The sequence below is a fragment of the Triticum aestivum genome, chromosome 4A (genome assembly GCF_018294505.1).
Source record: "Triticum aestivum cultivar Chinese Spring chromosome 4A, IWGSC CS RefSeq v2.1, whole genome shotgun sequence".
NCBI classification, from domain to species: Eukaryota; Viridiplantae; Streptophyta; class Magnoliopsida; order Poales; family Poaceae; genus Triticum; species Triticum aestivum.
Window position 1 is genome coordinate 571,476,311 of NC_057803.1, and position 71,001 is coordinate 571,547,311.

At 47.8% G+C, this 71,001-nt stretch overlaps 3 protein-coding genes, 1 long non-coding RNA gene and 1 pseudogene across 5 annotated transcripts; 1 reads left to right on the forward strand and 4 right to left on the reverse strand.

Annotated features, from left to right (window-relative positions):
• Positions 1-9,288: 9,288 nt before the first annotated feature.
• Positions 9,289-15,695, reverse strand: LOC123087043 (phosphatidylinositol transfer protein PDR17). Its single transcript, XM_044508944.1, has 6 exons — positions 15,416-15,695; positions 13,931-14,022; positions 10,409-10,585; positions 10,225-10,323; positions 9,888-10,133; positions 9,289-9,758 (listed from the first exon to the last, which is right to left on the reverse strand). Exons 2-6 carry the CDS (start codon positions 13,991-13,993, stop codon positions 9,465-9,467), a joined length of 879 nt encoding a protein of 292 aa, XP_044364879.1. The 5' UTR covers positions 13,994-14,022; positions 15,416-15,695; the 3' UTR covers positions 9,289-9,464.
• A 151-nt stretch (positions 15,696-15,846) lies between these two features.
• On the reverse strand, positions 15,847-22,395 carry LOC123087044 (phosphatidylinositol transfer protein PDR17). Its single transcript, XM_044508945.1, has 6 exons — positions 22,026-22,395; positions 18,140-18,229; positions 17,005-17,181; positions 16,825-16,923; positions 16,482-16,727; positions 15,847-16,323 (listed from the first exon to the last, which is right to left on the reverse strand). Exons 2-6 carry the CDS (start codon positions 18,200-18,202, stop codon positions 16,030-16,032), a joined length of 879 nt encoding a protein of 292 aa, XP_044364880.1. The 5' UTR covers positions 18,203-18,229; positions 22,026-22,395; the 3' UTR covers positions 15,847-16,029.
• A 1,578-nt stretch (positions 22,396-23,973) lies between these two features.
• On the reverse strand, positions 23,974-28,022 carry LOC123087045 (phosphatidylinositol transfer protein PDR17). Of its 2 annotated transcripts, XM_044508947.1 has the most exons (7): positions 27,627-28,022; positions 26,127-26,216; positions 25,189-25,365; positions 24,988-25,086; positions 24,661-24,906; positions 24,327-24,545; positions 23,974-24,239 (listed from the first exon to the last, which is right to left on the reverse strand). In XM_044508947.1, the coding sequence occupies exons 2-7, from the start codon at positions 26,187-26,189 to the stop codon at positions 24,183-24,185; spliced, it is 861 nt and encodes a 286-aa protein (XP_044364882.1). In that variant the 5' UTR covers positions 26,190-26,216; positions 27,627-28,022; the 3' UTR covers positions 23,974-24,182. The 2 variants fall into 2 exon arrangements, with proteins under 2 accessions (XP_044364882.1, XP_044364881.1); XM_044508946.1 differs by having other exon boundaries at positions 23,974-24,545; positions 27,627-28,020.
• Positions 28,023-32,083: 4,061 nt separating this feature from the next.
• LOC123082331 (uncharacterized) lies at positions 32,084-33,870 on the forward strand. The gene is made up of 4 exons (XR_006439009.1): positions 32,084-32,284; positions 32,537-33,428; positions 33,513-33,575; positions 33,653-33,870. It is a non-coding gene; the product is annotated as an uncharacterized lncRNA (long non-coding RNA).
• A 2,901-nt stretch (positions 33,871-36,771) lies between these two features.
• LOC123082332 (alanine--tRNA ligase-like) lies at positions 36,772-45,795 on the reverse strand (annotated as a pseudogene).
• Between the last annotated feature and the right edge of the window lie 25,206 nt (positions 45,796-71,001).

Consider the following 71,001-nt stretch of genomic DNA (forward strand, 5'->3'; position numbering starts at 1 on the left):
CCTGTAGAGCTCCTTTATAATCACCCAGTTACGTTGTGACGTTTGGTAGCACACAAAGTGTTCCTCCGGCAAATGGGAGTTGCATAATCTCATAGTCATAGGAACATGTATAAGTCATGAAGAAAGCAATAGCACCATACTAAACGATCGGGTGCTAAGCTAATGGAATGGGTCATGTCAATCAGATCATTCAACTAATGATGTGACCTCGTTAATCAAATAACAACACTTTGTTCATGGTTAGGAAACATAACCATGTTTGATTAACGAGCTAGTCAAGTAGAAGCATACTAGTGACACTAAGTTTGTCTATGTATTCACACATGTATTATGTTTCCGGTTAATACAATTCTAGCATGAATAATAAACATTTATCATGATATAAGGAAATAAATAATAACTTTATTATTGCCTCTAGGGCATATTTCCTTCAGTAACATAGTGATCCGAAAAATAGTGTGCAACCTTCTTCGTGGTCATGTAAATCCCATAGACAAGCTTCTGATAATGAGGATATCTCTGCTTTGACGGGGTCAGGACTTCGGAAATATAATAAACTGGACGTTGAACCTTATAAGCTTTTCCTTCTTCTTCCCGCTCGACCGTAAGTACTGTACTGACGACTTGTCCAGTGGCTGCTATATAAAGCAGTAGAGGCTCTTTGCTGATTGGAGCAGTAAGCACCGGCTGGGTGGAAAGCAGGGCTTTTAGCTCTGCAAACGTTGCATCAGCTTCTGGGGTCCACTCGAACTTGTCTGATTTCTTCATCAGTCGGTAAAGAGGCAGCGCCTTTTCACCAAGGCGAGAAATGAATCGACTTAGGGCGGCCAAGCAACCAGTAAGCTTTTGGACATCATGCACACGCACAGGGCGTTTCATTCGGAGTATAGCGCCTACTTTCTCTGGGTTAGCATCGATTCCTCGTTCGGAAACAAGAAAACCGAGTAACTTTCCGCCTGGAACTCCAAACATGCACTTTGATGGATTGAGCTTGATATCATACCTTCTGAGGTTGGCAAAGGTTTCAGCAAGGTCAGTCAGTAGGTCGGAACCTTTACGTGACTTAACCAAAATGTCATCCATGTATGCTTCCACATTCCGACTGATCTGAGTGAGCAAGCAGTTCTGAATCATCCGCATGAATGTGGCTCCGGCATTCTTCAAACAGGTTTTGGCATTGTGACATAACAGAAGCACCCAAACGGGGTGATAAAAGCTGTCTTTATTTCCTCGGGTCCGTATAGACAGATCTGGTGGTACCCGGAGTAGGCGTCCAAAAAGGACAAACGCTCGCACCCTGCAGTCGAGTCGACTATCTGATCTATGCGAGGGAGAGGGAAGTGATCTTTCGGGCAGGCCCCATTGATATGCTTGAAATCAATACACATACGAAGTGAGTCGTCTTTCTTTGGGACCATGACAACATTGGCTAACCACTCGGAGTGATAAATCTCTCGGATAAACTCAGCTGCCAAAAGCCGAGCCACCTCTTCACTGATTGCCTTTCTTTTCTGGATGGCGGGCCGTCGAAGATGCTCTTTAACTGGTTTCACCTTCGGGTCGACTCGCAAACGATGCTCAGCCAGTCCCCTGGGAACACCCGGCATGTCAGAAGGCTTTCATGCAAAGATGTCCCAGTTCTCACGGAGGAACTGGATGAGCGCTTCTTCCTATTTGGAGTTGAGTGAGGTTGAAATGTGAGTCGGAGCAGCATTGGGATCTGTCGGGTGAATGTGAATCAACTTCGTTTCACCAGACGACTGGAATGCTGAATCTGTGGCTGGCTTCTTGGCTCGCAGCAAGTCACTCGGATCTGCATTTTTCTGGTATTCTTGCAATTCTACCATGGCCATCTGGGCATCGACGATCTTTGAGCCCTTCTGGAAGCACCCTTCCGCCTTCTTCCGATTACCAGAGATAGTGATCACTCCTCTGGGACCAGGCATCTTCAATTTGAGGTACACGTAACATGGTCGAGCCATAAATCGTGCATAAGCTGGCCTGCCCAGAATTGCATGATAAGCACTCTGGAAATCCACAACTTCAAACGTCAACTTTTCTTTGCGGTAATTTTTGGAATCATCGAAAACCACGTCGAGTGCAATCTGACCGAGGGATGCAGCCTTGTTGCCTGGAATGACCCCATGGAAACTCATATGGCTTTCACTAAGTCTGGACATCAGAATGCCCATTCCCTTCAACGTTTCTGCATACAGTATGTTCAGGCCACTGCCACCGTCCATCAGGACCTTTGTCAATCGAGTGCCTTTGACCACCGGGTCGACCACCAGTGCTTGCCTCCCAGGGGTGGCGATGTGCGCTGGATGATCAGACTGGTCGAATGTAATGGCAGTCTGCGACCACTTCAAGTAACTGGGTGTCGCCGGAGCGACCATGTTCACTTCTCTGTTGATGACTTTCAATCGACTTTTGCTCTCAACGTCAGCAAAATTCATCAGAGTGGAATTCACGTGGGGATAACCATCATCATCCTCTTCCTCATCCTCAGCCTTGCCTGCTTCTTTCTCCTTTTCCTTGGGTTGTTTCTCTCGGAATTGCTGGATTAGGAGCCAACACTACCGAGTGGTGTGCTTCGGGTAAATGAAATTACCTTCTTCATCTTTTTTGGTGTGGATATGGCACGGCAGATCCAACACGTCATTCCCATCTTGATCTTTTACTTTCTTGGGGTTCCACGGCCCTTTGGGCTTCCCCTTGAACTTTCCTTGAACCACAGCCAAGGCTTCACCCGGAGCAGCTGGCTCGGCCTTGCGCTTCTGTTTCCGACCGGAGTTTCCTCCTCCGGCTTCGTGGGCGACTGCTTTGTGCTTGCCGCTCCGGAGTCGCTCTTCTTCTTCACCATTGGCATACTTGGTGGCAATTTCCATCATCCGAGCCAGAGTCATATTTCCTGTCCGGCCGAACTTCATATTCAACTCTCGATACCTGACGCCTTCCTTAAAGGCACAAATTGCCTGATGATCCGACACATCTTCTACCGTGTGGTGTAGGGTGATCCATCTCTGGATATAATCCCTCAAAGTTTCATTCGGCTTCTGAACACAACACTGTAACTCTGTCAAACCTGCCGGCCGTTTGCAAGTGCCCTCGAATGTTCTGACAAACACTCGGGCGAGATCTTCCCAAGTATAGATGCTGCCAGGCGCTAACTGATTCAGCCATGCTCTAGCTGAGCCCTCCAACATCAGAGGAAGGTGTTTCATGGCCACTTCATCATTGCCGCCACCAATCTGGACAGCCACTCGGTAGTCTTCAAGCCAAGTATCAGGCTTGGACTCTCCGGTGAACTTACTAACTCCAGACGCCAACCTGAAGTTGGGGGGAATCACCGCAGCTCTGATAGCTCTGCTGAAGCACTCTGGACCAGAGACATGCACCCTATTGCTGGTTTGTGGATCTCTATCATGGCCCTCTCGGTGAGCTCTGTTTCTGTCGACCAAGCCCTGCACGAGAATAGATCTCGCATCAAAGCCTGGCTCTCTGGGGTCGATTGGAATACCTCGCCCAACACTGTGAGGGCGTCTGTCTTCATGCTGCCGAGGCACGTACGACCCGCTCCTTGGGGGAGGCGTGGGCACTCGACGGCGATCATCATGATCGACTCGGCGATCATACTACTCTTAGTTTCTGTACTGATCTCGTCGATCCCCACGTCCCTCACGCCTCGGGGGCGATCTTGGGCTATGGGCCGACTGAACTGTGTCTGCCATCACGGATCTGCTGTGGATCCTATCCCGCGACTGAGATACAACCGTATTCTGTTCTCCCGCCGCCCGGAGCAAGGCTCGGATCTGCACCAGACCTCGACCAGCTTCTGACTGGGAGGGTTGGATCGACTCCGCTATCCGGGCAGCAGCAGCCAGATTCTGGATCGGGGTTCGGTATACCTGAGTCGGAGGAGGAAAAAGCTGGCGTCGACTGGATTCGGGAGCGCGCTGCCGAGCGCGATCGTCGAGTGCGCGCTGGAGGTTCTCCAGTCGAGTGCGCTCAGCCAGGTTGGCCAAGCGCGCCTGCTCCAAGGCCTGGGCCTCAGGGGTTTCTCCAACTATAGGAGTATGCAATGCATCCATGTTCCGGCGGCGAAGTTCCTCCCTCTGCTGCGAGGAGAGGGGTTCGGGGCGGTACTCCTCGTGAACGCGCGACGGATCACTGTTCCCGTCGCCTCCGTCTTCACGGTTGAAGCCAGGAGGGCTGCGTGGTCCATTGACCATCAGAACTTCAGCCGCTGGGTCGCTGCTGTCGCACTCGGATGCGGTCTCTACGGAGCCAGTCGACAGATCGAACAGGCCGTAGAGAGTTTCGTCGGGCTCGATCGCCGCGACTTGAGGGGTGGCCGACTGGCGGGCCACCGCATGCCTCACCCACCGCTGAAGCCTTAACCGACCGGAGCGTTTGCTCCGGCGAGCCGCAGGGAGGGGGAAGGCTGTTGGAGTCGACTGGTACTGGGTCGACGGTTGCCGCAGGAGGACGCCGCGGACGCACGCGTGAAAGTGCGTCGCCCCGCGGGCGGGGAGCGCGTTGGCGTCGAGTGGAGCCTCCTGAAGCCAAGCGGAGTCGTCGGCGACAAACACGAGCGCGCCGAGACGGATCTCGCGGCCCTCAACCAAACCTCCGCCTGGAACCATGATGAAGGGGATCGGAAAAATTGCAACTTCTCCAACAAGTCGCTAAGACACCTGCCCCACGGTGGGCGCCAACTGTCGTGGTTCTAAGACTGACAGTAGAATAGGGGGTAGGAATGTAGAGGCAAGATCCTAGCTATGGAGGAGTTGTACACACAAGTTTTGCGAGTTCAGGCCCTTCTCGAAGGAAGTAACAGCCCTACGTCTCGGAGCCCTGAGGCGGTCGACTGAATATATGTGTGTGAATTACAGAAAGTGTGAACCCTTGTCCCAGAGGAGGGGGGTGGCTTATATAGAGTGCGCCAGGACCCCAGCTCCCCTCCGTTATACAGGGTTCAATGCTCATAAAGGTAGGGGCGTTACTGGTAACGTCTACAATAAAGTGTTATAAATGCCCATAAAGCTATGGTTTAAGTCATGACCGTTGCAGAGTGGAGGGTTTCTCATCTTCTGGTGGTCGAGTGTCTTCAAGGTGGTCGAGTGAGCACATCTTCATGGTCGAGTGGATGATGTTTTCTCTTCGACTGCTTCTGATTCTTTGTAGAGATGTCCTTGGGGAGGGTATGTTGGACAGATCCATGACCCTACCCTAGGTACATAGCTTCATCAGGCGGGTCTTCCGACATCCGATCGGTATAACCATTTAGGTTTTCGAAGGATCTATCTGGATTCAGCCGCCTTTCATGATCTTCGGAGTTTCTACATGCCCTCATCGGTGATTTGCTTCGCAGACCGTGGCCGTCGGTGTCTCCTGGTCATCATCGATGACTTCTCGACGGTTGCTTCTACATGGGTTTTGAAAAGTTTGCTCAATCGAGGTGCAGACCCAGAGGCGGCAACGATGTATGCTCACGTGGTGGCGCCGATGGATGTAGGAGGAAGAAGACTTCGCCGCTCCCATGATTTTGAATGTAATTTTATTTTTATGGAAATGTGTTTGTAAGGAGCTATGATACTTAATATATGGCCTTGGGACTTTTTGCATAAAAACTTAAAAACATCAACACCATATGAAATATCCATGCAAAAAGAACGCCATATGAAATACACAAGGCAAGAGTAAAACAATACAGTTTACAAAAAGCCATTGTTTACACCGTTAACATATTTATTTATGTTCTTCCGCAAAAAAACATATTTATTTATGTTAACGGAATATTTTTGTATCCCATCAACTCTCACATCCTAGTTTTTCCCAAATTTGGAGTGTAAATAAATAAATCGGAGGGAGTTATTATTGTGATTGCTTGATATTAGCTAGTTTTGATTAGGAGTTGTTTGATTTGATTGAAAATGTGGCTCAAATAAAACTTTTGGCATTATTCAGAACCCTAAATTTTCATTTGGGAATTAAAACCAAAAGTTCGAGCTCACAAAAAGGTTGTGACCTTGTTTAATTTTTGGTTGGAAAATAATTTCCATAAATCCCTATTTTTTAAACCCTAAAGTCATTTGGCAATTAAATTGAACCATAAATATTTAGGGAATAAATTGATATTCCAAAAATAGGGTGACAATAAATATTTTATGTAGGCATGAAAGTATTTTTATTAAGCCCAAATTAATATTTTGAGCTTTTTTATATTTCCCAAAAAGAATTAAAGTCAATTTTATTTTTGAGTTCATTCAAAAATCAAAAAGGAATTATTCAAAGGAGGGCACCCGCATCTCTCTCTCTCTCTCTCTCTCGTGTCTCTCTCTCACACCGCCAGGCGGAACCCGCACGTTAGCTCCAGCCGTCGTCAAGCTCTCGCCACTTTTCTCGCACGCACGACGCTTTTCATTTTAAGGTTCTTTTTTTTGCGTAGACACGGTGTTTTTCTTTTGTTATCTTAGTTGTTCATTGTCCATCTTAGTTGAGGTCCCCCAGATGACATATAATCTATGTTTATTATTTTAGTTTCTCAGTACATGTGCTTCATCTTCTTAGTTTTCAGAATGCTCACTTTTCACATTTGTTTGTCATTATTCAGTTTTTCGTTTTGTTCATTGCTCATAGAGTTTCTAGTGCTTCAGAGTTTTTAGTTATTCAGTACATTTTTTTTCATTTTCTTGGATTGTTCTTGCTTAGTTTTTCAGTATCTACCAAACCATCTTCCATGCCTAGTTGTTTTGGTAGTTTCCATGGGAGGTGTTCAGACAAATATGAAAAGGGGCAGCTGTCCGGAATGTTGATGTTGTCATCGGTACGTTCACAGGGGCAGACTATGGTGCTTTATGGGGCTGAGTATCTCAGTTCAATCAGTTTTTCTCTCTTCGGTTGTAGTCTCTCATAATCATTTTTATTTTCTCGGCCAGTTTCATTATGTCGGTTTCAGTTTCAGTCCTATCTGTTTGTCCTTATCTCAGTTTCAGTCTTCTCTATTCCTCATTATGTCAGTTTCAGCTTCAGTCATCTTCAATGCAGGTTTCTTTCAGTTGTTCAGAGTTTTCTTCAGTTATAGTAGTAGATTTTTGTATTTAGTGTTCACTCTTTTTTTTCAGTATTCCGTTTTTCATTTTTCATTCTTCATTCATTGTCTATTTATCAGGGCCGTCGACAAGGGGGGCCAAAGTGGGCGACCGCCCAGGGCCCCCAAATTCCTAGGGCCCCCAAATCGCAGTTTTGTGTCAGGTTGAAAAAGGCCCAGCTTACCTGCCTGCTGGATCATCCCTGATGTACGACAGCGCCGTAGCGCAACCCCAATCGAGCAGTTCGCCTCCCGCCGCCAGACGATGACAGCGCCGAAGCGTAGCATAACCCTAGTTCAGAAATTCGACTCGCGCTGCCGGATGACAACATCGCCGTGCAACAATTTTCTGTAATCTGCGCCTTCTTTGGCCGCCTCAAGTTTAGGCCTCTCGATAATGCATGTACCACCGTATCCATAGGTAACTTCCTGCTGTTCCTACTCTGCTCCTATCGATAATTAGTTAATTATCCATGATTGAATTACTTGTCTTGCTCGCATAACACTAAACTTAAACTGCGACGTGCTCTTAAATTTTGGTTTTCAGAATTGATTCCCGCTGAACATGTACTAGCAATACTGTAGTTATGCTATCAGGTTGTCTGCAGGACAGTCCTGACTTTGTGCATGAAACCTCCAATGAATCATCGATCTATTCATTATTCATCAATTGATCATGTATTGTAGCTCGTCTAGCTGTTGTTGGCAGAGCGTACTTTTGTTCTCCTTTTGTTATTACCCTGATGACATTTGTCCATCTATCATGTATTTGTTCTCAAATCATCGATCAACCATGCATTTCTTTGATTGTTTCAGATAGAACTATTTTGAGGATAGTTGCTCATACAAGATTTCGAAGATAGTTGTTCATCCGAGTTTCAAGGTTCGCATTCTTTTGTTCTCTTACCTTGGTAAGCCTAGAATACATGTAATGATGCTTTTCAGTAGAAGACGATGTTAGTTTTATTGCTTTAGCAGTACCTTCAGTACTTTAAATTCATAATTGATGTATTTTGAAATTATATGAAATAACACACAATTAAGAAATTGAATTAAATGAAAGTATACTTTAGTTGTATTAGCTATATATGTTTAATGTTTGAGCCTTATTTTGCGTTTCGTCCCGGGGCCCCAAATGTGTGGGGACGGCCCTGCTATTTATTTTCAGTCCCTCGGTCTGTCTTGGGGGTAGGACATTTTGGTTTGAATCTCCTTGTTCATGTTCTGTTTTCCCTCTTGCCCTGCATCGAAACCCCCAAACGGATTTGCATGCACATTGAACATCTATGGTACTAGCAGTGCACTACTTGAAATAGATGAAGGCGACAACAACGAGTAGGCATCATTTTCGTCAGTTATCGTCAGTAGTTTCAGTGTTAGGTGTCATTTTCTTCAGTCATGTTTTGTGTGTTACCATGAAGGAAGGTTAGTTAACTAGTTTAGCAAGTTTTCAGTTGGTTTCCAGTCTATTTACATGTCTCATTTCACTACTTTACCCATCATATTTATCTCTTCCTTTTTAGTCCTTCTTTTCTCGGTTATTATTTTCCATTTTTTCCAGATTAGATACACGCTGGAAACGAATTGAATAGGGTGTCAGTGGTGTTGAATCCCACCACGATCAGGTACATGCTTTTGAAATTCAGAGATACAACTTTCAGAGCAAGATCATTTTTGCGGTCTACGCAACAAGCCTGCCGACATTCGTGTCGCTTCCGGTGGCTTTAGCAGCCAAGAAGGAGCTGCCTGTTTTCGGGGCTGGGCTCAAGATGGAGCTTTTTGGGCTTGAAGGTTAGGAAAAAAATCTAGGAAAATAGTGGTCATTAAGTTCTGTTCAAGTTCAGTTTTTGCGTAGCCAGGTGTAAGCCGATTCTAGGCGGCGAACTCGTGATGATGGACGAGCGCAGGGTGGTGGTGCCGTCTGGCGTCATGGTAGGGACGACCGATCCACTTTTATCAAGGGGGTGTAAAAACGTACTGGGGTAGGGGAAACACCCAATATGTATTCATAGTATATTTACCTTTTATAGTGAATGTTGACCTATAATTTTGATCATTTAAAAAAATCAAGACAAAACGTGGGAGATCTATTTTGTGGGAAGGAGTACTACCAAATACGGAGTACTCTACCACTAGATCTTTCCCAAAAATAAATACCACTTGATGTTAATTAGTGTGTGGATATCTTGGCCATGGGATAGTAATGAAATCACTTATTTGATGATGGTAAAGTATAGCAAGATATTCTACAGTTGCATTTCTTTATACCTCTTTCAGAACTGCACTGAAGGCCATCGTAAGCTCATAATGGCTGCCTGGTGCATCTCAATTTGCTTTAGCAACACCTTGTGAGATGGCTGGCCAATGTTTCTCAACTTGCTTTAGCAACAATTAGTGACGGCTTCGGCTTAACCTCAGGAACCGAGTCCACGTTGATGACATGGTTAACATCTGCTGCCCAAAAGCTTGCCGTTTTGATGTCATCCTTTGTCATCAACTTGGAGTAATCTTCATGGTTGTACACTACATTGTTCTTCCCTCCAAACTCTACAGGAAGGACTTCTGGATCAATGTGGTTGTACATTGTCTTCATGCTCTCCTCGTTCTCCTTGTACACAAAGTTAAGTTTCTGGGCCGATTTCGGGTCAATCAGGACTTTGAGAACCTGAGAGCATTTGAAACAGTTAAGCTGGTAAACAAGTATGGTACCTTTTTGTATCGATCTATAGCTGTTTTTTTTAAAAGAGCTTCATGGATAAAGCAACACTACATTTACGAAGAAAAAAGGCCACACCTTAAAAGAAGCCTCAAATATTTTGGGCGGATTGAACATAAATGCAGCTGAGAGTCTCTCCGGGTAATGGTTTTGCACGGTACTTATACTCTCTCTGGAAGTCTTGAAGGGACTTCTATGGGCCAGTGTCCATCCTGTGAAGTCTATCAGCCACACCATTTTGTCTTGACCTTGAGGCAGGTTGAGGGCTGCATTCTCCAAGGTATATGTAAGATACTGCAACTGCCCTTCGTGAGATGATGTATTCTGAAATTGTTTTACAAAATAAAAATACAGGTGAGTTCTAGCTAGGAGACCGGCGGTTCCCAAGCTAGCTAGGAACATGTTGAGTTCTTACCTGCTTTGCAGGTCTCATTACGATCACGGTTCTCCCCTCTCTATCTGTGAAAGGTGCCCTGTACATTTTACCCGTTTCTGCTTCTACCGAAACGTCCGGCTGAATTGAAGAATAAAACAATTAATGAGGACATTAGCTACTTGATGAATGCAAGCAAGGAAAATGAAAATTAAAAAAAAAATACCCAGTGAATATCCTCAGGCCTCCTGGCTGCCCTCCACTTGAGACTTTCTTCAAGCATTTTTCTAGACTTGTCAACATTCCAGTTGCGAGCCTCGAGATATCTTACCAAGCATGCTTCATTGCAATATTTTTCTCCACAGGCGGACAAAGGCCCAAGTGCAGCTCTCAGTTCCTTGATCTGTCCCCAGGAGATTGTTACATTATAGAATTGATGAGAAAATAGCAGACATGTTTGAATTAACAGAATAGAATAATAAATACTCCCTTCGTTTTTGTACACAAGACCACTATCCCATTTTTCATATACCAAGAAAATTATGATAACTAATCAATAGCACAATTAATTATGTGAAAAACCTCTCATGATTCAGGCTAGTATTTAAACATGTTGCACGTGGTGCCTCTTTCTCTATGGCTGCATGCAACATTTGCATTAATAAGCATCATCATACAAGGCAAAAATCTAATTGATTTTTCTCGGGAAGGGATAGAGGCATTGTAGAGATGCAAATTGTATTTTTGAAAGTGGCCTTGTATATAAAACCAAAGGGAGTACGTGTGAACCTTGTATGCTTTATACAGATAACGATGAACAATAGTTGAACCTTGTATCTGTATGCGGTTGGAGCGGGAAGCCAGGGAGGTTTTTACCTAATATGGGTGATAGCATAATCTCTGGATCGGTTCACCACCTCCTTCGACATAGGCATAGTGTCGGTCTTTTATTACTTCTTTGTTGCTGATATGCTGGTTTTTATCTTTTCTTTTGTTAGACTGTGTGTTTGGCTCTGTGCATCTTAGCTATATAGAGACTGGATGTTGTTGATAATGTATCCGCTTAATGCTACATTTTAAGTTAAAAAACGCCCTTTATTAAAAAGAAGGAACAACAGTTCTCTGTGACAAGAACTTATATTTTTATCACTGTAGTCCCCTTACGAGCTTCCAGTCAACTGGAAACACAAGGGCTCCTAAGAAAGCTCCTGGAGGCTCTGGTTCAAAAGGGGACTATGGTGATTCGGTTGCAACATACAGGTATATGTATAACTGGATGAAAAAAATGCTTGGTCAGACATTTCATACTCCTAAAATTCTACACCCTGTGATTTTGTGCAAAACAAAATTTCAACTAGTAGACTACGTGAACCCTGAATTGTTAACAAAACACTATGCCAAGTAAACCACATTTTGCAAATGGTCATTATCATCAGAGGGCTTGACCATCCTTGCAAGGAAGTATAAGAAGTACTTTCTCCGTTCACAAATATAAGATGTTTCGGATATTTCAATATGTTCTACACAGACTCAATGAGTGAACAAACACACTAAAATGTGTCTATATTCATCCAATTCGGAAAAGTTAAAATATCTTATAATAGTGAACGTAGGAAGTAGATTATGCAGCTGGATTGTTGCATTTTATATCCCTTTGAGCAAAACAACATATACAACTGCAAAAAAAAAACCTATGTAAGGGCATCTCCAATGCCGTGCCATAAAACACCAACAAATGTCTGGGCCATTTTTTCCATCCAATGTGGTGATGCATATGTCCGCGAAAAAGTCTACACGTCTGAATTCCCGCAAATTGGATGCAAAGTTGGGGGAGGTTTGTGGGGAGTCTGGACATCCCCCACATAGGACTCAAGATACCCCGGCCCACCCAAAACCCCACCAGAGCCCACATCTTTCCCACGCCATCCCTCCCCCATTGCTTTGTGTCCGCTCCCTTCCAGGCCAACAACAATGCCGCTGTACCACCTAGCCACCCGCCCAGGCCTACCTCCGCCGCTCCACCCGGGCACCAAGCCCGCTTTACATATGCTACCCCCCCCTCCCCCTCGTTCATCTGCCGCCCAGGTACCCTCCGCTCCTGCACCTGTCGTTCACACTGGACACCATGCCAGACAAGTGTTTGTCCAAATGACATAGCCAAATTATTGACAATTGTTTTACTTTGATACTTTGAAGCAACCACGATGGATTCGGAAAACAAGTACTTCTACAACAACTTCATGGAGCCGTCCTCGTCAGATGAGGGTGAATATGATGCTGAAAATGCGATGATGTAGGTGGCCCAAGTGGATGTGGAGAGTGCGGAGCATGTTTTGAATTTCAACGGATCAATCAAGGGACATCGAGTGTTGAATCTGAAGAGGTCATGAGGGCATTTGACGCTGATGGACGACTACTTTGCCCCTGATGCTCTATTTGTGGACAATTTTTGTCTGCACTTTGGGATGCGAAAAAATGTTTTTGATTGCCTCTACAATGGTGTCTGGGCCTATGATGACTACTTCAACTTGAAGAAGGATGTCACCGGAAAAATTGGATTCTCTGGTTACCTATAGTGTATGGCTGCATTGAGGATGCTGGACTATGGCACAACCACAGATTCGTGGGACAAGTACCTCCGGATATCTGAAAGCACATGTGTAGTTGCTATGGTTAGGTTTTCTACTGCACTGGTCAAGGTGTTGGACTGCAGTACTTGAAAGAACGAACTGTCGCAAACACTGAAAGGTCATGGCACTCTCAGTAGCAAGAGAGTGGCCAGGTATACTCGGATCTCTTGATTGAATGCACTGGAGATGGAATAACTGCCCATATGTTGTACAAGGGCAATATCACAGTTATGTCAAGAAGCCCACCATCATTCTTGAAGTTGTTGCATCACAAGACCTCTGGACTTGGCACACTTTCTTTGGCATGCCTGGGTCACAATGACATCAACATGCTGCAGCGGTCTTCATTGTTTGCTAGGTTGACTGAAGGAGAAGCTCCTCCGTCCAAATGCATCAACATATTTGGCATCGAGGAACTCATGTGCATCTTAAGAATGGTCTGATTGAGTATCTATGAGCGTTTAACGGGGACAACTAGAACATAAGTTGAATTCAAGTTTGACTTTTTTTTGAAAACTTAACTTTTGGATTTTAATATTTAAATTTGAACTTGTGTTGCAATTGAATATATTCAATACTCAAAGAATTGTGCTCATCTATAGTTAGTTTGAATGTTGCAGACTTTAGATAAAAACATGGGTGGATGTTTGATGGACAAGGTTGGATGGTCGGCTCCCGTATCCGTGTCTACAAATGAGTCTGGATGCGTCTGCGGATGGATAGTGAGTCTGATTTGGGGGACGGCGTTGGAGATGCCCTAACTGTGGAGTTGTGCATGCATAAAACCGAGAGTTGTTATCATGGAGAAAGAAAATATTCCATGACAGGTGAACATCAATTATAGCAAAGAGATGAGAATAACCTGTTTGCGTCCCAATAAATGTATGTGTGAGAGAAAGTGAAATAGTGACCCTTATTTCACATCTTTCAATCTACTATTTGGTTAAATTAAGTTTATAGTTTGACCATTTTCATTTGATAACAAATGCATATAAGGACGAAGCGCGAGACAGGCAGATGCGACCACCATGAAACTTTTTGTTAAACTAGCAGCCATGAAATTTGCATGATAATAGCTCCACAAGGAAACAGAGTATGATATCGTTTCTCAAAAATACCTTTGCTTGTCTCTGCTCAGCATCATCTAAATCAAAATGAGAAGCTTGCTTTCTCCAAAACATGTTTTCTTCAACTCTCAATGATGCTCAACCTTTAAACAAAAAAGGCATTGGAGCAAAATTAGGTAACAGTTGCCAACCCTTGTGTAAACCCACTTCAAATGTTTGAGTAGAGTGCAATTACATTTTAGATAGTACTTCCAAGAAAACACCAATTTATATGAATGCATATGTATTCAAGAACTATCAAATATCTATTGAAGAACAAAAGAATTTGAAATGATGGTCAATTAATATACATGCTAGATTCTGCACAACTGGTATGAATGCATATGTATGGAAAATATAATTTCTTGTTTGACCAGACTTCCAAATGAGTTTATAGTGGCTTTTGAGAGAAACATAAACCTAGACATGATGAAAATGTCAATATTGTGAAAGTTGGTTGGAAATACAACGAGAGATGCGTGTTACCTCACTTTGTTTTGGTATTGTAAAAAAGTTCAACCATGGTACTATAAAATGCCAATTACAGTTGGTTACAAGGTGATAATAATATCCCCCTCCGTGCCGAATTTTTTCGAAGTTCTAGCTTTATCCTAAATCAAACTTATTTAAATTTGACCACATCTAGAAGAAATATATTGATGTCAATACCAAACAAATGCTAGATTCATCATGCAATATTTTTCCACACTATAAGTATTTGATGTTATAGATATCAGCAATTTTTTCTATGGGCTTGGTCAAATATAGAGAACTTTGACTTCAGACAAAGCTAATTCAAAAGATTTGAAACGGAGGTATTAGTTTGAATTCTAGTGTGCTACTCCATTAATTTTATCTGTCAACATGTGGGGCCCACATGTCGGTTCTATCTTCTTCCTCTAAAATTCCCCCCATGGAAGATCTAGATCAGGGGTTGGGGGGAAGGTGGACGGCGGCACAGAGCCCCCACTCCTGTCCGTCCTCGCTCTCCCCGCAACGGCGCTCCCCGCCGCCGTCTCCCGCCTGGAGGCCGCTGTCCCGTGGAAGGCGCGCAGCTACCTTCCCCGCGCCGTCCCGTCGGCCTGGTGGTCACGCACGATCCTCTTCACCCAGCCGCTGCCGCCGGCCGTGGACTCGGCAAAGGAAGAGGAGCGGAGAAGGTTGCCCCGCCCCCAGCGCGTGCGCGTGGCTCCGTCTGTCGATCCAGGCACGGCCGATGGGGCGTGGCGCCCTCTGCAACGCCATGGTGTGATGTTCGTACTAGCTAGCAGAGTTACTGCGACATGAAACAGAGAATGAGGTGTTCTTGATGGATGGTCTCAGAGACAAGCGCAAGCTTTATCAATCACCAAGGGCAGGGAATATAAGCCGAGCACGAGTAGTTCAATGCATCATCAGAATATGAATGGGAAAGAACAGCACATCAGTTGTCAATCCAGCAGCAAGACAGCAAGAACAGGGAATGAAAAGTGGATCAAGAAAAATCTCCGTACGTACCAGGATCGACCGGGAGAGGAGAGGAGCCCCAGGGAGACGGACCAGGCCTGCGACTATGACCAAGAACGTGGGATTGCGAGATTTACCGACGCAATGCCGGCAAGACCTGACCTGCACAGGCGTCGCTGGCTGGCGTTATTAAAAAGGGAGATGCCGAGAGAGTTGGAGCGGGAGCGGGAGCGAGGGAATAGTCAAAGCGAGGGAGGAGTTGAGGACGCAACACCGAAACGAAGCCTTGGATTGGATCTGTGGAATCACGCAATTGGTGTTGATGTTGCGGTTGAGTGTCAGCTTGTGGACGGTGAAGCGCTCTGGGGAGTAACATGCCGGCATCGCTGGCATGCGCCAAAGGGCTTTGGATTCTTCAGTGCGTCAAATTCTTGGCCAAGGGAATATGATTTTGTTGTGAGATCACTTATTTGGGGATAGACTAGTAGTAACTATTTTTGTAACATCACAAGCGAGATATTCTGCAGTTACATTTATTTATCCAAGCATCCTCAACATATCTATACATTCCTCTTTCAGAGCCGTACCGAGAACCGTGGCAACGGCTTACTGAAGCTCCTCAACCAACTTTTGCAATAACAGATAAGATGGCTGGCCGATGCTCCTCAACTCGCTTTAGCAACAATTAGTGACGGCTGCGGCTTAACCTCAGGAACCGAGTCCACGTTGATGACATGGTTAACATCTGCTGCCCAAAAGCTTGCCGTTTTGATGTCATCCTTTGTCATCAACTTGGAGTAATCTTCATGGTTGTACACGGCATTGTTCTTCCCTCCAAACTCCGCAGGAAGGACTTCTGGATCAATGTGGTTGTACATTGTCTTCATGCTCTCTTCGTTCTCCTTGTACACAAAGTTCAGCTTCTGGGCTGATTTCGGGTCAACCAGTACTTTGAGAACCTGAAAGCATTTGAAACATTCAAGTTGGAAAATAAGTATGGTACCTTTTTGTATCGGTCAATAGCTGTTCTTAAGAAATAAATGAAAGTGCTTCCTGATAAAAATGAGGCATGCAAGACTACGTTTATGAAGCGGTAACTTCCGAAAAAAGCCTACACCTTGAAAGAAGCCTCAAATACTTTGGGCGGATTGAACAGAAACGCAATTGAAAGCCTCTCCGGGTAATGGTTTTGCAGGACATTCATACAGTCTCTGGCAGTCTTGAAGGGGGTCGCATGGGCCAGTGTCCATCCTGTGAAGTCTATCAGCCACACCATTTTGTCATGACCTTCAGGCAGGCTGAGGACTGCATTCTCCAAGGTATATACAAGATATTGCAACTGCCCTTCGTGAGACGATGTATTCTGAAATTGTGTAAAAATGTTATACATGTGAGTTCTAGCTAGGACAAGCAAGCTAGAGGGTGACAGTTCTGAAGCTAGGAACATGTTGACTTCTTACCTGCTTTGCGGGTCTCATTACAACCACAGTTCTGCCCTCTCTATCTGTGAAAGTTGCCCTGTACATTTTACCTGTTTCTGCTTCAACGGAAACATCGGGCTGAAATGAGGAATAAGACAATTAACGGAGAGTTTAGCAACTTGATGAATAGAAACAAGGAAAGTGAAAAAGAAAAACTACCCAGCGAATATCCTCAGGTCTCTTAGTTGCCCTCCACTTGAGACTTTCTTTCAGCATTTTTCTAGACTTGTCAACATTCCAGTTGCGGGCGTCGAGATATCTTATCAAGCATGCTTCATCGCAATATTTTTCTCCACGGCTAGATAAAGACCCAAGAGCAGCTCTTAGTTCCTTGATCTGTTCCCAGGAGATTGTTACATGAGAGAATTGACGAGAAAATAGTAGACATCTTTGAATTAACAGATTAGAATAATAAATACGTGTAAACCCTGTATGCTCTATACAGATAACAATGAACACAAGTTCCTTGAACTAGTATTTTTTTTTATCACCGTAGGCCCCTTACGAGCTTCCAGTAAGTGGAAAGATGAAAATGACTCTGCAGGCTCTGGTTCAAAAGGGGATTATGGTGATTCTGCTGCAACATACAGGTGTATGTACAGCTAGATGAAAGAATGCATGGTCAGACATTTCGAACTCCTAAAATTCTACATTGTGGGATTTTGTGCAAAAAAAAATTGAACTAGTAGACTACGTGAACTCTGAATTGCTGACAAAAGACTATGCTTAGTAAGACACATTTTTTCAAATGGTCATTATCATCAGAGGGTGAGATGTGATCATCCTTGCGAGGAAGTATCTGAAGTACATTATACAGCTGGATTGATGCGTTTATATTTCTTTAAGCAGAACAAGATACACAAACTCCACATAACTTTGTAATCGTGGAGTTGTCTGTGCATAAAACCGAGAATCGTTATCATGGAGAAACAAATATTCCATGAAAGGTGAAGATGTAATGACAGCAAAATTAACTCATAACACAAGGACCGAGAATAAGCTGTTTGGGTCACAATAAATATAGTATGTATGTAGGAGATAAATTGACATGGTGTCCCTTTCTTCTTGATTTACCATGACATGATCTTTCAGGATTCTACTTGGCTATATTACAGTTTGACCATTTTCATTTTATTACAAATGCAACTAAGGTTGAAGCCACCACGATTTTTTTTACCTTTTCTTTTTCTTGTTAGGATGGGGGTCAACATTGTAATTTATTTACTAGGAGCCATAAAATCTGCATGCTAATAGTTCCACAAGGTAACCAGAATATGATAATTTTCAAAAATACCTTTGCTTGTCTCTGCTCAGCATCATCTGAATCGAAATGAGAAGCTTGCTTTTTCCGAAACATGTTCCCTTTAAATCAATGATGCTCAACCTTTAAACAGAAAATATATTTGGAAAAAAATTAGGTGACAGTGGCCAACCCTTCTGCAAACCCACTTCAAATGTTTGAGTGCAGTTACATTTTAAATAGTACGTGCAAGAACTATCAAACATCTATTAAAGAATAACAGAATTTGAAATGATGGTCAATTAATATACATGCCTGATTCTGCACAATTGATACGAATGCATATGTATGAAAAATATAATTTCTTGTTTGACCAGACTTCCAAATAAGTTTATAGTGGCTTTTGAGAGAAACATAAAACTAGACTGGATGAAAAATATCAAGACTCTGAAAGTTGGTCGCAAATCCAACGAGAGATGCTTGATGTTATCTTACTTTTGTTTTGGTATTGTAAAAACTTCAACCACAGCACTATAAAATGGCAATTACAGTTGCTCACAAGGTGATAATAATTCAAACTTCTCTCGTTGCTGGCGGCGCTGATTCAAACTTCTTTAAGTTTGACCAAGCCTAGAAGAAATATATTGACATCTACAACACCAAACTAATTTTGATACAATCATCAAAAAATATATTTTCACACTATAAATATTTGATGTTATAGTTTCTGGGTAATTTTTTCTACAAGCTTGGTCAAATATGGAGAAGTTTGACTTACGACATAGCTAGAACTTCAAATAGTTTGAAACGAAGTGCGTAAATATTCATACTCCAAAGTGTATATGTCTGAAGATTACCAAACAATGAATCCTACCTACCATTACTGCAAACTCTGACTAAATTATAGACCACAAATATTTGAATCCATTTCCACATAAATCAATAAGAGCATTAACTTCAAATTGTCTCTATCAGTGCAAGGCGATGGTTGCCTACTTCCCCTAGTTGACACTATCATGTACCAGTTCAGTACGTACACCAGCCAAATGTCAAGCCTATTGACGTTGTCCTAGTCACTGTACCAGACTATGAATCGCGAAACACCAGCAGTTCACTCAATGAAAAAGTACAGCCCCTAGAAAGATCTGCTGTCGATCTCCTGTAACGCACAATACGGCAATTGAAGTTGGACGAAAGGTGATAACAATATACCCTATCCATTTCAAATCATTTGAGTTTGATCAACATCTGTAACACCAAATTATTTTCTTTAGATTCATCATAAAATATATTTCCTGACGATATATATTTAACATTGTGGATACTAGCCCATTTTTGTATGAACTTAGTGAAATATATTAACACATTTTTCTACAAACTTGACTCCGAACAAAGCTATAACTTCATATAATCTGAAACGGGCCATATAAAGAGATTGTCTTGAGTTCTCCAATCCACGCACCCCCCGCTCTCGCGAAACCCTACCCTCCCGCGCCGCCACCCGCGAGGCGTCCGGGGAGGGCTCCCAGATCCTCCCGCCGCGAGCTTCCCCTCCTCCCTCCTCCCTCGCCGCCGCCAGGAGGGCTGACCAGCGCGGGCGCCGGCGGGCTTGTTCTTCCTCCGGCGCGACGGGGTGGCGCGGGCTGCTTTTTCGGGTGTGGGCACGTGGCGGCGCGGCATGGCGGCGCGCGGCCTCCTGGCGGGCGTGGCGCTGCGTGGCCGGCTGCGCGGTGGAGCGCGCCTCGCCGTGGCGCCTGGATCCGTCCGGCAGGCGGCGTGGGCGGCGGCTGGGGTCCGGCCTCAGCCTCCCGGCGGCTGCGTTGGTTCCTCTCCGTCGCGGGCGTGCGGTGGTGGTGCGGCTCGGTTGGTAGCGGTCCGGCGACCTGGTGGTGGTGGCCGGCGGTGCGCGTGGAGGTGGTGCTTCCACTTGGCGGCTCTCTGTGCGGGGAGGCAGGGGAGCGGCTTGGACAGGGGCGGCGCCGCCGACAGCGTGCCGGCTGCAGCGTGAAGGCGGGAACTTTACGGGCCTCAGAGATCCTTGCCGGGCATGTGCGGCCACAGGCCTGGTATGTTCCCGTTATTGCGTCCGGTCAGCTACCGTCATTGACGGTGGAGGTGGGGCCCTCCTGCGTGCCGACGGTGTTGCTGCCCTAGTCCCGGCTCCTTTTCTTCATTGTGCAGGCCATGCTTCACGGTGCCGTGGTGAGACAGCGTGGGTAGCTTCATGACCGGGTTGGCGCAGGGTGGTGGTCAGTTTGGTGGTGAGCTCCGGAGTGCCTGAGGTGAAGGTTGGGATCGGGAGAAATCCCTGTTGGCTTGGCCGACACCAACACGGTGGCGCATGAGGGTGCCGCCGGACCTTCCTGGAGGGCGTCGGGGCTATCCTTCCTCTCTCCTCACCGCATACCGGGGAAACCCTTGGCAGCAGCGTCGTCATCGTCGCGTCCCTTCTTGTTGGAGGTGCTTCGGAGGCTCGAAGCTTGGTGGGCGATCTCCGGTGGATGCAGCGGCCACGAGGCTTCTTCGTTTTTTGTCGATCCGCCGTTGTCGGCATTTGTTTCTCTTGTATTTTCTCTTTCATTCCTTTTGGGTGTGTCTGTGCTGCTTCCGCCCCAGCACCTATCGTTGGTTGTCCCGATTGGTTGCTTTGTATACAAAACGGGGGAAAACCCTTTTTCGGTAATTTGAAACGGAGCGAGTGTTTAGATTTCTAGCCTATTAATGCATAGTATACTTTGTGTGTCAATATTCATACTTCAGACTACCATACAATGAATCTTACCATATTGTCAAGTCCGAATGGATTGTAGACCACAAACATTTTTTGCATAAATAAGCAAGACATTGATTTATAAATTGTCTCTATCAGCGCAAAACGATGGGTGCCTCTTTCCCTTATTTTGCTATCATGCATGTATCATTTCGGCACGTACAGCAGCCAAATGTCAAGCCTGTTGACGTCGTCCTAATCACTACTGTACCACACTATGACACCGAAAACACAAGCAATTTCGCTGAATGGAAAAGCACAACCCCTAGGGAGAATCTGCTGTCGATCTCCTCTAGAAACAATCGTGGTATCTGTCAAGCAGTGCTAACAAAGGCCAAGTAAACCTATGGTAGTTGTAACATGGCACCAGGTCGGATCGCAACATCTGTTTTTTCAAATCACGTGGCCGGGAAATGCACGTAAGTGGTAAGTATTACGAAACTACTTGACGAACGACAGTCCTTGGACGATGCTTGCACGACCGATGATCCAACGGTGCAAATCCACGCATTAGATGTGATTAAAGGCTCAGCTGGCTCTGTCGTCCATAAATCGTGCAAGGAGTGTCGTGTGTGTAGCAATGCTGTAAGTATTATTGCCCGACTTTGACCTTTAGGCTGTGTTCGGTTGGCATGGTTTTGAAGGGGTTTGGCAGGGATTAAATCCCATACAAGTCAAATCCCTGCCAAAACCACTCCAATCCCCTTGAGACGGGGTGTAACCGAACAAAGCCTTAAGGGGAAAGTTCGTGGAAGCTGAAGGTTCAACACGTTACTTTTATCATTTCGATGCGCAGAAATCCCGGATCTCCTAAGGCAGCATGAATCAGAAAGAAGAAGACGGGTGGGCTCATAAGAAAATAGGCTGAAGATTTCTGAATACTTAAAGCTTTCCCCACTAAAAGATGAACATGTTCTGATGTTCATAGTTTCATACACGCAGAGTCACAGTTACATGGAACAGAGAATGACAGATTCCTGATGAATGGTTTCACAGAGACAAGCGCAAGATCATGAATCACCAAGGGCAGGGAATATAACCCGAGCACGAGTAATTGAATACATAATCAGAACATGATTGGGCAAGAATCCACCACAGCAGTTGTCAATCCAGCAGGACAAACAAGAACAATAAATGAAAACTGAATCAAGAAAAAATCTCCATGCGTACCAGGATCGACCTCGACGGGAGCCCCGGGAGACGAACAAGACCTGCGACGATGACCAAGCACCGGGGTTCCGAGAGTCCCTGGCGCAATGGCGGCGAGACCTGGACTGGCGTTAAAAGGAGAGATGTCGATAGAGTTGGGCTGGACTTTTCTCCTCCAGCTGAGTCCTGACCTCTCGGAGGGACAGAGGGAGGAGCTGGGCCGGGGAAGGAAGCGACACCGAAACGACGGCGTGGAATGAATCTGTGGAATCTCACGCCACTGCTGTTGATGTTGCGATGGGGAGGGATTTGGAGGAGCCGGCCATTAAGGGGTCAGCTTGTGGACGATGAAGAGCTTTGCGGAGCGGTTAATGACTTGCGCCAAAGTGCTTTGGATTCTGACGTGTGGGATCGGGTCCGGTTCGTAGTGGACATCGCATCCCACCAGATGTGTGACGGGGCCCGTACTGCATGCATGTGAACGGCACAGGGACCCCCAAAATATCGTCTCTTTCGGCACAGGGGAAGGTCGGCAGTCCACGATACGGTACTAACTCCGTATTGTTTGTGCCAAACTTTAACCATATATTTAAGTAAGAAAATAATAATGCATGTCACCAAAAATTATATCATTTGATTCGTATTTGAACATAGTTTTCAGTGGCATTATTTTCGGTTACATGCATTAACGTTTTGTTAGTTAAATCTAAGGTCGAAATTTAGCATAATGTGCGAACGAGACCAGTAAACCAGGACTGAGGTAGTACTTGCTATGGTCCCTACACTGTCTTGTAGGATGTGCGTCTGTTTGTATCAAAAATGCGTTTCATTGAATTCATATTTGAACAAAAATTAAAATTTATCTTTGTTTGTCGCATAATTTATATTTTGTTGATCAAATCGAAGAGCCAAAAATATATGCACACCAACAAACAAGATCCTTTCGATCTACGTTATTCTTCATCGACGGCGGTTGCTGTTCTGGTGCGCTAGTCCTATGGGGACTTAGCATGACGACTTTCCAACTGTCTACTACAACAAGTTGTGCCCAACCCCAGCGATGGAGAGGCGATGATAGCGGAGCACCTTCGGCTTGCTTTAGTCCTTGTAGTCGTCGGTAGGTGGTCTATGAATTTGGATGTAATTTTTATTATTTATGGTGTTCATTGTACTACCGTGATCGAGGATGGATAGATTGAAAGTTTTCTGGAGAAAAAAACAAGGACGGGGAGTGTACAACAATACAGCATATGAACTTCGTTAGCTCCAATTACGTTAGAGTTTTTGAACTTTGATTGCCTCCAGACACTTTGGGAGTAGTGTGATAAACCCAAAATCCAAGTTGTGAAAAGAAAGCACAGTCTTGTGAAAATCCGCAAAATGTGCACTAAGGTCACCTTCAATCACCTTTCCAAAAGGACCACTAAAACTCCATAGGACAACCATCCGGCCCTGCCGCCTTATTACGCCTTATTACACTCCATCTGAAAGACCGGTTGTCTAACTCTATTGTTCCGTGAACTCGGTCGTAAAATAGCTCTCACCGACCTGGTGTACATCATCAACGACTAGATAAACATAAATTTTAAGTCTAGGAGACACCAATGAACATCCAAAACCTTGACACCCACTCCTGTCCTTGAACACTTCATGGATGTCCCCTCTCTTGGCTCGACCATTGTCTCCGCAAACTTTGCCTCACAACCCTAACCACTCCGACAAGATCACGAGATTGATTATGAATTGATTGCGAGTTTGCAACCAGAGAGAAAAGCAGTTACATATGAATATTAAAAAGAGATCATAGACATGAGGTTTCTCTATGACCATCATCTTTTCATATATATGGAGTTTTTTTGCGGAGGGTATATATGGAGTAACTTGGGGAAATGGTAAAAACAAATTCGATTAATATTCCTGAAATGGCAGCTGCATATTAAAAATTTAAGTGTATAATAAAATACAGATGGAAGACGGGTAAATAATAAGTGAATTATTCTTTAGTGTTTCAAATTATTGGCCAACGGAATATGGAACTGTTGTGAGATCACTTGTTTGGGGATATACTAGTAATAACTATTTTTGTAACATCACATGCAAGATATTGCAGTTACATTTATTTATCCAAGCATCCTCAACGTATCGATATATATATTCCTCTTTTAGAGCTGTGAACCGTCACATTGGCTCGCTGAAGCTCCTCAACTTACTTTTGCAATAACAGGTGAGATGGCTCGCCGATGTTCCTCAACTTGCTTTAGCAACAATCGGTGACGACTGCGGTATGACCTGAGGCACCGAGCCCCCGTTTACGGCATGGCTACCATCTGCTGCCCAAAAGCTTGTTGTTTTGGTGTCATCCTTTGTCATCAACTTAGAGTAATCCTCATGGTTGTACACCACAATGTTCTTCCCTCCAAACTCCACCGGAAGGACTTCTGGATCAATGTGCTTGTACATGGTCTTCATACTTTCCTCGTTGTCCTTGTAAACAAAGTTGACTTTCTGGATTGATTTCGGGTCAAGGAATACTTTTATAACCTGAAACCATTTGAAACATTTCAGTTGGAACATCATAAACACAGAATATAGCTCTTTTCGAAAATCTTTCTGAACAGAATCAGGGTAATGAAAGGATGGTGTTCAGAGGCGACACCTTAAAGAAAGCCTCAAATACTTTTGGGGGGTTGAACAAAAACGCAACTGAAAGCCTCTCAGGGTAATGGTTTTGCAGGATATTTGCACTGTCTCTGGCAGTCTTTATGGGGGTTGCATTGGCCAGCGTCCATCCTGTGAAGTCTATCAACCACACCATTTTGTCTAGACCCTGAGGCAGGCTGAGAACTGCATTCTCCAAGGTATATATAAGATACCGAAGCTGCCCTTCATGAGACGATGTATTCTGAAATTGTTTAAAAAATATTATGCAGGTGAATTCGAGGTTAAGGAAGCCATAGGCCCACAAAAAACAGCAAGTGCTTACCTGCTTTGCAGGTCTCATAATAACGACAGTTCTCCCCTCTCTATCTGTGAAAGTTGCCCTGTACATTTTACCTGTTTCTGCTTCCACAGAAACATCAGGCTGAAATGAAAATGAAAACAATCAGAAGAATGCTTGGTTACTTGGTCAAGTTTTTGGAATGAAATCACTTGAGCATTCCAAGGAAGGAAAATGCATATTTACCCAGCGAATATCCTCAGGCTTGCTAGCTGCCCTCCACTTGAGACTTTCTTCCAACATTTTCCTAGACTTGTCAACATTCCAGTTGCGGGCTTCGAGATACCTAGCCAAGCATGCTTCACTGCAGTACTTGTCGCCACGGGCAGACGCAGGCCCAAGTGCAGCTCTCAGTTCGTTGATCTGCTCACGGAAGATTGTTTCATGAGAAATGGACGAAAAAACAGTAGTATATATGTTTAACCAAGATGAAGATACCAAGGTAGTTTTCTCTTTGACAAGAACTAGTATGCATCGATATTGCTTACGGGCTTCCGCTGAACTGGAAACATCTAAAGGATTCATAATAGAGCTTCTACAGTCTCGATACGGAAGGGGGCTATGTTGAATCAGTTGCAACATACATTTGTATCAAAAGAAGCACATGTAAAAAAGCTTGTGTACATTTCACACTCTTAAAGAGTAAAAATGCTACATTACGGGCTTTTATGCAAAACAGAATATCATTCAGTAGTCTACGTAAGATCTGAACTACCACAAAAAATTATGCAAAGAGACATATTGTCACAGTATCATTCCCGTCGCAACATAAGACATGACAATCCTTTGTGAGGGAGTATGTCAAACTATTTGTCTCGCATCAAATAAATAATATATAGGTGATAACTTACATATATCTGCCTTTGTTCTTCATTTATTAAGCCAGAACCATTCAGGCTACTATGCTATATTCAGGTTCAAAGTTTTGCCCATGTTAACTTGTTTAGATATCCTTTCCGGAAAGAAAAAAACTTGTTTAGATATTCACATAAGATGGAAGCTTGATAAAAACCTTGGAAAGAAACTAATGAATCCACCATCATTGTATATATTAGTACCTAGAACATGTACTTTACATGGTAATAGTTCTACAGCATAACCAAAACCTGACTTTCAATTAGTACCTTTGCTTGTCGCTGCTCAGCATCATCTGAATTGAAATGAGAAGTGTGCTTCCTACGAAACATGTTGTCTTCAACTTACTGAGGTTCAACCTTCAAGTGTGAAATGACGACAAATTAACATACATATTAGATGAGTAGATAATTGAATGCAGTTGTACTTTCTATTTGACTAAATTTCAAACATAAGTTCGTCATTACTTTTGAGAGGAAGTGGCTTCAAATCTGACCAAGTTGGCATGAGTCAAGAGATCATGTAGTGAGATTATTGATATTATCTCTGTTTTTCTTCCTATTACAACAGTTCGCAGATAACACTAAAAATGGCAATTAAATTTGGACAAAAAAGACCATGATGTTTCAAGCTGGACAAAAATGACCATAATAATGTAATTATATTTCTAGTGTTCTACTACTACATAATGCTGTAGAATGAACAGCATAAGTAAGCTCTTTTGTGTGCCAATGCAAAAATTACCACACTATAAGGTCTTACCATCCTGGTAAGTCTAAATGAACCATAGACCACAAGCATTTGGACCCATTTCAGCAAGCATAAATAAGCGCACTTGCTCTAACTACTGTCTCCGTCGCAGAAAAAGTATGGGTGCATCTTCCCCTTATTTTCCGTCACACATCAATTAAGAGGGTCAGAAAATGTGGTAAGCCTACAAAGCTCACGTCGTGATCAACTGTCCCAGTAGACTACAACAGGCAACGACAAGTGACCGTACTCCATCCATGAACAAGTCCAAGACCTCTAGAAAAAGTTGCATTGTTCTAGGCCGGCACCAGATCAGATGGGCTTAAAAACATCTGTTTTCTAATCACGTGGCAGGAAAACGTGCGTGAGGTTTCACATGCTGCCACCGTGAGTGGATCGCACCACGGTCCGCGGTGCGTGGAGGAATCCCTGTTTTCTACTATCAGTAGCTGACAAGAAGAGATAGAGGGGCGGCCTTTATTGGTACTAGTTAATTGTTAGGGCGGCCTTAATAGCAGCCCTGATGCAACTCTGACTTGTTAATTGTCACCCCAACTTTTGACTTCTAATGCAGAAGGTTGTGGAGAGATGAAGGTTTCCACATGTTACTTTTACCATCTACTAGTACATAACTCTGTGTTGGTTCATAAATCTTCAGCAAAGAAGCATCAAGATTTATGAGTTCCTAAATCTGTACTGCTGATGCTAGCATGTTTATTTCCTTCTAAAAAGATGCCGCCCTAACAATTAACTAATGCCTGCAGAGTTACAGTATACAGTAAAATAGCAGGGGTTTTCAGATGAACAGAGCCTGATGGATTTCAGGTGGATGGTTTCAGAGTTTTTCAGACACAAGCACAGGATTTACCAATCGGCAGGGGAACGTAGCGAGCAGGAGTGGCTCAATATCATCAGAACATGAACGGGGAAGAATCAACTGAATAATTTTCCAGGCAGGCAGGTAACAAGAACAAGAAATGGAAAAGGAATCAAGAAATAAGGAGAAAAGTTCCCCGTACCAGGAGAAGAAGCCCCGGGGAGAAGACGAACCGGACCTGCACCTCGGCAACTCAGGCTCCGGGAATCACCCACGGAACGGCGGCGAGGAAGGAGCTGGCCGGCGCTGGCTGGGAGTTGGACGGCGCTCTCCTCCTCCTCCTCCTGCCGTCTCGGTGCGCAAGAATAAACAACACGAGAGAGACAAAGGGCGGAGAGGCGGACTGACTGGGGAGGCAACACCGCACCAACGCCGTGGAGTGGAGGTTGCGCGGAATGAATCACGCGCTTGCGATGAGCGGGGGTTCGGGGGAGCACGCGCACGCGCACGCCATTGGAGGCAGGGTCAATTTTGTGGTTGGCCTCGCCGGGAGCGGGTTATTGCTGCGTCGCCAGTGTAGCGGACCCGTTTGTTTGGGTTCTGCTGGTCCGGTCGCGGTGAACCGAACGACGGGTGCGATTTGCAGGCCAAGGGTAACTCTTTCAACGGGAGCTGCCGTGAAACCGACGGGGCGTGGTACACGACTGCGGACAGCGCCGGGGACGTTCGGTACTGTCACTCTTTGAACGAGCGAGATTGTACATTGCACAAAAGAGAACGATCGATCACCTTTCGAAGTTTGCGGTGGACAATCAACCGCATCATCTTCACTGCATTTATGAGATGAGATGGAAAACGCTGGCATTCACCCGACTGATAACTGTCCGCGCGACTCGACGGTCGACTTACCCGGTTGTCGGATCCGAGATTGATTCAACGCATGCACACAGAGCGATTCTTGATCCAACCGGTTTGCGGCATGGGTCATGTTGCACGCTCTCGAGTGCAACTTGGCTCATGTCGTGGAGAGTTCCACGGCCTCATACACATGGCATGTGCCCCTGTGGGCCCGATGTGCCGCTCTTCATCTTTGGTTTATCCTCTAGTCTTTTCCACACACTTTGTCTCACCCTTGCCTTATCCCTTCCTGCATTCGTCATCGTGTAACTCCCCTCCGTATCTCGTTTGTACATAGAGCCGGTGCCGACCAGGTGCGTGGGGCCTGCTGTTGGCTCGCGTAAGGCGAGAAATAGGAAAGAAAGCAGTGTCTAGACGGCTCATTTAGCGCGTCGAGATTGAAAATATGGGGAAGAAAAGAAGCGCACCCCAAGTATTGAACCCTAGTCATAGGGGCAACACCGGCGCTGCTAAACACTGTGATCGCTTCCAATTACTGTTTAGTAGTAGGACCGCAACCTATTGGAGGCGATCGGAGCCAGTTTTCTCCGTTTTTTCTTTCTTTTTCGTTTTCTTTGCTTTTATTTATTTTTTCTTCTCCAATTTTTTTTATTTTTTTTTCATTCTGCATTCTTTTATACATGATCAATATTTTTCCAACTACTTGTTCAATATTTTTTAGATACTTGTTAAACAATTTTTATATACATGATCAACATTTCTCAAATACTCGTTCAACATTTCTCAGATACTTGTTCAATATTTTTTAATACTTGTTCAACATTTTTATATACATGATTAACATTTCTTCAAATACTCGTTCAACATTTTTAAAATACTTGTTCAACACTTATATATACATTATCAACATTTCTTAAAATACTCGTCAACATTTTTCAAATACTCATTCAACATTTTTAATACTCATTCAACATTTTTTCAAATACTTGTTAAATATTCTTAATACTTATTCAACATTTTTCAAATGCTCGTTCAACATTTTTAGGACTTACTTTATGTACTCCTAGGAGTATGTACTGCCATCTTCAATATACCTTGTATACGCGTTGATTATACCTCTTTATCATTCTTAATATACTTCATTAAATATTTTAAAATACCTTATTACGAGTTCCGCTGAAAAAATATCAAACGAGCAACCCAAATCCATCACCCCACCCCGCTACCGCCGACAGACCCACCACCATGTGGCGCGGGATGTGGAGCTCCGGCCGCGGCGCCAGAAGTGGTGAGGACCCCGAGCGGAAGCGCTGCGTCGCCGCCGATGCGGCGAGGAAGCGCTCCACCCGGCAGCACACGAAGCAGGGAGATGGAGGAGTATGACCGGCGGCAGGCTTGGCTCTTCTATGGCGCGGGCAGCTCCGCCGCATCGGCTAGCTCGCGTATTATGCTCCCGACAATGAAGAGGGAGCCGGAGGAGCTCCCACCGCGTCGGCTAGCTCGCGTATTCTTCTCTCGCCGATGAAGAGGGAGCCAGAGGAGCTCCTGCCACTCCGCGCGGTGAAGAGGGAGCCGGAGGCGGAGCGGCGGGGTGCCGACGTCGTCGTGCCGGAGGAACTCCCCCCTCCTTCCGATGCGGATGCCATTGAGGCAGCCACAGCGCCGCCGCCAGGACGAGGAACTCGACGCCGTCCTGTACGAGCAGGGACTCACGATGGCACGCGGTTTCAATGACAACATGTCTGTGTGGTGCCGTGAAGCCACCGCACAGGATGCCATCTTCGTCGACCTCACCTCCGACGATGACGATTGATGATCTCCATTGTTGCAGCGTCGCCGCCGCACCCTGATGTCTACTACACAACCTTTTTCTTGTAGACGTTGTTGGGCCTCTAAGTGTAGAGGTTTGTAGGACAGTAGCAAATTTTCCTCAAGTGGATGATCTAAGGTTTATCAATCCGTAGGAGGCGTGGGATAAAGATGGTCTCTCTCAAGCAACCCTGCAACCAAATAACAAAGAGTCTCTTGTGTCCCCAACACACCCAATACAATGGTAAATTGTATAGGTGCACTAGTTCAGCGAAGAGATGGTGATACAAGTGGTATATGGATAGTAGGTAATAATTTTTGTAATCTGAAAATATAAAAACAGTAAGGTAACTAATGATAAAAGTGAGCGTAAACGGTATTGCAATGCGTTAAAACAAGGCCTAGGGTTCATACTTTCGCTAGTGTAAGTTCCCTCAACAATACTAACATAATTAGATCATATAACTATCCCTCAACATGCAACAAAGAATCACTCCAAAGTCACTAATAACGAAGAACCAACGAAGAGATTATGGTAGGGTACGAAACCACCTCAAAGTTATTCTTTGCAATCAATCCGTTGGGCTATTCCTATAAGTGTCACAAACAGCCCTAGAGTTCGTACTAGAATAACACCTTAAGACACAAATCAACCAAAACCCTAATGTCACATAGATACTCCAATGTCACTTCAAGTATCCGTGGGTATGATTATACGATATGCGTCACACAATCTCAGATTCATCTATTCAACCAACACAAAGGACCTCAAAGAGTGCCCTAAAGTTCTACCGGAGAATCACGACGAAAACGTGTGCCAACCCCTATGCATAGGTTCATGGGCGGAACCCGCAAGTTGATCACCAAAACATACATCAAGTGAATCACGTGATATCCCATTGTTACCACAGATATCCACGGCAAGCATACATCAAGTGTTCTCAAATCTTTAAAGACTCAATCCGATAAGATTACTTCAAAGGGAAAACTCAATTCATTGCAAGAGAGAAGAGGGGGAGGAGAAACATAGGATCTAACTATAATAGCAAAGCTCGCGATACATCAAGATCGTATCATCTCAAGAACACGAGAGAGAGAGAGAGATCAAACACATAGCTACTGGTACATACCCTCAGCCCCGAGGGAGAACTACTCCCTCCTCGTCATGGAGAGCACCGGGATGATGAAGATGGCCACCAGAGAAGGATTGCCCCCTCCGGCAGGGTGCCGAACGGGTCTAGATTGATTTTCGGTGGCTACGGAGGCTTTTGGCGGCGGAACTCCCGATCTATTGTCTGTTCTGGAAGTTTTAGGGTACGACGATATATATGGGTGCAGGAAGTACGTCGGAGGACCGAAGGGGGGGCCACGAGGCAGGGGGGCGCGCCCTAGGGGGGGCGCCCCCCACCCTCGTGAGCACCTCCCGTATCTCCTGATGTGGAGTCCAAGTCTATCTGGTGACTTTCGATCCAAAAATAACTTCTCCAGTTAATTTCGTTCCGTTTCGACTCCGTTTGATATTCCTTTTCTTCGAAACACTGAAATAGGAATAAAACAACAAATCTGGGCTGGGCCTCCGGTTATTAGGTTAGTCCCAAAAGTAATATAAAAGTGGATAATAAAGCCCAATATTGCCCAAAACAGTAGATAATATAGCATGAAGCAATCAAAAATTATAGATACATTGAAGACGTATCACACCCGGAGGGCTCCGGTGAGCCACATTTTGGGCATTGGGGTTAGGGGTAGGCAGCCTCCTCCGATCTAGTATATGTAAACCAACAATCAACTATGTATGGATGCACCTAGTTCTATTGCTTGTGTTCTTCTCTCGCATGAATTTTCTTTTCAAATCGAAATTGCTTCATGCACGACACATTCGCACGATCTGCGAACGATACCTCCCCCCACGCTAGCGTCAGCTCAAGAAACGAACCGCTCAAGAAAAGGCAGAGCTACCGTCAAGCCCAACCCAGCCCAAACCCAGACCCGATCTGACCCCCTCCATAACCCTTTCACGCCTTCTCCCCTTCCCTCCATGACCATGGCGTCTTCTCCTCTTACCTCCAAAACCTTGACGCCTCCTCCTTCCCCCAAATCTGGATCCTCTCTTGCTGATTTATAGATCAATCTTGCTCAAGATAATCTGCAGCCACTACACACAAGGTTGATAAGAAGGGCAAACAACATGAGGTCTGTACAATTCTTGGCTTATTTTTTGCATTGATTGGATCCAATCTATACATGTTCCATGCATAATATTGTTCTCCCACTACAACATCTCTGATTGCATTGATTGGATCCAATCTATACATGTTTCAGACTTAATATTATCCTCCCACTACAACATCTGATTGCATTGATTAATCCAATCTATACATGTTCCACACTAAATATATGCCTCCCACTATACAACATCTCTGATCTTTTTGTTGGCAATTTTAGGTACTCAATCGAGCCGGGTTTAAATTTGGATGAAGTAGCAGAACAGAATAGACCAGTACTTGACGAAGATGATGAAGATGCTTTCATCGTCGAGGAGATTGGGGATTCTTCGGATGAACGACAAGTAAAGCCAATCAGGACATTGGAATCCAGGAAGGGGATGGTGTTCGATAGTGAGGATGATGCTGTCAGGTTCTACAAAGGTTATGCCAAAAAGAAGGGCTTTGGTGTGATGAGAAGGACGACTAGATACGGAGAAGATAACATGGTTACTTATTTTACTCTCGCTTGTAGCAGACAAGGAAAGACTCAATGCTCAGAAAAGAACTCATTTATGCCTAATCCGTCGACAAGGATGCAATGCCCAGCTAAGAGTAATTTCTCCCGCCGTGAGGAGAAGTTTTGTATTACGTCTCTTACGCTTGACCACAATCATCCTATAAGTCCAAGCAAATCCAGATTTTTTAGATGCCACAAGAAGTTGGACTTGCATTCAAAGAGAAGGCTAGAATTGAATGATCAAGCAGGAATCCGTATGAACAAGAATTTTGGTTCTCTTGTTATGGAAGCTGGCGGATATGGAAATCTTGAGTTTGGTGAAAAGGAATGTAGGAATGCAAGAGAAAAGAAGGCTGCAACTTGGTGCTGGAGATGCACATGTTGTTTATCAATATTTTCTTCGTATGCAATCAAAAGATCCAGACTTTTTCCATGTTATGGATGTGGCTGAGGATGGACGTCTGAGAAATGTCTTTTGGGCAGATGCAAGAAGCAGGGCTGCATATGAGTCTTATTGGGATGCCATCACATTTGACACTACATACTTAACAAACAAGTATAAAATGAAGGATATGAGGCTGGAAGTTTTTTGTTCTTTCCAAATGAGTTCCAGGTACTTAGTTTGAGCAGTTGCCTTACAGTACAAATTGTACAATACTATATATACAAGACACTCAAGCACTGCTACTTTTTTCAGGAGCTACAAACAAATGAACCTGCTACACCAACTCATATCATGTCTTACATTGATATTCTCCAGGTGTTACACATATACACCATCAACTATTTGTCATAAAGTATTTGTCAATGACTAATTGGGTTCTTTAAACTTCTAAGGGAAAGAAAGATGCCATGGACTTGCTCGCTGCTAACCTGAATGGATGAAAGGAGTCTGGAGTACTTCAGAATGTAACTGCAGTTTTAGCCTTGAAATTGTAGTGAGGTTATATGGATAATTCTGGTAAAAAATGACCGGAGCTCTGTGATGATGCTGATTTAGTTTTTGTTAAATGATTGAAAGAAAGTACCTTCTGTATGAGATGCATATTTTGTGGCTGGATGTTGTTTGTCACAATCTAAACTCTAGGCAAACATATTTTGAGAGCCATCTGTTTATTGCAAACTCTATTCTCTTTGTTCAACAACAGCTCTGTATTCTGAAAGTGTTCTGAAATCTCATATTCAACTATTACTAGTTTTGGTGAAGCTACAATAGAGAGCTGAAACAAATCTGGAAGATATAATTTTTGTATTGCCATTCTTTGCATATATATACACTTTCTAAGTAGATAGCTTAACGTGCTTATGGATACAAAAGCAGCTCATCTGTTTCAAACAGAGTACAGAACAGCACCAGGTACAGAATAAGAACAGCCAGTCCTTGTATCTACACGAGTCAATTTCTTGCCACTAGATTAGGTACACACCATCAGACAACTTTGATGAAGCCAAAATGACGATGGCGTGGTCGCGGCGGCGCAACCAAGACCACGACGGCGTGGTCACAGAATCGTTGCAGCAAATGACGGCGACGGAAGACGAGAATAGCGAGAGAAAGGGGACGTTCGTCGGGGTGGCGGAGGGCTAGAAGTCCAGTGTGCAGGTCCGTCTGTGGACGGGATGTTGCGCCGGCCACCGCGTCGGCCGCGCACGAGAGACAGGGGATGAGACGAGATTTATTTGGACTATGCCATTCAGTTTGGGTTTGGGCTATGGCAGTTTGGGTAGGGCTTGGGCTTGGACTTTAGGTGAACAAGGTCCTCAACTGCCTCGTGCGTGGATGCTGGCTGTAGCGCTGCCATGTAGGATCGTCCATGCGTCGTGCGCAGGATTGTCGTGTGTATAGCAGCGCCGTTTTCAAATTTTAAAGGTCTGTCTGGGGTTTCTATTCTGCCGCGGCTATTTTCGGCCTTTATCCGAGTGAAACTGCAAGCTGTAAACCCCAAGGGCTAGCATTATAAGGGGTCTGCTAAAGATGCTCTAAGTATTGTATTTGAGTTTTTGCAACACTTCGATGTATACCACAACTTCTAACACCAAAATGACCGTTTACGCCAAGTTGTAGCACCATCAGTGTAATTGACTCATGAACTAATAAGCAGCATGAGGTATTATTGCCTTAAAAATGCACATATAATTACTTGCTACTTTGGTCTTGCTGATTTGGTCTTTGGGCCCAATAAACCCCGGACGGAGGGAGTAGTTGCAACCCATTATCTAATTTTCCTCTTCATGCAACAATGTCACATCATCAAGTCATGCATGTAGTCATAAATTACTCTATGCGTTATTTTATTTATGCAAAGCATGTCACCTCATCAACTCATGCATGCATGTTTTTTATGAACTTAGTCATGCAGAATACTCTTACATTGATTTAGTTTATTTAGCACTTCATTTTTCACCAGATTTCCGCAGCAATCGCACGGGGCGTCGTCTAGTTATTACAAATAAATAAGACACTAAACAAGGAAAACATTTGGGAAAATGCATCTAGAATGCATAAAGCGTTAAATCTTGGACCCAAAGGCCAGGAATATTTAGGATCAAACAGAAAAAAGATATGACGTTGTGCATGCATGTAGGCAGTCTACTATGCTCGTTATTATAACATCACAAGGGAGATATATTGTAGTTGCACTTATTTATCCGGACATCCTCAACTTAACTATGTATTCCTCTTTCAGAGTTGTGCCGAGAACCGTCATAGTGGCTGGCTGATGCTCCTCAACTTATTTTTGCAACAACATGTGAGATGGCCGGTAGATGTTCCTCTGCTTGCTTTAGCAACAATTTGTGACGACAGCGGTTTAACCTTGAGTCCCGTTCATTACATGGCTAGCAATCTGCTGCCCAAAAGCTTGTTGTTCTTGTTAGAGTTGTGTCGAATATTGTGTACAAGGTAGGTTACAGTTGGACTCTGATACCACTTGTTAGAATAAATCCGAAGCATACCGTCGATCATCCGAGGACCAAGCAATCACGCGAGCACAACATCGAGATTTGTTAACGAGGTTCACCGATGTGGCTATGACTATTGAGGATTTATTGCATACAAAGAACTATTGCATGGAAAAGCTTACCTTCAGCCGGCCGATTGCTTGCGAGCGTCCGCCGCCTTTGTGTCCGTCAGATTGGCTCTTGATCAGACGGTCGAGATCAACCTCTCCGTGTCCACATTTCTGCAACTCGTGCTTTGTTCAGAAAATAGAGTTTGCAACTGCTTTTGGTTAGATCTCGTGGCGGGCAGAGACTCATGCGGCTGGGAGGGCGATGCCGGCAAGGATTCCAGCCGGATCTCGCCGGATCCGGCGAGGATGGCGAGCGGGCAAGAGCCGGCACGAAGCCTCATAGTTTAGTCCAAAGCTCCAGGTTGTGACTGTTGAGAATTTATTGCATACAAAGAACTATTGCATGTGGTGTCTCAAATGTTGTGTTGTCTCCTTCAAGGTTTTGACACATGTGAAAAAATTATGCAATGATGTTGCAAGAGTATAAAATTTTGTTGCACATAGGGGATTTTTGCTACAATGGTCGGACTGCTCGGATTTTGATTTTCTGTGGCATCTAGGCCTCGGGTAAAAAAATATCATAGTCCATTCAGAATTAGTAAAAAAAAAGTTCATAAGATGTCACAAATTACATGGGACTCGTAATTCTCTCTACACCGAAACCATGCCATGCCTACACAATCCACATCCATACGAACTATCCATGAAGAGAAGCCACCCCCAATAATGGTGGCTTCCCACCGAAGCCAATATCGAAACTGGGACGCCAGCCAGCCGTGAGACTTCAAAGGATGATTGTTATAAGCATTTTTTTTATAGTAAGCACAACAACCATTGATTGATATAGAAATTTCACTATTTCTCTCAATTTTGATAAACCAAACTATACTAACACATTTACATATGGTACTGTTGAAACAGACTTCAAAGGCCAGTGTCAACAAATCAGCTCAGCTTCATTGAAGCTATCTGGGTAGCAATCTCCATGGCCTCCTTGACCCGAGAAGCATCACTTCCCTGCATTGCAGGATTCAGAGATAATTAGTAGATTTTTTACCAAAGAGACTTCGCTTAAAGATTAATAAAAACAATGCCTCACCTGGCCCTGGGCAAGACCGTTCTTGCCGCCGCCTCCTCTCCCCTTGAGTGGTGCGATTGAAGGTGTAAGCCAATCCAACACCTTGAAGCCATTGGGTGCGTCGGGAGGTACACCAGCATAAACAACAGCCTTGTTTGATGCCTCGTCTGTGCTGAATACCATCATCGGCAGACTCTGGGAAAGTTTTGACACAAGGAATACAAATTTAATGTTTTGATTGGTACAAAAATAAATTGTTGGAGCAAGTTAGAAACTATGCTGTGTATCTATAGTTATTTTTAGATGAATGATGGGGACATTACTAGACATAAATGGATTGGAGTACTGACCTTGAAACGGTTCATGGCTTTGACAACTGCTTCACGGACAGCAGTGGTGTCAAGACCGACATCGGCACGAGCAACACAGAAGGGTTTTCCTTCAGAAAGAGCAGCTTCTGCGGCATCCATGGCAGTCTTGACAACCTTTTGGATATTTTCTTCGCCCATTTTCTTCTTCGCCTTCCTAAGTTGATCGTGATATATGCAACATAGTTGTAATCAGCAGCTTCATTTAAACTACCAATAGAATACCAAATATCGTACTAAATACTTTCTCCTTGACAAGATGTGACAAATGACTGAAACAAATACAGACCTCCAATTTTGAGATATTGCCTCTTAGATCAGCTTTTCTTGCAGCTGGGATAGCAGCTGCATCCAGTGTGTTCTTGATGGACCCAATTTTCTGATGAAGAAACATCATTCTTAGATACGATCTAGTACAAAGCAGATCAACAGGAAATGGCTACAAAGTAAAACTGACACCATCTATTCATATAAAGGCCAAGGACATAATATTTGGAAGAAAACAAACAAAAATCCCAAAATCTTTTAATAATATCCAATTTATGAGAGTATCACAGCCATATATATATAGCTCATACTAAAGAGACACAAGAACAAAAGGGAAAAGTTTAGTACCTTTTCCAATGTCGCTCCGTCCAGTAGTTTAGATGCTTCATTGATATCAGTTTCGATCAATTGTGCCAACTTGATAGCCTGGGAGGCACACTCAGCAGTAACAGCCATTATCCTCCGAACACCTTTTGCGATACCCTCTTCAGATATGAGGGCAAATGCTGCAGCATCTCTAGTGTTCGAAATGTGCATACCTGATACACATAAACTTCAGATGACGTAAATGCACAAACGTAGAATTACATAGAACAGAGCAGTAAATAACTATACCTCCACACAGCTCAGTTGATATGGATAACCATTGTTTGCTTTCAGGGTTTGCAAGCAGATCTTCCACTTTGGGACCAATCGATACAACTCTTACAGGGTCAGGGTAGATCTAGAAAGTCCAAATGTAAAGCGAATTACGAGAAACAGCAGGGCAGGCAAACGAGATATGAGAACATGGTATGTCAAGCTGAGTAAGAGAACGCACCTCACCGAACACCGCTCGCAGGCCATTTATGCGCTTCGCGTCAGCTAATTTTATTTCTTGTGCAGATACCTCCAGCCCGTCCTTTATTTGCTGGTTCACTATATCCTCGATTCTTCTCAAATCTTCAGGCTGAACAGGTTTCCCTATTATTATGTACTAATAGTTGAGTTGACAAGCTGAGGAAAAATATCATGCGGATGCGATATAAAAGGAATCACAACATACCATGGGAGAAATCAAATCTCAGCTTCTCTGGAAGAACAATGGAACCTTTCTGGTCAACATGGTCACCAAGTACTTCCTACACTTACAATAGCAAAACCTTCATGAGTGAAAAAAAGCACTCCCCGTAAAATCTAAGAGGCTTGAGAACATACCCTTAGAGCAAAGTTCAGCATATGGGTACATGTGTGGTTTGGAGCAATGAGAGCACGCCGTGTGTAATGAACCTACCAAGAGTAATAGAAGTATCCCAATGTAATTTAGCAAATTTCACAGGTTAACTGATTCGGTATAAGGAATTAATCAGTAAAGAATGTTACCTTGCATTTCACTTCATCGCCAACAGACAATGCCTTGGAGTCAGGCCCTTCCAGAGATGAACAGATATGCAGGACATAGCCAGCAAACACTTGGACATTGTTCACAGCGAAAGATCCAGATGGCCCCTCGATACTCCCAGTGTCATAGATCTAATCCAGAAATATCATATGGCATGTCAAAAGAGTTCATACAATGCATGGCGCAACTCTAGAACATGCAGGAGAGCTGTGTATCGTTCATTAAAAAGAGGAAAAGTTTATATATACAAGTATAAAACCAACAGGAGGTATCACTCTTCAGGGTGCACTAATCATTTTTTGTTCTGGTTACAATCAAAGAATAACTTTCAAACAGAAATTATGCGTCTACTTTACTAATGAATGAACCAACATAATTCTGTTAAATTTAACAAAATACTGTCATGTGGGGCCATTGCTACAGGAGGACACCGACATCAGCTCAATAGTTACTATAGAAAATATCTAACTCGCAAGCGAAGGTAACCATCGAGCTATAGTAATGGCCCACATGACAGTACATTAAAAGAAAAACAGAATGTCATGCTTATTCAGTAGGTAAGCTGATAAAACTCGAGTGGTGATTGCACTTGACATTTTCATTCAACTACGCCAACATGACACTGTCAGAAGTGAAGTTGTACCTGACCACCCTGTTCTGCATAGAAGCTTGTGCTTTCCAAAACAAGACCAAAATCTTCATCACCAGAAGCAGTGGCTATGAACTCTGAGCCAGTATAGATAGCTTTCACAACACTGCTATGTACCTGCAAAATGTGTTTAGGTATATCGGCCATAATCAATATATAAATGTTTAAACACACTGAGAAGTATGAACAGTGCAAGAACAATCAAAAGCTGGTAGCCAGGTAAATTCACTACTTGAAGGTGATTCGAAGAGGGGGTGCTTTGTAAATTTTTGGGCCAAAGTAGAATGAAATTCTACGTAATCCTAAATAGCCAAACCACAACTACATAATCTAATTAATCATTTAACCTCGTGTTTGAATTTCGGGCTATCATTTGTGCTGGCAAGCCCCTGATTGTGCAGCTGCGATGTAGCATTAGCATCCAGGACAATAGATTTGCCACCAGCCTGCAAGAGAACATATATAACAAAATCAAAAATAAGTATGATATAAACCATAGCAGACAAAAGTTGCCCAATCAATTGAGCATCAGTGGCATATAAGAGATGCTATGTTTAAGTTAAGTACAACATTATTATTAAACAACAAACAACATTAGTAATAATACTTGGATAGCATAAAAAACCACAAAGTGAAGGATTAAGTTTTATATTTAAGGAGAAATAAATACAACCTTGTAGCGAGCATTCCTAGCCTTTTGCCTTGCTTCTTCCATACAAACATTAAAAAAAACCTCCATGTCAACAGAGAGCCCGAAGTCAACTGCCATGACCTATGAGATAGGAAACAACAACGATACCAGAAAACAAACAATAAAAGCTTTAACAACAGCATAAACATGAAAAGTATATTACTGTGAAATTAATTTGATTAAATTTACTGATGAAAACATGAAGAACAAACCTCGGTCAAATCAATTGGATAACCATAGGTGTCCCACAGAACAAATGCATCCTGAAAGTAAAAATAACGGTTGCAAACATGAAAGATACCAATATAAACTTGAAAAGTTCAGCAGGATGTAACAGAACATTGATAAACATGACCGAAGTATGATCTAAGAGGCATGTTTCTATGCAGTGAACTTCCCCTTGCCAAACTTTCCCGATAGCGGAATCGATAGATGTTACCACAAAGCGGTACCTAGCAACCTTCATTCCTGCTTTTCCTCTTGCCTTTGCTACTTGAGAGAATGCCTTTGACCAAGCAGCTCTTCCACTCATTTTATTAGCAATCAAACCTCTTCCCTTCAACTCGTACGGAAGGCTATGTCCCAGTAAGCATTTCCTCTGTTTCCTTGTTTCCCACCTCTGACCTTCCGCTATGACATGACCAGTCCACTAATAAGTCAGGTATCTCTGAAAAGTAAGACCGTCCTCTTCCCTTCGTCAATAGAAGAACTCCAACCATGCTTTCTTGAAATAGCAGTTATTGTCTTCCTGGTCAGCTTTCGACGAGTGACTCTTGGTTGCAGGGCCAGGGGGACCTACTATCTACTTAACCGCTAGGCAAAGAGGGAGGAGCCAGGAAGTGGGCGTTTAGTGAGGAAGAGACAAAAAAGCATTTAGTCGATAAAGATGAGTGCTTTCGATCGGCAAGAATATATAACACAACACATGCCCAGACAACAAACAGACTATAAGTCTGCTTAGGTGCAAACATCTTCGAGTGAAAACAAAATAAATCAAGTAATGCGGTGGTAATCAAAGCCAAAGCACTTGCCTGGCCACTAAGTACTGCCCCGCCATTCTCCTTGACAGCATCTGCAGCTTTCTTAAATCTCTCATATCCCTGAAAATTACACCAACAGCACAATCAGTTAACTGTCTGAACAACTGTAAGCTTTCTTAGTCTCTGTTTCGATATATGAAACACAATGGTAAGGCGCCTAGTAGGAACTACCCTTAAGATATAAGCATGATAAACATAATCATGCCCATGAGGAAACCAAAGAAATTGGATTACTAATGGTCATTTCACCGAAAAGGTGAGACAATTTATCGTGTGTGCTAATTATTATGATTGAAGTAAGCTGTTGTATACCAAGATTGAAACTATCACCCTGGATATGTTCCTTAATGTGTTGCCTCAAAACAAGACACTACCTGGTTACTCGCCACAACACATTAACATATATAAAGCCTTTAACAGTATCACACGAGCAAAACAGTGGTACAGAAGATATAGGGTATAACTAAACTGGCCCAGAGCCTCCGGAACAACAAAAATTTAGGTTATCTGATAACAAACTAGCTAAATTACTTTGAGACTAGCACATGTTCAGAAGGATAAAGCATGCTTTAAAGAAAAGGATAAAGTATGAAAACACTGCCTAAGAGTGTGCAAACACTTGGATTTGGGTTCAATGAAATTACTAAAACAAACTCCACTCGGGCCAAATTGATGTTACTGTTATGCAAATACTCCTGGCAACCAACATTACCTTCACTAGAGTGTTCTCAAAGCTTGCCTCTTCGTATTTAATTATATCTTTAATCTTTTTTTGATTGTCCTTCAGCTCAGGAAACACGTCACCCATCAATTGGACAAAAACATCTACAAGGCTGTACAAGCAAGATACAAAATAGTGGTAAATCAAATGATGCTTTGAGAAAAAACGATGAGAGAAGGATGCCAGTCACTGGAAATATGGAGAGAGAATAAGAAACAACTGAAAAAATTGATACAGAACAGCAGAAGTAAAAACACAAAAGGTTGTCATGTTTAAAAGAGCTTAGCCCAATACTTCGTTGTTGAATGTCAACCTGCTAACCTTCAAAGTACCACACAAAAATTGGACAGATGCTAGTTAAGATTTCCTATAAAATTCCTTTCAAAACAATAAATTGACCAACAGTTCAAATTTCAACAAATTCTGGGCTGGACTTTGTTCTCCCAGTACCCAACCACCCATCAACAAAATCAGCTACAACCATGAACCCTGCCTGGTACTGTGTCTCTTTTAAGGAACATGTCCTAATACAGCTAATTAGTAATTATGGAGTTAGCTTATTTAAGAGAATGTACAGATCGACCATTCTACGATCACCAGCTGGCAAACTTCTATGTGCCCACCTCATGTTACTGTACTTTGAATATTCATGTGTATAGACTATAATGTAGTTATTAATTGTACAAAATAGGGTGTGACTGGCAATTACGTTCAACTGGCGTGGGTGAATGTTCCATTTCACGACCAAAGCGAAACATTCAGGCTGCCATACCGACTAGAGCAAAATTCTGGACATCTACGGTCATTCTCATAAGCCTTGCATTGCATTTTCAGCATTCCAAGTAAACAAAAAGCTATGAAAATATATTAATAAGGAAAATGTACAGAATAAAACAGATGCAGGTTAGAGTTCTTACGAGCTAAAAAACCCTTTCTTTGCCATCAATTTTTGATGACCAAAGTGGACAGCACGTCTAAGTATACGTCTTAGAACATACTCTCTTCCCTCATTTCCTACAGAAAATCTCGTATTAGAACAAAGAAACATCATTGGATAACACAAAACAAAGCCATGAATCACTGTAAAAATACAAGAAAATACAATAACTCAGTAGTTGCCACAAAATCTTCAATTCTAAACCATCTGCACTAGATAGGTTGATCAAGATTGTGGATCCGCATTAAGCTGAATGAAGTTAGTGACATATTTTCTGCAGTTGTTGTGAACTTTTATTGCCAAAATATTATGTAACTGCAACATATGTGCACCATATGATGTTATTTTGCAGCTATTATAGATCCAAGTGGTAATTTCTACTGCATACACGACAAGCAAGAGAATCATTAATTGCTTACTTCATATTATATGTCATTCTAGATTACTAATTAATATTGTCTCACATACAAATATGAGATGGAGCTACTTAAACATCCTATTGTGTAGGATGCAGTGCAGCAAGCAACTTAACAAGGCATTCAGGTGTATTATTATTATTCCATATGTTTACACAATTAAACCATATAAATGGATGGCAATCATTTTAAATCATGGATCCACAAACCAAAATAGTATGAACTCACCAGGTTGAGAACCATCAGCAATAGCAAAAGAAAGGGTTCTTATGTGATCTGCAACAACCCTATATGCCATATCAACTTGCCCAACATCATCGGATCCTAATTTACCAGAGTATGGTTGAATTCCAACGCCTGCCAGCTGCACTCATAATGCATATCAAATTAACAATGAATATCATTTACTTCAGACAACAATTTATTACTGTAGTCACAACTCACAAGCACAAAAAGAAGCTGCAAGTGTGCATCTGGACAAAATACCTTGTGGATGGCATCAAATATTGGCATGAATACATATGTATCGTAATTGCTCATTTTATTCTAAAGGATAGAAGTTAAAGGCTCGAAGCCCATTCCAGTGTCAACGTGTTTTGCTGGCAAGGATCTCAAAGTACCATCTGATTCCCTGTTGAACTGGGTATTAAAATAGCCAAATATCAGTGCATAGAACAGATAAAAAAGCAAATAGGTGTGCACCAATAAAACAGAGTAATAGACGGTGTGTTGAGATTAAAGCTCAACAATCTAGAAAGAAATGAGTTTCTAAAGAATAGCATGTTAACCTGAATAAACACAAGATTCCATATCTCAATACATGTAGGGTCATCATTATTCACTAATGAAGCTGCATCACGGTTGCCAATACGATCAAAATGAATCTCTGAGCATGGCCCACAAGGACCTGTGTCGCCCATCTCCCAAAAGTTATCCTGCTCAAAGAATACATTGTAATACTGTTCTTTAATAGGGATATTCAGACAATAGTATAGGTCCAACAGAAACGAAGAAAGTGAAACTAGTACAACATAATAATGTCCAAAACAGCTAGGAATTCGACCAACAAACCAAGCACATCCAGAATACCTTGCAACCGAAAGGCAGAACTCTTTCATTCGGTAGATACTTCAACCATATGATTTTCGACTCGGTATTGAGAGTGAGACCAGCTTTCTCATCACCACCAAAGTATGTTACATAAATTCTATCAGTGGGCAATTTGTAGACCTGTACATATGAAATAGCAATCATTAGGTTGTAAGAAGGTAGCAATTGTTTAAATTTCAGTTGTAAATGTGTACATCTATAGTTTTCACATCATTTTCTTTTTTTTCTTGTTCAGATATATTTATGTTCCAGATACCCTACATACAAAAATAGGCAACATACATGTCTCTGACCAGAACAAGATTCACTCTGCACATAATGCCTTTATATCTTAGATGGGAGGTCAGAAAGCCAGAGTCAATGAATATATAACCAAAACGACCAAACTTGTTGTACAAAACAACGATTAATTATTAACTCTGCACATAATGACCAAACTTGTTGCAAACATATACACGGGCCGGATTTTAACGAAAAATATATATTTCAGGGTGCTTTTCATTAAGGCATGAATGGAAATTTTAAGTGTTATACTATACATTTGAACATTTATAAGTAATAACAATACAGTTTGTCCTACTAACTTATCATGGGTGCACAAAGTCATCGGTAAACAAACAAACCTACTCCAAACAGGCACACAAATCAAAATACATTGCTAATTTCTCACAATTTTAAATAATCCTCAACAGTCCAATCATTAAATGAAAAGCATAAGATCACCGCATAAGTTACAGACCCTCATCATCGTTTCGTGCTTAATCATCCCCAAAACACAAGCTTTCACTCACCATTGAAACCACCAAAGTGAACCAAACTTTCACTTAAATTTTACTGACCCATAACCTGATATAGAGGTACAGAGGTCTATACAAACTAACACGCAAGGGATCAGAACTTCAAAAGGGGCTGAAGGCAAGAAGAATCGGATACCTGGGTGAGGAGCTCCCACGCATACTCGATGGCCTCCTCCCTGAAGTAGTCCCCGAAGGACCAGCTCCCGAGCATCTCGAAGAAGGTGTGGTGGTAGGTGTCCTTCCCCACGTCGTCCAGGTCATTGTGCTTGCCGCCGGCGCGGATGCACTTCTGCGTGTTGCAGGCGCGGCGCAGGCAGCCCAGTGGCGAGCCCGGGGCGGCCAGGCCCAGGAATATCGCCTTGAACCCGTTCATCCCGGCGTTGGTGAACAGGAGCGTGGGGTCGCCGACGGGCACCACGGGGCTCGACAGCCATGGCGTGTGCGACCTGGACTTGAAGAAGTCGGTGAAAACCTCCCGGACCCGGCCGGCCGGCCACTCCGGCGGCACCTCCATCGGAGGGCCGACCGTGGATGATCGGAACGAGGAGAGGTCGACGGCGGCGGCGGCGGTGGGCAAAACCCTGGTGTTTGGCTTGGTGATGATGAGTAGGCGGCACGCTGTCAGGGCAAGTGCAACATAGAAGAGACTTTCGGGGTCAAAGTTGTTCCGAAAAAAGGTAGGGGTAGGAGTATATATTTACACTTTTACTAAGCTTGCCCCTTACGACTCCTCTTCACCCAGCTTCTGTGAGCACAAGCTGGACGAGATTGCGACTAACTTGGATGCTTCACTGCTCGCTCACGCACAAACCAAAGTGCTTAGGCTGGATGCCTTGAACTGTAAGTTTTGTTTCACTCAAAGTCATAATCAGTACCTGGCTGCGAGTAGGCTACCCCGCGGTTTGGATCATATATGCAGTTAGGAAACAAGATGGGTGTCGGGTGGTAGGTGCGACATATGCTAATGGATGGCTTATCATTGTGGGAGCCAGTAAGACGTCGCCGGTGCCTAGAAACGGGATAAGGCGAAGACATGCACGCCGGCGGATCTTACCCAGCTTCGGGGCTCTCCGTGGAGATAACACCCCTACTGCTGCTCTGCGGGGTCTCCACATGATCACTAGATGGGCAAGTAGCTACACAATGCTCCTTGAGCTGTTCGGTGGGAGGAGGAAGAAGGGCACAGCTAGCCTGCTTCTTCTCCTTGTGTGGTGTCTAGGACTAGCAGGGGGTCGAACCCTTTGCATGGATGCCCCAGGGAGTTTATATAGGCCTACCCCCCGGGGGTACAATGGTAATCCGACTGGGCGCGGGGCCCAGCCGTTTGTGACTGCGCTCGGCGGCTTCCGCGCCGGCTGCTGGGGCCCGTCGGCTGCCCCCTCCTTGGTCGACAGGCAGGCCCCATTGTCCAGGACCTGGTCGGTGGCTGATCACTGTGGCTTCATCTTGGTGACGTGGGCTTCGTCGTGGTAGGCGCCGCTATAGTGCCTCCGCCCGTCGGGCGATCCCTGTAGCCTCACCATGTCTTGTCTCCTTAATAGGGCGTCTCCTTCGAGGGAGGTGGAAAGTCGGCTGCGGGGAGCCGGCTCTGTCTTGGGCCGACTGGGGGGAGGCGTGGCCGCCTTCGGGTGTCTCTCTGCCCGGAGGGGCCCACCGTCTGTGGGCCGCGCTGGCAGCCCGTCGTGGGTGACATCAGGGTCAACATGGCAACAGTGTCGCGCCGGACGGGTCATGGCCACTCCGTACGACGCACTGTGCCAGGCGTGCTCCGGGATTCGGGGGTGGCAGGCTTCACTGTAGCCACGCCCCGTCGCACCGCCATTAGGTGGGTGCAAACTTTAAGGGTACGGTCTTGACCGCTTTGTGGGAGCCGGCTTCTTGGAGTTGGCCTCCTCACGACCGGCTTCTCGAAGTCGGCCCTCCCATGGCTTTCTTCATGAGGGCTAAAGTCGGACCGCCTTCCGAAAGCCAGCCTGGGTGGCAGCCAGCAAGGGGAAGGCGGCTCCATGCCTTGGATTCTTGAGAGCCGGATGGGCTCGTAAATTTTTTAGAAGGGCCAGGGGAAGCCGGCTAGGCTACCCATGGCTATTTACTCCGACAGTAGTCCCCGAAGCTGAGCGAGCTTCGAGGCTGATAAGGGGACGAGAAGCTTGGTCAGCTTCCTATCCTACGGGGCCGACTTTGCTTGTGCGCGCCGACTTCAGAGAGCTCTGGTTCTCGTAGGCGGGAACGCGGGCCATGTGGCGAGGAAATCCTGCCAACGCACGCGCGCGACGGGACGTCGCCGCAGGCCCGGGCCCGCCACTCGCAGGCCTTGGTCCGAGCGCGGATCTTCCGTGGCCCACATGGACTGCTCGCCTTCCCGCGGCAGTTTTATTTCACCATTAGGGAGCAATAAGCGCGGGACGTGGGGGAGTGGGCACGATCGATCCCCACGCTTCCCCACGCCGCGCCTCCTCGGCTCCGCCACGCGAGCCTATAAGTAGGGGGAGGAGGGGGAGAGACAGAGGTTCGCACACTCTCTTTCGCTCCGCCCCCCCCTCGTCCTCCTCTCTTCCTTCCGTTGCCGCTGTAGCCTCCCGTCTCAGCGTCGTCGTGCCGCCACATCGTCTTGCTCCCATGGCGCTGTCAAGCTCGTGAGACGGCTCCAACGTCCATGAGAACCACGTTGAGTTCCTCTGGCAGACTCGGCGCCTGCCCGACGCCAACCTCGTGCGGGTCCGCCTGGCGCCGGAGACGGAGATTTCGCCGGCATCGGAGGAGGGCGAGCGGGTCGTCTTCCGCTCGCACTTCCTGCGCAGCTTCAGCCTTCCGGCGAGCAGATTTCTGCGCTCCTTCCTCGAGTTCTACAACCTTCAGCCGCATCACCTCACGCCTAATGCGGTGATGCTATTGTCGGCCTTCGTCTCCCTCTATGAAGGTTTCTTGGGGCTGCTCCCCATGCTGGAGCTCTGGGGGGAGTTCGTTCAGAGCAAACTCGGCACCGTCGTCGTAGGCGTGCCCGCCCCCTGTGGGGCCTTCATCACCATGAGGAGGGCGGGTGAGAACAACCCGTTCTCGCCCATCCCCCTGATCCAGTCGGTGAAGATCTGGCAGAAGTCATACTTCTACGTGAAGAACGTCGCCGAGCAAGGAGACCACGTCAACCTGCCGGCTTATGTAGCCGGCCCGCCGGCTGGGAGGCAGCCCTCATGGAGCTTCCGGTCCTGGTCACTGTCTCAGGCCGGGAACGCCGCCGTCTCCCGGCTTCGGGTGATGATCCAGTCGAAAAACCTGAGCGGGGCCGACTTGGTGGCCGCCTTCGTGGAGCACCGGATATCTCCTCTCCAAAGCCGGCCCCACATGATGTGCCAGATGAGCGGCCGCTTCGACCCAAGCCGGCTGAGCACCAGGGAGATGCCTCATGCGGAGCTATCGTATATGGTAAACTATATCTCCAATTGCAAGCTCGCCGAGGACTGGCAATACGGCAAGGCACCGTATTCTCACGCCAACCCTCCGCCCGTGGTAAGTTTTCCTTCTCTTTCTTCTTTCCGTTGGTAGCCGACTTTATGATGGCCGGCTTCTGATTAGTCGGTTCTTCTTAGCAGAACCCCCTTCTCCCGCCGACGACCGGGGCAGCGGGGATAGAACGCCAGTATGCCCCCGACCGCACGGCGGACGATGTCGACGACCCGGATTTGGGGGCGGCCACCATGGAAGACGCCGTCGTGGGGGACGACGCCGAGCCCGGGGGCTCAAGGCTTACCGCCAGCTTTGAGGACTGGCCGGATGATGCTGAAGCCGAAGTCGCCCCGCGTCGCCAGCCGGCGGCCGACCATGAGGGCGCGGGCTCGTCCATCGCGCCGGCTGCCGGTGGTGGTGCACAGAAGCGCCGGGCCGCTTCAGGCCTCTTCGGCACTCGACCGAAGAAGTCCAAAGCCTCCACCGCGGCGACCAAGCGAGATGAGGCGGCTGTGAAAGCGGCCCGCTTCCGCAAGGCGGTGAAGTAGCCTTAGGCGGTCTCAGCGTAAGTCGTCAATTGCCCTGTCGCATGCTTTTCATCGTTCTCTCTTGTTCGAAAAATTCTTCTTGACCCTATCCCGCTTGCTGGACAGGGCGCCGCTTTCCCTTGAGCGGGGTCCGGGCGGCTCCATAGTGGGACCGGCTGGAGGGTCTTCGAGCTCCCGCCGCGTGGACCCCCGCGCCGACCTCAGGGAGGCCACGGAGCGGAACGCCCGTGAGGCGCGGGAGGAGCGTGAGGCGGTGGAAAGAGCGGCCGCCCAGGCGGCGAAGGAGCAGGCCGACGCGGCAGCCAAGGCCCAGGCGGAGGCAGCGACTGCAGAGACGGAGGCGGAGGGCTCGCGCAACCAGCCTCCGCTGCTCGCCATTCCCCTCCGAGCCGTGGCCCTGACACCCCATTGCCCTTGGCGGAGGAAATTGTCCAAGACCCGCCGCTGATGGAGAGGGGGGAGGACCCCGTGGCCTTCGCGAGGAGAGCGCCGCCAGCAGCGCCAGAGGAGCCGGCCGGGGGTGAGGCAGCCGGGGGTGAGCCGGAGGGCGGAGCTGGCCTTGAGGTGCAGCCGGTGATGCGTCGGTGCGCAAGGGGAAGCGCCGCTCCGCCGGAGTCACGCCGAGTCGCGGGCGCAGGCCAGTCGGCGGAAGATCTGGAGGCGGCCAGCACTACCACGTCCGAGTGGACTCCCAGCGGGGGGACTGGCGAGCTGAATGTGGCGGCTCAAGGGGTCCGGAGCCGGCTTCAAGCTAAGGCCGCCCTACTGCAACAGTTCACCCAGGAGTTCCTGTCGACACGGGCCACCATCCAGGTGAGTCCTTCATTCTTGGCCGCTTTGATCTCTTGATTTCTTCCGTGGGGGCGCGTCAGCGCACCCACTGGGTGTAGTCCCTGAGATTCGGGCTGACTGCTGCGCAGTCGGGTCGGATCTTTCTTGACGGCTACCTTATTTTTGCTTCTTGTCTGAACTTCCAGGAATATCACAACTCCCGTGCTGCCACCTTCAACTCCCAGGCACGGGAGTTGAGCCGGAGGACCGACGACCTGGCCGACAGCCGAAGTAAGTACTCGATCTTGTCTGTCTCCTGTGGGGGCGCGTCAGCGCACCCACTGGGTGTAGTCCCTGAGATTCGGGCCGACTGCCGGGTCGGATATTTCTTGACGACTTTTTCCTTATTGGTTTTTCTTTTTCTTTGTCTTCAGGGGCCAACGCCGACTTGAGGAAGGAGCTCGGCGAAGCGCAGGCCGCCCTTCATACCAAGGATGCCGAGTACGCTGCCTTGGTCCAGGAGCATGATCGCCTGGCCAAGAAGCTGGCCGACCAAGAGAAGAGCCACAAGGCGGCCCTGCAGAAGGCGCGGGATAGCGAGGCCGCCCTGAAGGCAGAGTTTGAGACCGAGGCGGCGAGCTGGGCTGAGACCCGGCGAGCACTGGATGAAGGCTTCGACCGTGTCGAGGACTTGATCGACGGTAAGCCGCCTTCCACGCTCCTCTCCTGCCCCTTGCCGCCTGGGTTTTTGGCTTAACTTGTGTTGCTGCTTATCTTTTTTTTTTGTGCAGACTACTTCCCCAGCTACTCCGCCTTTGCCGCCCAAAGCATCGAGGCCCATCGCGAGGCGCGCCGTCAGGCGGGGGCCAACATCGCGCCGGATGCGAACCGGACGCTTGAGGAGCAGCTCTTGGCTGTCCAGGCGCAGTTGCAGCCGGCTCATCGGATGCTTCGCCGGCTCCAACGTGTCGGGGCGCAAGTGTTGGCCGCCCTCTGGCCTGGCGAGACGATCCCCCGCACCCCAAGCCGGACTGCCGACTGGCTGGAGGTCGCAGTCGGTCGCTTTGAGGCTTGGAAGGCGTCGGCGGCCCGCCTCGGAGCCGGGCGGGCGTTGGAGTTCGTTCGGGCTTGGTACCCAGGGCTGAGCCTGGACCAGCTGCGCACTTGGCGCATGGAGGCCGACGTGGAGCTGGAGGAGGTGAGGCCGGCTATCGCCCATCGAGCTTCGACGATCGCCGAGTGCATCGACATCAGTGTTTTTGCACCCAAAATTGATGATGACGGTGTTGCCCAGCCGGAGGAGTGGTTCGGGCTGAACCCGGCGGTGGGCGAGGACTCGGCAGAGGAGATCGCCTCTAGCGATGAGGGCAAGGATGACGAAGAGGAGGACGACGAAGACGTCGAGCCGGCTGGTGGAACAACCGGCCGACCTCAGGGCGACCGTGCCTCCAGCAACGAGGCGCGTGGAAGCGCGCACTCTGCGGGAGGCGGTGACCAAGCCGAGGTTCGCCAGCCGGCCGCTCCTTCAGCCGGCACAAACGTCTCCGCCAACTAGCCCGGCTCATCGGTCGCTCCGCCAGCTTGACCTGTCATCCTTATTTTTCCTGCTTGTTGTCTTTTGAACAATCTTCATTAAGTTTTCACAGTTCCACCAACTGGGGGTGTATCCAAACTATGTTGAATGCTGGCCTCTCGGAGGTCTTTTATGTAAATATTGTTATGTGCATGTTTGGTTTCCATTCGTGTATGCTTTTTATCCTTAGGCCTTTTCCTTTGCTGCCTCCCCTCTTTGGGGAGGCAAGTACTTGAGCTTTCTTGGATTGAAGTGAAATGAATGGAAACCGGCCGGCCGGCTACTCTGGTAGCTAGTCGGCGGTGGGAGAAAAACCGGCTTTTGTTATATTAGTCCGTTAGTCCCTAGCCGTTTTTCGTGTGGGCGCCCGTTCCTGCCTTTAACTCTTGCCAGCCGGACAGCCGGTTCTTCGAACTGCGACTTTTGGCAAGAGAAGGCTTGGGAGCCGGCACACTACTTGTCTGACTGCGGGTAGGACTTCTAATATAACTCCACTCGGCCAGTCCCCGAGCCGACTAGTCGAACCCGATGCCGGACGGAACAAGTAAATGAAATGCTAAAGTCATAAGCATGATACTTTTCATTCATAGATAAGAGATGGCAGTCCCCGAGCCCTCCTCGGGGGGCCTATTGTCTCATACTTAATACAAAAGTTAGCGTGATACATACTGCATTTCAACTGTAAAATCTTCGAAGGAGGTTGGCGTTCCATGGTCGTTCCGACTCCTTGCCGGAGTCGTCTCTCTTGCGTGCCTTCGGCTTCTGTGCGTCGATCAGGTAGTAGGAGTCGTTGCCTAGAGCTCTACTGATGACGAAGGGGCCTTCCCAAGGGGTCGAGAGCTTGTGCTGGCCGGCTGTTCGCTGGATCAGCCGGAGCACAAGATCGCCCTCTTGGAAAGATCTTGGCCTGACCTTCCGGCTGTGGTAGCGGCGCAGACCCTGGTGGTAGATGGCAGACCGGCTGAGGGCTAACAGCCGGCTTTCTTCCAGCAAGTCGACACCGTCTTCTCGTGCTTCCTTGGCCTCCGCTTCTGTGTACATGGTTACTCGAGGCGAGTCGAACTCGATATCATTTGGGATGACCGCCTCGGCACCATACACAAGGAAGAAAGGGGTGAAGCCGGTTGACTTGTTTGGCGTAGTGCGCAGACTCGAGAGGACAGCCGGCAGCTCATCGAGCCAACAGCCGGCTGAACGCTCCAGAGGTACGACCAGTCGGGGCTTGATGCCGGAGAGGATGAGGCCGTTGGCTCGCTCGACCTGGCCGTTTGACTGCAGGTGGGCGACGGACGCTAAGTCCAGCCGAATACCTTGGGCTGCGTAGAAACGTGCCAAGGCTCCTTTGGCAAAATTCGTGCCATTGTCGGTGATGATGCTGTGTGGCACGCCGTACCGAGTTGTTATGTCTACGATGAATGTCACAGCAGTCGGCCCATTCAGCTTCTTGATCGGCTTTGCCTCAATCCACTTGGTGAATTTGTCCACGACGACGAGCAAATGCGTCATGCCGCCGCGCGCCATCTTGAATGGGCCCACCATGTCCAGTCCCTAAAAGGCAAAGGGCCAAGTGAGGGGAATGGTCTTGAGTGCCGAAGCTGGCATGTGTTGCTTGGAGCTGAAGAGTTGGCACCCCTTGCAGTATTTAACTAATTCTTTGGCGTCATCCAAAGCAGTCGGCCAGAAGAAACCATGGCGGAAGGCTTTGGCGACAAGTGATCTTGAGGCCGCATGGTGGCCGCATTCTCCTTGGTGAATGTCTCTGAGGATTGCAATGCCCTTCTCTTGCTCGACGCACCGTTGGAGGATTCCAGTGGCACTGTGCTTGACTAGTTCTCTGTTGACGATTGTGTATGCTCCGACTCGACGTTGGACTTGTCTTGCCTCTGTTTCATCAGCCGACAGATCTTGGTTTACTAGGAAGTTGAGGATGAACTGAGCCCATGACGGAGCCGCGACTTCTTCTACTGCCAATGTGGCTACTGCCACCAGGGTGGGCGGGCTGGGTGGTGAAATGCTGGAGTCGGCCGCCGGCTGTTGTGCTGGTGCAGTCCCTGGGCCGGCTACCGCAGTCCCTGAGCCGGGTGTGGCAGTCCCCGAGCCAGTTGCCGAAGTCCCCGGGCCGGCTACGGAAGTCTCGGGGTCGCCTGCTTGGTTCTTCGAGCCGGACCCGGCCGCGTCGGGGTCAGGCGGCACGAAGATGGAGTCGGACTCTGGAGACGGCTTGATAGATGGCTTGAGGAGGCTTTGTAGAGCGACGCCGGTTGGTATTGCTTGCCGAGTAGAGCCTATTCGAGCCAGGGCATCGACTGGCTCGTTGTCGGCTTGCGGTACGTGGAGGAACTCGCATCCTTCAAAGTATCCGCTGAGTTGTTGGACCAGGAAGCAGTAGCTCGCCATATTTGCGTCCTTGGCGTCCCAGTCGCCGGATGATTGCTGGACCACCAGGTCCGAGTTGCCATAACATAGGATCCGGCGAATGCCGAGTTCTTTGGCAAGCCGGAGCCCGTGTATGAGCGCCTCGTACTCGGCCACGTTGTTGGAGGCGGCAAAGTGGATCTGTAGCGTGTATCTGAGCTTGTCGCCTTTGGGAGAGGTAAGGACGACGCCGGCTCCCAAGCCGGTGCGCATCTTGGACCCGTCGAAGTGCATGCGCCAATGGGTGGAGTCGGGAGCCGGCGACAGGTACTGGGTCTCGGCCCAGTCGACAAGGAAGTCGGCCAGTGCTTGGGACTTGATGGCGGTGCGGGGCTGGTAGAAGATCATGTAAGGGGCCAGCTCGATGGCCCATTTCGCCACCCGGCCGGATGCGTCCCGGCTGCCTATGATCTCGGCCAGCGGGGCGGTGCATACGACCGTGACGGGATGCTCTTGAAAGTAGGGCTTCAGCTTCTTGGCGGTGAAGTACACGCCGTAACTCATCTTCTGGTAGTGTGGGTAGTTCTGCTTTGAAGCGGACAGCACCTCGCTCAAATAATACACCGGCCTCTGGACCGGCTGGGCTCGGCCTTCTTCTGGGCATTGGACTACGATGACGGTGCTGACCACCCGGCTGGTTGCGGCGATGTAGAGGAGCATGGGTTCTTTCTCAGTCGGCGCCGCCAGGACGGGCGGCGTGGCCAGCATCTTCTTCAGCTCGTGAAAAGCTTGGTCGGCCTGGTCGTTCCACTCGAAGTGAGTGCTCTTCTTCATGAGGCGGTAGAGGGGGAGAGCTTTCTCTCCGAGCCGGCTGATGAAGCGGTTCAAGGAGGCCAAGCACCCGATGAACTTTTGAATGTCTCGAAGCTTGGTGGGGATCGCCATTCTCTCGATGGCCTTGATCTTCACCGGGTTGCATTCGATGCCGCGTTCGGAGACCAGGAAGCCTAGGAGCTGGCCGGCTGGCACTCCGAACACGCATTTCTCGGGGTTGAGCTTGATTTGGAACCGATGTAGGTTCTCAAACGTTTCCTTGAGGTCTCCCAGCAAGGTGCCGCGCTTCTCCGTCTTCACCATGATGTCGTCCACGTAAACCTGAGCGTTTCTGCCAAGTTGCTTGAGGAGGCACTTCTGCATGCAACGCTGAAAAGTGGCACCGGCATTTCTCAAGCCGAATGTCATAGTTAGGTAGCAGAAGGCTCCAAATGGCGTGATGAAGGCGGTGTTCAGGCGGTCGTCCGGATCCAGCTTTATCTGGTGATATCCTGAGTAAGCATCCAAGAAGCTCAACAGCTCGCATCCGGCTGTGGAGTCTATCACTTGGTCAATCCTTGGCAGGGCAAAGGGATCTTTGGGGCAGGCCTTGTTGAGGCTTGTGTAGTCTATACACATGCGCCACTTGTTGTTCTTCTCTAGCACGAGGACTGGGTTGGCGAGCCATTCTGGAAAGAAAACTTCCATAATGAAGCCGGCTGCCAGAAGCCGGGCTATCTCCTCCCCTACAATCCTGCGTTTCTCCTCCGACAGTCGGCGAAGGGGTTGTTTGACTGGCTTTGCATCTTCTCGGACGTGTAGTTTGTACTCGGCGAATTTCCTCGGAACACCCGGCATGTCCTTGGGGGACCATGCAAAGATGTCCCGATTCTCACGGAGGAAATCGGCGAGCTCGCCTTCCTATTTGCTGTTCAGGTTTGCCCCGATGACGGCAAACCTCTCTGGGTGCTCGGGGTCAAGAGGTATCTTCTTCGTCTCCTTGGCCGGCTGGAAAGATCCTTGAGCATCATGCTCCTTGGGGTCGGGGGACACGGCCGACTGCTTGCCGGCTATGGCCACGACTCGGTCCAACATCTTCTTTTCTTCAGCGATCACAAGGGACTCGGCCAGCTGGCTGCTGGCTGCCGCGCACTCAGAGGACTTCTTGTAATCGCCGGATACGGTGATGACGCCTTTGGTGCTTGGTATCTTCATCTTGAGGTATGCATAGTGGGGAATTGCCATGAATTTGGCCAAGGCAGGTCGGCCAAGTAATGCATGGTAAGGGTTCTCCAGGTCCACCACTTCAAACCAGATCGCTTCCCGGCGGAAATGCTCCTTGTCCCCAAAAAGTACATCAATCTTGATCTTGCCAATGGGGGCGCAGGACAGGCCGGGTACGATGCCCTGAAACACTGTCCGAGTCGGCATGAGCTGCTTCGTCTTGACATTTAGCTTCTCCAGGGTGTCACGGTACAGGATGTTGATGCTGCTCCCGCCATCTATCAGCACGCGGGAGAAGCGGGCGGCGCGTCTGTCCGTTGCAAGGGTGGCTTCCAGGACCAACGCATAAGAGCCAGGAGATGGCATCACCTCTGGATGGTCGGCCCGGCTCCAGCTGATGGGCTTTTCTGACCAATGCATGTGTCCGGCGGGGTTGGCAGCGACCACGCTGACTTCCTGGTGCTCTCGGCGCTTGCTGCGCCGGTCTTCGGGCTGGCTTGTAAAGACGATGTAAGTTGCTTGCTCGTCGGGGAATTCGTCGTGCACTGCTTCGACTGCGGGCCGAGCGGCCAGAGGCGGCGGGGCCGGAGGCGGCAGGCCGGCAGGCGGAGGTGGCGTGAGCCCCTCGCCTTTGGAGATTCGGGTGAGCCAATGGCACTTCCGGGTTGTGTGTTTGGACGGCTTCGCACCACTGTGGAACTTGCAGGGGGCGTCGAGAGTTTGCTCGTAGGAGAAGGCCGGCTGCCAAGCCGGCCTGCCGCCCTTAGGCTTCTTGGGCGCGGGTCGCCCTTCAGGCGGCACGTCTTCAACTGTGGCCACCTGCCGACTGGCGGGAGGCGGCACGGGGCCCTTGCGCTTGTGGTCGTTCGAGTGTGGGCGTCGGCCGGAATCCCCAGCCGGCGTCTTGGGTGCCGGGTTGAGTACTTTCCCGGACGCGTCTACCCGAAGCTCGGTCTTCATCGAGGAGTCGGCGGTGGCGTACTTGTCTGCTATGTCCAGAAGCTCGTCGAGGGTAGCCGGCTCGTCGCAGAGGAGCTTGTGCTTGAGGAGGGTGCCTTCTTGGCATCCGGCTGTGAAGTATTCTATGGCTTGCACCTCGTGCACCCCTTCGCAAGAGTTGCGGAGCTCGGCCCAACGCGTGAGGTAATCGCGAGTGGACTCGGCGGAGCCTTGTACGCACAAGGAGAGCTGTCTGGGCTTGGGAGCCCGCTTGTAGGTGCTGGTGAAGTTGCAGTTGAAAGCTTCGGTGAAATCTAGCCAGCTGTTGATGCTGCGCGGTTTGAGGCTGTTGAGCCAGGTCCGCGCCGTGCCTTGCAGCATGAGGGGAATGTACTTCACGGCAACGCACCGGTTGCCGTTGGCTATGCTAACCGCCATGGAGTAGTCGATCAACCAATCTTCCGGCTTCACGGAGCCGTTGTACTTGGGCGTGTCTCTCGGGAGCGAGAACCCTTTGGGGAAGGGCTCATCGCGGATGCGGGGGCCGAAGCAAGGCGGACCGACATCGTCTTCTTCTTCCAGCGCCAGGGATCGCGCCAGGCGGTCGATCCGATGGCGGGCGTCGTTCTCGCCGACTCCTTCGCGGCGACCTAGTCGGCCGCTGAGGGTCGGGTGCACCACTGGCGGCGGGGTAGGATATCTCTCTCCACGGGGTCGAGGTGGAGGCGGGTTTCCCCGCCATTCCATGGCTCGGGGATGGCCGTCCGCATCTCGCTCGATGGAGATTCGGGTTCGGGTTCGGCTGGCAGCCGGCTCTTTCTCGCGCCGTGCGCGGTCTCTACCCGCAGTCGGTGTCCGGGACGTCGCGTCGTGATCTCGGCGCGGGGGAGGGCTTCCCGCGCGGGCGTCGGCTTCGTGCCGCTGCGCGGCTACATCGATCAGCTGTTGGATGCGTCGGGCCATGTGGGGAAGTTCTTCGGCCCCCAGTCCGTCCAGCTCGTCTACGGCCGCCTGGGCGGCGCGCAGGTTCTCGAGTGGAGTGGCGTAGACTGGGCGGTCGACTCCCAGCGTGTCGGCGATGACGGCGCCGCGTTGCTTGACAAAGCCGGCCCGGCTTGGCCCGCCCGGGGCCGGCGTGCCGAAGGTGGCGCGGTCAGCTTTGCGCTGGTAGGCCTCAGTGAGGCGTCTCACGGAAGCCAGCCTCCGGCCCTCTGCGAGGAGGGCGAGGCGGCGCGCCTCCAGTGCTTCGTCGTCGGCATCAGCCGAGAGGGGGGTGGACAAGTCGTGGGCTGCCGCGTGCGGGGCGTCGTGGGCGCTCTCGTCAGCAGCGCCATCGTGGCCAATGACCATCACCTCGGTGGTGACAGCGTCGCAGCCACCGGCTCGGGGAAGCGGATCGTTGTAGATCGCGACGTTGGTGGGGAAGGTATCGAACGAGGACGTGTCGGAGTCGACAGGCATCGGATCGATGGAGCCAACCGACTCCAGATCCACAGCGGGCTCGCTGGAGACATGGAGCTGGCCGAGGAGGTTGGCGAGGTGGTCGGTGCCCGCATCGGAGGCGAGCTCGTCGGAGATGAGGGTCTTGTCGAGGAGATTAGCAAGGTTGCTCGCTGTGCAGGCGTTGGTGACGCCTTGCAGCACGTCGTGGCAAGCGCCATCGGGCGTGCCGGGTTGGCTACGCTCGCTGGGGAGGAAGAGGGTTCCCGTCCAGAACAGGTCTCCGAACGACGATGCACCTGGCCCCACGGTGGGCGCCAAATGTCGGGTGGTAGGTGTGACATATGCCAACGGATGGCTTATCATTGTGGGAGCCAGTAAGACGTCGCCGGTGCCTGGAAACGGGATAAGGTGAAGACATGCACGCCAGCGGATCTTACCCAGTTTCGGGGCTCTCCGTGGAGATAACACCCCTACTGCTGCTCTGCGGGGTCTCCGCATGATCACTAGATGGGAAAGTAGCTACACAATGCTCCTTGAGCTATTCGGTGGGAGGAGGAAGAAGGGCACGGCTAGCCTGCTTCTTCTCCTTGTGTGGTGTCTAGGACTAGCAGGGGGTTGAACCCTTTGCATGGGTGCCTCGGGGGGTTTATATAGGCCTCCCCCCAGGGGTACAATGGTAATTCGACTGGGCGCGGGGCCCAGCCGTCTGTGACTGTGCTCGCCGGCTTCCGCGCCGGCTGCTGGGGCCCGCCGACTGGTGGGTCCCGCCGGCTGCCCCCTCCTTGGTCGATAGGCAGGCCCCACTGTCCAGGACCTGGTCGGCGGCTGATCACTGTGGCTTCATCTTGGTGACGTGGGCTTCATCATGGTAGGCGCGGCTACAGTGCCGCCACCCGTCGGGCGATCGCTGTAGCCTCACCGCGTCTTGTCTCCTTAATGGGGTGTCTCCTTCGAGGGAGGTGGAATGCCGGCTGCGGGGAGCCGGCTCTGTCTTGGGCCGACTGGGGGGAGGCGTGGCCGCCTTCGGGTGTCTCTCTGCCCGGAGGGGCCCACCATCTTTGGGCCGCGCTGGCGGCCCGTCGTGGGTGACATCAAGGTCAACATGGCAACAGTGCCGCACCGGACGGGTCATGGCCACTCCGTACGGCGCATTGTGCCAGGCGTGCTCCGAGATTCGGGGGTGGCAGGCTTCACTGTAGCCACGCCCCGTCGCACCGCCGTTAGGTGGGTGCAAACTTTGAGGGTACGGTCTTGACCGCTTTGTGGGAGCCGGCTTCTTGGAGTCGGCCTCCTCACGGCCGGCTTCTGGAAGTCGGCCCTCCCATGGCTTTCTTCATGAGGGCTAAAGTTGGACCGCCTTCCGAAAGCCGGCCTGGGTGGCAGCCAGCAAGGGGAAGGCGGCTCCATGCCTTGGATTCTTGAGAGCCGGACGGGCTCGTAAATTTTTCAAAAGGGCCAGGGGAAGCCGGCTAGGCTACCCATGGCTATTTACTCCGACAATGGGTATACGGTCAGCCGCCACCTCCAAAAAGGTAGGGTTCTCTACCTCCCGCCGGTGCCGGCACCGGTCCGTCCCATCTCCGGTGGCCTTAGGGCCATGGAGACGGAATGGATCTCGGCCCTTGCCGGTGATGAGGAGTAGAAGAGACTTTCGGGGTCAAAGTTGTTCCGAAATAGATACGAGTATATATTGATTACTAAGCTTGCCCCCTACGACTCCTCATCACTAAGCTTCTGTGAGCACAAGCTAGACGAGATTGCGACTAACTTGAACGCTTCCCTGCTCCCTCACGCACAAACCAAAGTGCTTAGGCTGGATGCCTTGAACTGCAAGTTCTGCGTGAAAAAGTTTCACTCAAAGTCATAATCAGTACCTGGCTGCGAGTAGGCTACCTCGCGGTTTGGATCATATATGCAGTTAAGAAACAAGATGGGTATATGGTCAGCCGCTGATGTCTACTACACAATCTTCTTCTTGTAGACGTTGTTGGGCCTCCAAGTGCAGAGGTTTGTAGAACAGTAACAAATTTCCCTCAAGTGGATAACCTAAGGTTTATCAATCCATGGGAGGCGTAGGATGAAGATGGTCTCTCTCAAACAACCCTGCAACCAAATAGCAAAGAGTCTCTTGTGTCCCCAACACACCCAATACAATGGTAAATTGTATAGGTGCACTAGTTCGACGAAGAGATGGTGATACAAGTGCAATATGGATGGTAGATAAAGGTTTTTGTAATCTGAAAATATAAAAACAGTAAGGTAACTAATGATAAAAGTGAGCGTAAACGGTATTGCAATGCTAGAAAACAAGGCCTAGGGTTCATACTTTCACTAGTGCAAGTTCTCTCAACAATAATAACATAATTGGATCATATAACAATCCCTCAACATGCAACAAAGAGTCACTCGAAAGTCACTAATAGCAGAGAACAAACGAAGAGATTGTTATAGGGTACGAAACCACCTCAAAGTTATTCTTTATGATCGATCTATTCAAGAGTCCGTAGTAAAATAACACGAAGCTATTCTTTCCGTTCAATCTATCCTAGAGTTCGTACTAGAATAACACCTTAAGACACAAATCAACCAAAACCCTAATGTCACCTAGATACTCCAATATCACCTCAAGTATCCGTGGGTATGATTATACGATATGCATCACACAATCTCAGATGCATCTATTCAACCAACACAAAGGACTTCAAAGAGTGCCCCAAAGTTTCTACCGGAGAGTCAAGACGAAAACGTGTGCCAACCCCTATGCATAAGTTCACGAGGTCATGGAACCCGCAAGCTGATCACCAAAACATATATCAAGTAGATCACATGATATCCCGTTGTCACCACAGATAAGCACATGCAAAACATACATTAAGTGTTCTCAAATCCTTAAAGACTCAATCCGATAAGATAACTTTAAAGGGAAAACTCAATCCATTACAAGAGAGTAGAGGGGGAGAAACATCATAAGATCCAACTACAATAGCAAAGCTCGCGATACATCAAGATCGTGCCGAATCAAGAACACGAGAGAGAGAGAGATATCAAACACATAGCTACTGGTACATACCCTCAGCCCCAAGGGTGAATGAGGGAGTCCTGAATTAGGGGGTCTCCGGACAGCCGGACTATATCCTTTGGCCGGACTGTTGGACTATGAAGATACAAGATTGAAGACTTAGTCTCGTGTCCGGATGGGACTCTACTTGGCGTGGAAGGCAAGCTAGGCAGTACGGATATGGATATCTCCTCCTTTGTAACCGACCTTGTGTAACCCTAACCCTCTCCGGTGTCTATATAAACCAGAGGGTTTTAGTCCGTAGGACAACAACAATCATACCATAGGCTAGCTTCTAGGGTTTAGCCTCTCCGATCTCGTGGTAGATCAACTCTTGTAATACCATATCATCAAGAATAAACCAAGCAGGACATAGGGTTTTACCTCCATCAAGAGGGCCTGAACCTGGGTAAAACATCGTGTCCCCTGCCTCCTGTTACCATCCGCCTAGACACACAGTTCTGGACCCCCTACCCGAGATCCGCCGGTTTTGACACCGACATTGGTGCTTTCATTGAGAGTTTCTATGTGTCGTCGCCGTTAGGCTTGATGGCTCCTTCTATCATCGATAGCGATGCAGTCCAAGGTGAGACTTTTCTCCCCGGACAGATCTTTGTGTTCGGCAGCTTTGCACTGCGGGCCAACTCGCTTGGCCATCTGGAGAAGATCGAAAGCTACGCCCCTGGCCATCAGGTCAGGTTTGGAAGCTTAAATTACACGACCGATATCCGCGGAGACTTGATCTTCGACGGATTCGAGCCCCTGCCTTGTGCGCCACGCGGTCACGATGAGTACGATTTAGCTCTACCATCGGACCGTATTCAGGAGATCGCACCGGCAGCCGCTTTGAGCCTCAATTTGGAGCCAGTTGCGCCACCCATGGACGGATGGATAGACCCCGTCACAGAGGCCGTATCCTCAGCGGCGATCAAGCCGAATATCGACCTTACCCTCCACGAGAGCCGTGTTGCCAAACTGTCGGATCCTTCCCTGGCCACAGACTCCGAACCGCCTGCGCCCGCGCCTATCAAATCCGACTGGGCACCAACCATGGAGTTTACCTCCGTGGATATCTTTCAGCACTCGCCCTTCGGCAACATACTGAATTCATTAAAGTCTCCTCCTTGTCAGGAGAGTCCGGCAGGATTGGGATGCGGATGACAAAGGAATTCGCCGCCCACCCACCACCCACTTAGTAGCCACTTTCGATGACTTAACCGACATGCTCGACTTCGACTCCGAAGACATCAACGGTATGGAAGACGATGCAGGAGACGAACAGGAACCACTACCCACAGAGCACTGGACGCCCACTTCATCACATGACGTATACATGGTGGACACACCAAAAGAAAACGACGACGAGGAACGGAAGGACGCAACGAAGGGTTGTCCCCTCGAGAAGCAGTCAAAGCGACAGCGTAAGCGCCGCTCCAAATCCTGCCTCGGCAGAAACAACGATCATATAGACCCAGCGTTAGAGCAGGGTGAACCATCGCCGTACCACGGCAACACGGAGAATCAAACCGAACAACCCGACTCTGTCAAAGATAATAGTCCGGATGACATCACACCGGACAGACACCCGGAGCAACAGAATCCCCGTCAAAGGCTTGTTGCCACCACGAGGAGTCTAAAAAAGCAGAAGCAAAGGCTCAAGGCTACGCAAGACACACTCAGAATCAGATGGAGTAAAGTACTCAACATAGCAGCGAAGTACAGCGGTAATCGCCCCACCAAGAGCTACCCGAAGCGGAAGTTGCTACCTGAATTCGATGAGGAGGCCTTAGATCCCTCGCAACCAAAAAATTAAAACGGCCATCTGGCCGGATAGACGACCTCACAGCCAACATAGAGCGGCAAACAATGCCGCACATAAGCTAATACGCGATCCACACGAGGGCTCGCATCAAAAGGATGGCGCAACCAGATCCATCTATGGACCACACAAGCGCGCTCCAGCATACGATGCAACACAAAAAACATCCGAACAACGCGGTACACCCAAATACGGGGGTGCCGCACACCCCCTATGTTTCACCGACGAGGTGCTGGACCATGAATTTCCAGAGGGATTCAAACCCGTAAACATAGAGGCATACGATGAAACAACAGACCCTGGGGTATGGATTGAGGACTATATCCTCCATATCCATATGGCTCGAGGAGATGATCTCCACGCCATTAAGTAATTACCCCTCAAACTCAAAGGGCCAGCTTGGCACTGGCTTAAAAGCCTCCCTGAAAGCTCCATTGGAAGCTGGGAAGAGCTTGAAGACGCTTTTCGGGTAAATTTTCAAGGGACTTATGTCCGACCTCCGGATGCGGACAATTTAAGTCATATAACTCAACAGCCCGGAGAGTCAGCCCGAAAGCTTTGGAACAGGTTTCTTACTAAAAAGAACCAAATAGTCGACTGTCCGGACGCTGAAGCCTTGGCAGCTTTTAAACACAGCGTCCGAGACGAATGGCTTGCCAGACACCTCGGCCAAGAAAAGCCGAGAACAATGGCAACATTAACAAGCCTTATGACCCACTTTTGCGCGGGCGAGGACAGCTGGCTAGCCCGATGCAGCACCAGCGACCCAAGTACATCCGAAGTTAGAGATGGAAACGGGAAATCACGACGCAGCAAAAATAATAAGCGTCGGAATAAAGAAGACAGCCCGAAGAGCACGGCGGTAAACGCCGGATTCAGAAGCTCTCGGCCAGGTCAGCAAAAGCCGCCCTCTAAAGGCGCCAGAGATGAACTGTCCAGCCTAAACAAAATTCTGGACCAAATATGTTAGATCCATAGCACCCCCGATAAACCTGCAAATCATACCCACAGAGAATGTTGGGTCTTCAAGCAGTTCGGCAAGCTCAAGACCGAACATAAGGGGCAGGATACACCAAGCGAAGACGAGGATGAGCCTCACAAGCAAAGCACTGGGGAACAGAAGAAATTTCCACCAGAAGTCAAAACAGTAAACGTGTTACACGTGATAAAGGGGAGAAACAAAGCGGCACTCCCAGATAAATATGCCCAAGGGCCTATCACCGCGGAGTTCTGCCACTGGCCGTCTCAACCGATCACCTTCGACCATCAGGATTACTCGGCAAGTATCCGGCGCGCAGGATGGGATGCCTTGGTATTAGATCCAATAATTGACGAATACCACTTCACATGAGTCCTGGTGGACGGTGGCACCAGTCTAAACCTGATATATCAGGACACAATCCGCAAAATGGGGATAGACCCAACGAAAATTTGCCACAACAATACTACCTTTAAAGGAGTAACGCCAGGCCCAGGGGCTCATTGCACGGGCTCCCTGCTACTAGAGATTATATTCGGCTTCCCCGATAACTTCCGTAGTGAAAATTTAAACTTCCACATTGCTTCGTTCCAAAGTGGCTATCAAGCACTACTTGGACGCGAAGCTTTCGCTTGCTTTAATGCAATACCGCATTACGCTTCCCTCACGCTTAAGATGCCCGGTCCACATGGCATCATTATGATAAATGGAAATATTGAGCGATCCCGGCGCGCCGAAGAGAGTGCGGCTGCCTTGGTAGCCGCACACTAAAACAGCCTCACCAACTAAAGCATTCGATAGGTCATCAAGACGACGGACACGGTTAGACGAGTCCGGCACAGCTATATGTAATTCATACAGGTTTAATGGCCACACCCCTATTACAATTACAAGGGGCTCAACGCGCGCAGACAAGTGGCAATTTTTACTCATCTTGAATTATACATGGTTTCTTTAAACCTACCTTTTTGCACGACAACTTTTCACCTAAGTTCCTCTCTTTTACAGATGATCATCGTGCTACACCCATCCAGGATATGGCTCAACGGAGACACAGGCGCAGACGTGCAGCAGGGACCCGTTCCAAGGATTCTTTTTAGATTAAGACCCTGCATCAACCTTTTTTACTGTCTCTTGTTGATACACATCCCTCAGATTCTTAGTACAATTGAGAAGGATGCTGACGTCTTGGCATGTGGCCACGTCAGAATAATGCACATACCTGGACACCAGGGGCTTCTTACAAAGGGCACTGTTTAGGCCTGGTTTACACCATAAAGACCGAATACCTTAGGGAGTGTTCGGCGTCGCAAGTTTGGCCTTATATGCATCAGCCCCGAATCATGTCTTTGGTCAAATGTTGGGTTTGCCCGGCTCCTGTGTTTTGCTGCCTTACGTTCCGCTCTATCGGCTAAGGCGGCACCAGGAGAACTACTGTGATTGTGCCCTGGTTCATCCGGACTAGCACCTCAGTAGAGAAAGCCGAAAACTGACTGTCATGATATAGCGCGAGACTAGTCAACCACTCAATGACCTATCAGAATCTTAGAATTCCTCCGCCTTAACGAAGGGCCGTTTCCTGGCCGGGCATGTATGCACCCTGGATTCGGGTGAGTGCGGAGCCACCAGGGGCTATATAGTAGCCCCCCTGTCAAACTCATATGGCTAAGTGAAAGTGTTAAAGCATTATAGTCCGGTTGCCTAGTTCACTGCGCTATCACCTCCTTATTAGGACCAAGATGTTGGATTAAGTGTGAATACGCGTCTTCTGCGAACACCCCCGCATTATATGCGTGGGGGCTGAAGCCGACGACTGCAATCTTTCAGGTTATACACATGTATACATAAATGGCCACACAGGAGGCATCACAATACTTTCGGGCACAAGTATAAATACAGCCTTGATAAATTCAATAAAACATTGTTTTTACAATGGGAATACATGTCACTCAAACATAATATTCTTCGAGCACTGGGCCTCTATCAAACAAGCACCCTCAAGAACTTCTTCAAAATAGTGCTTGGCAGCCACTCGGCCTATGGCCGAATCCTGCGCCGCAACAGTGGCAGCATCCATCTCCGCCCAGTATGCTTTGACACGGGCAAAGGCCATCCGCGAGACTTCTATACACGCCGACCTTTTCATCGCATTGATGCGCGGCACCGCACCAAGGAACTGATGCACTAAGCTGAAATAGCTGTTCGGCTTCGGCTTTTCCGGCCACAGCTGATCCACGACAGACCTCATGGCGAGTCCAGACAACCTATTGAGTTCGGCCCATTCGGCTAGCTGATCAGTCAATGGAAGCGGACGCTCTGGAACGTTAAACTGCGACCAGAACAGCTTGTCCACTTCACGATCTATTTGAGCTCGAATGTATTCGGCCGCATCGACAGCGCTCGCCGCCAAGTCCATATATGCATCTACCGAACTCCATAGCCGATCCAGAGGGGCATACCGCGGATGTCCGAACTTCCTCCGCAGCATAAAGGGCTTCCCAGCCGCAATATCCCCGGCTTCACGCAGTTCCTCCTTCGCTCTCATGGCAGAGCGGGTGTCCTTGGTCGCCATTGTGGCCTTCTCGAGGTCCATCGCCCTCGCCTGGTTTTCTTCTTCAAGGAACTGGCAACGGTCGGCAGTGTCTTTTAACTTTACAACCATCTTGGCCATTTTATCTTTGCTCTCGCAATGTGCAGCCTTTTCGGCTCTTAACTCTTCGGCCGCCTTTAAAGTGGCTGCATTACTACTCCTTACTTGTTCTTTGGCTCGGGCAAGTTTCGCCCAAAGGGTTTACACAGTGGCAGCTGCTATCTCTTGAGATTGCGTTGGATTTCCCCGAAGAGGAAGGGATGATGCAACAGAGTAGCATAAGTATTTCCCTCGGGTTTTTTAGAACCAAGGTATCAATCCAGTAGGAGGCCACGCTCAAGTCCCTCGTACCTGCACAAAACAATAGCTACTCGCAACCAATGCGATTAGGGGTTGTCAATCCCTTCACGGTCACTTACGAGAGTGAGGTCTGATAGATATAATATTTTTGGTACTTTTGGTATAAAGATGCAAAGCGAAAAGTTAAAGGCAAAGTAAAAAAGCAAAACAAGATTAAAGTGATGGAGATTGATATGATGAGAATAGACCCGGGGGCCATAGGTTTCACTAGTGGCTTCTCTCAAGAGCATAAGTATTCTACGGTGGGTGAAGAAATTAATGTTGAGCAATTGACATAATTGAGCATAGTTATGAGAATATCTAGGCATGATCATGTATATAGACATCACGTCCGTGACAAGTAGACCGAAACGATTCTGCATCTACTACTGTTACTCCACTCATCGACCGCTGTCCAGCATGCATCTAGAGTATTAAGTTAAAAATAGAGTAACGCCTTAAGCAAGATGACATGATGTAGAGAGATAAATTCATGCAATATGAAATAAACTCCATCTTGTTATCCTCGATGGCAACGATGCAATACATGCCTTTTTGCCCCTTCTGTCACTGGGAAAGGACACGGCAAGATCGAACCCAAAGCTAAGCACTTCTCCCATGGCAAGAACTACCAATCTAGTTGGCCAAACCAAACGGATAATTCTAAGAGACTTGCAAAGATAACCAATCATACATAAAAGAATTCAGAGAAGATTCAAATATTATTCATAGATAGACTTGATCATAAACCCACAATTCATCGATCTCAACAAACACACCGCAAAAAGAAGATTACATCGAATAGATCTCCACAAGAGAGGGGGAGAACTTTGTATTGAGATCCAAAAAGAGAGAAGAAGCCATCTAGCTACTAACTATGGACCCGAAGGTCTGAGGTAAACTACTCACACTTCATCGGAGAGGCTATGATGATGTAGAAGCCCTCCGTGATGACGGCCCTCTCCGGCGGAGCTCCGGAACAGGCCCCAAGATGGGATCTCGTGGATACAGAAAGTTGCGGCGGTGGAATTAGGTTTTTGGCTCCTGTTCTGATCGTTTGGGGGTACGTAGGTATATATAGGAAGAAGGAGTACGTCGGTGGAGCACCGAGGGGCCCATGAGGCAGGGGGGCGCGCCCCCCACCCTCATGACCGCCTCTCTGATGCCTTGGCGTAGGGTCCAAGTCTGCTGGATCACGTTCGGTGAGAAAATCATGTTCCCGAAGGTTTCATTCCGTTTGGACTCTGTTTGATATTTTGTTTCTTTGAAACACTAAAATAGGCAAAACACAGCAATTCTGGGTTGGGCCTCCGGTTAATAGGTTAGTCCCAAAAATAATATAAAAGTGGAAAATAAAGCCCAATATAGTCCAAAACAGTAGATAATATAGCATGGAGCAAGCAAAAATTATAGATACGTTGGAGACGTATCAGCAGCTCCATCTGCAGTCACAAAATATTAAAGATACTGGCATCACGCTGCTCTTACTATGTGACATTCACCAGAAAATATCACTTACCCTGTGCCTCGTCAAGCCTCTTGTTAACAAGCTCGATGTCGGCATCCGCCGCATCCAGTTGCCGCTTTAGTTCGGCAAACTCATGAGTCTGGCTAGCCACCGGAGCTTCCACTACCTACACATTAAAGCGGTATGGTTATCACCTGGGACTACGATCCTCTGCTTGCCGCCGTTCTCGGTGACAACCAGAGTCTCAGGGGCTACTAGCTACACAGGGCACACCTAAAAATGTGTGGTACTATCACAAATGTATATCACTTTACGTACCTCAGAGCCCGTTAGTAGACTCATAAAGGTGTCATGCAACCCACTTTCAGCAGACGAAATCCTTTCCATCACCGTGCCCATCAACATACGGTGTTCTTCTGAGATGGTCGCTCACTTCAGCAGATCCCTCAGTGCGTCCGACCGCATACCAGACGACGCCGGACTCTTTTGTTTGCCCTCTTCAAGGGCCAGATACTGGGACTTCGGGTGACCATAGGATTATCTTCTGGCCTCACCGGACCCGGGGAGGCCCTCCGTGACGACACCACAAGGTCGCCCGCGTCTTGAGAGGGGGAGTTCGGGGGAGGCGTTTCGCTCTCCATCATCTCCGGAAGAAGATCCCCTGAAGATGAGCTCTGTTGAGAAGGGCTAAGATCTGAACTGCAAGATAAACGCTTCGGTTATTTTCCTCGGAATTAAGGTATAATATCTTTACTATTAAGCATTTTTTATCACTTACGGCTCGTTAGAGGGCTGATCCCCGCGCGGACTTTGTGTGGCAAGAGCACCCTCCGAGGCAGGACCCTCTGGTGGAGACTTCTTCTCCCGTTTGAAAGCCTTGGTTTCCGGCTCTTCAGAGGTAGTCCTCTTCCTTCCCCGGAGTGAGAGAATGTCAGATTCTTCCCCTTGGTTATCCTCCTTCATGGAGACGCTTACTCCCTCGGTTGGAATTGGTAGCGGTGGGGGGCCGCTTTCGCCCTCATTATTCCCCCCTTTATCTTCCTTTGAGGGCTCCGGGCAAGGTGCTAGCTCGAGCATCTTTTCCAGTACCGGGTTGTCCAAACCCTCAGGAAGGGGGGCCGAACACCGAATAATCTTCGCCTTTGTTAGCCAGTCCTAGTCAAAGAGCGATTTCTCAGAATGACATCATGATAAATGAAAGACGGTGTGTTCGGCTAGAGGATTACTTACTTGGTCGGCAGTGCGGTTGCTGCTCAGGCTCACGTCCTCGGTAGTATCCAGGCACTCTATTTGGGGCCTGAAGAATGATTTATACATCTCCTCATGCGTTAGGCCGAGGAAATTCTGAATAGTGCATGGTCCTTCTGGGTTGAACTCCCACATGCGGAGGGGCCGGCGTTTGCAAGGCTGGACTCAACGAACCAGCATGACTTGCACCACCGTAACCAAACTGAAATCTCTTTCGAAGAGATCTTGAATGCGGCTCTGCAGTATAGGCACGTCCTTGGCTGGACCCCAGCTCAGCCCTCTGCTAATCCATGACATCAGTTGTGGTGGAGGGCCCGAGCGGAAAGCAGGGGCAGCCACCCACTTGGCACTTCTGGGAGCTGTGATGTAAAACCACTCCCGTTGCCATAATCCGGACACCTCTGGAAAGGAACCCTTTGGCCATGGAGCTCCAGCGATCTTGCTTATTAATGCGCCTCCGCACGCTACATGCTGCCCCTCGACCATCTTCGGCTTCACATCAAAGGTCTTGAGCCACAAGCCGAAGTGAGGGGTAATGCGGAGGAAGGCCTCACATACGACAATAAATGCCGAGATGTGGAGAAAGGAGTCTGGGGCTATATCATGGAAATCTAGCCCGTAATAAAACATCAAACCCCTAATGAAGGGATCCAGAGTGAGGCCTAGACCTCGGAGGAAGTGGGAGATGAGCACAACATTCTTGTTGGGTTCGGGAGTAGGGACGACCTGCCCTCGGGCAGGCAGCCGATGCGAAACCTTGGCGGTCAGGTATCTGGCCTCCCTCAACTTCTTGATATCCTCTTCCGTAACAGAGGAGGGCATCCACCAGCCTTGAAGGCTAGATCCGGACATGATTGAAGGTCCGAAGCACCTGACCCGGGCTTTGGGTGATAGAACTCGAGGCAGGGGAAGGATTCGATTGAGCACGGGAGGAAAAAAAGTAAAAGCCTTGTCCCTTTATAAAGAGGGTGAATATCAAGCGTCCTCCTAGTGGCCGTTTGGGACTTGCCTAAAATCTAGGAGTCCTAGGCACGGTTGGGTTACCCACGACCGTATTGATGAGAATCCCGTAATTAGGGGAACACGATCTCTGCTTTGACAAGACGTGT

Coding starts and splice junctions, on each gene's coding strand:
- LOC123087043 (XM_044508944.1), bottom strand. CDS start 13,993: ATGTTTTGGAGAAAGCAAGCTTCTCATTTTGATTTAGATGATGCTGAG. Junction 10,586..13,930: donor CTGAGCAGAGACAAGCAAAG/GTATTTTTGAGA, acceptor TCCTGGGGACAG/ATCAAGGAACTGAGAGCTGC. Junction 9,759..9,887: donor TATTTGAGGCTTCTTTTAAG/GTGTGGCCTTTT, acceptor AAATGCTCTCAG/GTTCTCAAAGTCCTGATTGA.
- LOC123087044 (XM_044508945.1), bottom strand. CDS start 18,202: ATGTTTCGGAAAAAGCAAGCTTCTCATTTCGATTCAGATGATGCTGAG. Junction 16,728..16,824: donor TAATGAGACCCGCAAAGCAG/GTAAGAAGTCAA, acceptor ACACAATTTCAG/AATACATCGTCTCACGAAGG. Junction 16,324..16,481: donor TATTTGAGGCTTCTTTCAAG/GTGTAGGCTTTT, acceptor AAATGCTTTCAG/GTTCTCAAAGTACTGGTTGA.
- LOC123087045 (XM_044508946.1), bottom strand. CDS start 26,189: ATGTTTCGTAGGAAGCACACTTCTCATTTCAATTCAGATGATGCTGAG. Junction 25,087..25,188: donor AGCCTGAGGATATTCGCTGG/GTAAATATGCAT, acceptor TTTTCATTTCAG/CCTGATGTTTCTGTGGAAGC. Junction 24,907..24,987: donor TTATGAGACCTGCAAAGCAG/GTAAGCACTTGC, acceptor AAACAATTTCAG/AATACATCGTCTCATGAAGG.